Source organism: Corythoichthys intestinalis, chromosome 20 (assembly GCF_030265065.1).
Source record: "Corythoichthys intestinalis isolate RoL2023-P3 chromosome 20, ASM3026506v1, whole genome shotgun sequence".
NCBI classification, from domain to species: Eukaryota; Metazoa; Chordata; class Actinopteri; order Syngnathiformes; family Syngnathidae; genus Corythoichthys; species Corythoichthys intestinalis.
Genome location: NC_080414.1, coordinates 6,816,867 through 6,880,074, shown reverse-complemented (window position 1 = coordinate 6,880,074; position 63,208 = coordinate 6,816,867). Strand labels below are relative to the sequence as shown.

Below are 63,208 nucleotides of genomic sequence, written 5' to 3'. Positions count from 1 at the left end.
CTTTGTTATGTACCCTTTGTTGGCAATAACGGAGGCCAAACGTTTTCTGTAACTATTCACAAGCTTTTCACACACTGTTGCTAGTATTTTGGACCATTCCTCCATGCAGATCTCCTCTAGAGCAGTGAAGTTTTCGTGGCTGTCGTTGGGCAACACGGACTTTCAACTCCATCCACAGATTTTCTATGGGGTTGAGATCTGGAGACTAGCTAGGCCAATCCAGGACCTTGAAATGCTTCTTACGAAGCCACACCTTTCTTGCCCTGGCTGTGTGTTCGGGATCAATGTCATGCTGAAAGACCCAGCCACGTCTCATCTTCAATGCCCTTGCTACTGAAAGGAGATTTTCACTCAAAATCTCTCGATGCGTGGCCCCATTCATTCTTTCCTTTACACATATCAGTCGTCCTGGTCCCTATGCAGAAAAACAGCCCCAAAGCATGATGTTTCCACCCCCATGCTTCACAGTGGGTATGGTGTTCTTCGGATGCAATTCAGTATTCTTTCTCCTCCAAACACGAGAACCTGTGTTTCGCCCAAAACGTTCTATTTTGGTTTCATCTGACCAGAACACATTCTCCCAGTCCTCTTCTGGATCATCCAAATGCTCTCTAGCGAACCGCAGACAGGCCTGGACATGTTCTTTCTTCAGCAGAGGGACACGTCTGGCAGTGCTGGATTTGAGTCCCTGGCGGCGCGTTGTGTTACTGATAGTAGCCTTTGTTACTGTGGTCCCAGCTCTCTGTAGGTCATTCACTAGGTCCCCCCGTGTGGTTCTGGGATTTTTGCTTCCCGTTCTTGTTATCATTTTGACGCCACGGGGTGAGATCTTGCATGGAGTCCCAGATCGAGGGAGATTATCAGTGGTCTTCCATTTTCTAATTAATGCTCCCACAGTTAATTTCTTTACACCAAGCGTTTTACCTATTGTAGATTCAGGGGCAGTTTACATGGCGACACTGCGACACAAAGACGCAATAACTTTGTTGTGTACCTGCCTTGCATGCATATGGTGTCGGCGAAGACGAAAAATTCTGAATCCTACCTCCAAAGTGGAAGAATCCTTTTGCGGGGGGTTGAAGGGGGCTTCCTGGCCATGCATATTAAAGGTTCCTGCGGCGCGAGAATGCGTCGTTAACTTCAGCACTCGTACACGTCACATTGGGCGTGCGCAGCGGTGCTACTAAACATTAAAAACAGCAAATATGGCGGAATGTCGGCTTTAATTTACTGTTTTAATAATATTTTTAAATTAAATATGTTGAACGTTTCAATGTTTGAGCCTTTTTGAGCAAAAGAAAAACGACATTGCTTCGAGTGGGCGGGCATATTTTTTTTCCGGGCTGAGGGAGCTTGGTCGGGTCAAAGTGCATCATTCTCTGTCGCCCAGTAAATCTGCACTGCCCCCTAGGGCCTGGCATGAATACTACATCGTTTTCATGCGGAATCGCGACATTGTTCAAATGAAGACGCAAATGCAAATTTGACATTTTTCGTCTTCCCAGCCTGGTGCAGGTCTACAATTTTGTCTCTGGTGTCCTTCGACAGCTCTTTTGTCTTGACCATAGTGCAGTTTGGAGTGTGACTGACTGAAGTTGTGGACAGGTGTCTTTTATACAGATAATGAGTTAAAACAGGTGCTATTAATACAGGTAACGAGTGGAGCCTCGTTAGAAGAAGTTAGACCTCTTTGACAGCCAGAAATCTTGCTTCTTTGTAGGTGACCAAATACTTCTTTTCCACCATGATTTGCAAATAAATTCTTTAAAAATCAAACAATGTGATTTTCAGTTTTTTTTCCACATCCTGTCTCTCATGGTTGAGGTTTACCCATGTTGACAATTACAGGCCTCTCTAATCTTTTCAAGTAGGAGAACTTGCACAATTAATGGTTGACTAAATACTTATTTGCCCCACTGTATAAAACATGCCATTATTTGGGGTAAAGGTAAACTATATTAAAGTGCTCCAAATTAATTAGCACACGGCAATAATCGGTTAGCGGTTTGTGGTCTCGAAAATGTCAAAACCGCTTTTATCTTTCCGCGTAGCAATGAAAACAAGTTTGGGCAACGTCTTGTGTCTTCAATGTTGACAACTTAGTTACAAGACTCACTACACAACACAGTAACTGTTCACTCTTGTGACTATTTTTTTCTTTTTTTTTTCAAATTAGAGCGCAGCAACAGTTCAACAAGTGCTCTTTATATTTGCAAAATTGCAAATTCCGTAACGGTTACCTTAGGACAGATTTTGACCAGGTAATGATTAGTCAGCAAAGCAAAAATACCGCATATGAATTTTACCTTCGCTTTTTTAAATGCAAATGTGTTGTGCTTTGAAGTTGTTAGGGCCTGTGCTCCTCCTTCCTAAGCCCTGGCCCACCTCTGGCAGGTGTGAGTGTTTTCTGATTACAGTGTGGACGTCAGACGGGTGGAGCGGCCACAGGTGATGGCGATGATAATCAGCCCTCTTTAAAAGCAGTGGACGCCGCCACTTCGTCGCCCGATCAACGTGTCTGTTTGCTAAGTCAGTTGTATCTCGCATTCTTCTCTTATTGCTCTGATCACCGGCTCACGACATTTTTGCTCTCGTCCCAGGTCCTGTTTTTTGCGCGCCCCTTGTCGGATTTCATGCCTGCCTTCCTTCCCGAGCTTCATCACCTCACGCCCACTCGACGACCCCGATCATCGAGTTCCACTGCTTTTGAGTAGGACACAATAAAACATTTTGGTTTATTGCCACACCGTGCCTGTGTCTGCATAAAGATCCCCTCCATTCCGAGAATCCTAACAGAAGTGAAATACAACTAAATTGTACTTGATAAATGTGCAGTAGAGTATTTAAAATATTGAGTTTCAGGCTGTTTTTGTACCACTAGTAAGCACCTGCATACCACTACTACTCATGTATATTAAACCACTACTTAATGTTAATTAGCATGGAAAACAGTTGATCATTATGATGGTGTGGTCCTTAAAAAAATGATCATTTAGAGCAAAAATCAAAATCTAACAAATTTTAATAACCATAAAAACACCAAGGATGGAGGATAATAGACTACTAAAATTAAATATTAGGAATGAAAATGGGTCAGGGGTAAAAAAGGTGAAAAGGCATAAGCAGAGTTTAAGGGGGTGGCAACCCCGGTGGCGGAAAAGTGTCATTGCAAGTAATTGACTTCCCTATATAAATAAAGGTTGTAAAGCAATAAAGCAAACAACAAAAAAGAATGAAGGAAATGAACAAAAAAAGATATTTTTATAATGGGTCAAAATTATTTTTCGAACAGATCATCTGACTTGCACCTTAGACGGTCATTTGCTTTGCATATTATTTGAGGAAAAAAAAAAGGGGAGGGCGATTTTATTTTTCAAATGATTTTTTTCTTTTGTTTGTTTTGACTGAAGCAACTTTTTGGGGGGATTGAATGATTTAGACACAAATGTCCTACCCATAATATGGCCCAAACACAAAAAGCATTGCTAAAATCCACTTTTTTAATTAAAAATTAAGTGTCCAAATGCAAATATTTGATTTTCAAATATTTTTTTCGCATTCAAAAACTTTTTTTTCGATGACTGAAATGTTTCTTTTTTTGGCCTGAAGTGATTTTTCATTTGAAAATATTTGTTTGAAGCAACTTATTTTTTGATTGAATAATAACGACACAAATGTCCTAGCCAAAATGTGGCCCATATGCAAAACAACATTACTTCAATCAAAAAAGTTGCTTCAATCAAAAAAAAAAAAGATTTTTTTTTTTTTTTTTAATTGAAGTCAAAGAAAAATAGCTTCCAGATGCATTTTTTTAAAGTTTCAAATTAATTTTTGCATTCAAACACATTTTTTTTGATCGAATAAGACACAAATATGTGGCTCCGCCCAGGGGATACAATTTTTGACTGGGGTAACTACATTGGCACGACACCGGCGGGCGTACCATATTCAATGGATGCCGCTCTTGGCGAAAAGTATAGCTGTCCTAAGCAGCCTGAGTTAGAATTCCCGTCAAGAATGATGGGAAACAAACAAACAAACAAACAAAAAAAAGCTCATTTTCAAGTTATTATTTTAAATATTCTTGTAAGTTAATTTTACTGTTAACACTGCGTTTTGGGGTCATCAACATGTTGTGCCCCTCTGGCCCAAAAGTCAAAAACTCGCCTATGCAAGGGTGTTGAGGAAATATGTTCCGTTACACTGTACAACTATGGCTGTCCCAAACGACTAGTTTTCTCCCAATTAGCCAGCCGACTATTTTTACCCCCCCCTCCCTTTTTTTTTTTTTTTTTTTTTTTTTTAAACTAATTTAGCAATGAAATATTGATGACGCTTATTAATTCACAAAAACATTTAGGGAACACTTAATTCTTTATTAAAGTACAAATAAACACGTAAATAACAATAGATCGCAAATAAACAATGAGGTCAAATGCTCAAAGCATTAACTAGTGCAAAAGAATGGAATGTAAACAGATTTAGAACACTGACTTCATCTTACCAACATGATTCAAAACAATTCTTAAACAAAAATATCTAGCATTAATATTAGAGTATACAACGATATATACAGTCTGGCAAATAAGTATTTAGTCAACCACTAATTGTGCAAGTTCTCCCACTTGAAAATATTAGAGAGGCTGTAATTGTCGACATGGGTAAACCTCAACCATGACAGACAGAATGTGGGAAGAAAAAAAAACTGAAAATCACATAGTTTGATTTTTAAAGAATTTATTTGCAAATCATGGTGGAAAATAAGTATTTGGTCAATACCAAACGTTCATCTCAATACTTTGTTATGTACCCTTTGTTGGCAATAACGGAGGCCAAACGTTTTCTGTAACTCATCACAAGCTTTTCACACACTGTTGCTGGTATTTTGGCCCATTCCTCCATGCAGATCTCCTCTAGAGCAGTGATGTTTTGGGGCCGTCGTTAGGCAACACGGAATTTCAACTCCGTCCACTGATTTTCTATGGGGTTGAGATCTGGAGACTGGCTAGGCCACTCCAGGACCTTGAAATGCTTCTTACGAAGCCACTCCTTTGTTGCCCTGGCTGTGTGTTTGGGATCATTGTCATGCTCAAAGACCAAGCCACGGCTCATCTTGAATGCCCTTGCTGATGGAAGGAGATTTTCACTCAAAATCTCTCGATACATGGCCCCATTCACTCCTTCCTTTCCATTGCAGAAAAACAGCCCCAAAGCATGATGTTTCCAACCCCCATGCTTCACAGTGGGTATAGTGTTCTTCGGATGCAATTCAGTATTCCTTCTCCTCCAAACATGAGAACCTGTGTTTCTACCAAAAAGTTGTATTTTGGTTTCATCTGACCATACCACATTCTCCCAGTCCTCTTCTGGATCATCCAAATGCTCTCTAGCGAACCGCAGACGGGCCTGGACGTGTACTGGCTTCAGCAGGGGGACACGTCTGGCAGTGCAGGATTTGAGTCCCTGGCGGCGCAATGTGTTACTGATAGTAGCTTTTGTTACTCTGGTCCCAGCTCTCTGTAGGTCATTCACTTGGTCCCCCCGTGTAGTTCGGGGATTTTTGCTCACCGTTCTTGTTATTATTTTGACGCCATGGGGTGAGATCTTGCATGGAGCCCCAGATCAAGGGAGATTATCAGTGGTCTTGTACAGTGCCCTCCATAGTTATTGGCACCCCTGAAAAAGATGTGTTTTTTAGCTTCTAATATTTTTTTTTAATTCAAATAATATGGGACCTTAATGGGAAAAAAAAAAGAGAAAAATCCAACTTTCAATACAGGTGCATTCATTCAGTGGGGAAAAAATCCCACATAAAGAAAAAAATATTTGACATTAAATAATGTGTGTCACAATTATTAGCACCCCTGGTGTTAATACTTTGTACAACCCCCTTTTGCCAACAAAACAAGGTCTGGGGACTGAGATGGCCATGGGAGGAGCTTGATTTTGTGTCTGGTGAACCATTTCTCTTTAGATTTGGCCATATGTTTAGGGTCATTGTCTTGCTGAAAGACCCAGTGACGACCCATCTTCAGCTTTCAGCCAGAGGGCAACAAATTTTGATTTAAAATTTCCTGGTATTTCAAAGCATTCATGATTCCATGCACCCTAACTCTCATTTGACCAAAGCACACGGTCCCAGTTGAAGCCCAGGACCGTGTGTATTTTTGTGTGAGACCAAGATTGAGCTTTTTGGCAACAAACACTCTAAGTGGGTCTGGCGTGCCACGAAAGATGCGCATGCTGAAAAGCACCTCATACCCACTGTGAAGTATGGGGGTGGGTCAGTGATGCTGTGGGGCTGTTTCACTTCCAAAGGCCCAGGGAACCTTGTTAGGGTGCATGGCATCATGAATGCTTTGAAATACCAGGACATTTTAAATCAAAATATGTTGCCCTCTGCCCTTTCAGCAAGACAATAACCCTAAACATATGGCCAAATCTACACAGAAATGGTTCACCAGACACAAAATCAAGCTCCTCCCATGGCCATCTCAGTCCCCAGACCTTGTTTTGTTGGCAAAAGGGGGTTGTACAAAGTATTAACACCAGGGGTGCTAATAATTGTGACACATTATTTGATGTCAAATAAATTTTTTCTTTATGTGGGATTTTTACCCCACTGAATGAATGCACTTGTATTGCTGGTTGGATTTTTCTCTTTTTTTTTTTCCATTAAGGTCCCATACTATTTGAATTTAAAAAATATATATTAGAAGCCAAAAAAACACATCTTAACCAGGGGTGCCAATAATTATGGAGGGCACTGTATGTCTTCCATTTTCTATTAATTGCTCCCATAGTTGATTTCTTTACACCAAGCGTTTTACCTATTGCAGATTCAGTCTTCCCAACCTGGTGCAGGTCTACAATTTAGTCTCTGGTGTCCTTCGACAGCTCTTTGGTCTTGGCCGTAGTGGAGTTTGGCGTGGAACTGACTGAGATTTTGGACAGGTGTTTTTTATACTGATAATGTGCTAAAACAGGTGCCATTAATACAGGTAACGAGTGGAACCCCGTTAGACCTCGTTAGACGAAGTTAGACCTCTTTGACAGCCAGAAATCTTGCTTGTTTGTAAGTGACCAAATACTTATTTTCCACTCTAATTTGGAAATAAATTCTTTAAAAATCAATGTGATTTTCTGTTTTTTTTCCACATTCTGTCTCTCATGGCTGAGGTTTACCCATGTTGACAATTACAGGCCTCTCTAATCTTTTCAAGTAGGAGAACTTGCACAATTGGTGGTTGACTAAATACTTATTCGCCCCACTGTACTTTTTTTTGCTTGTACTTGGGTACGTTCTTTAGATGACTACTTTTACTTTCACATGAGTAATATTATTTCGAAGTAACGCTACTCTTACCTGAGTAGAATTTTTGGCTAGTCTATCCACCTCTGCACCTCTGCACCTGATTTTGCTCAGAAAAGAACAAGCTTTCAGCTGCACTGATTTGAGTCTTCATTCACATGATTAGCTTACATGTTGTTTTTTTATTCTTCATTTAGAAATGTTTGCATAATCTAACCTAATACATTGGACACTCCTCACAAGTTTGTGCAAAGGTTAATGACCGAGTGGAAGTTCAACGAGTCCAATTGAAAATACAGTGAGATCGGTTGCGGATGCAGTAAACTAATTCGATCAGAATCACAAACACAACAAAGATGCATGGCAATGATGCAATAGTTGATAAGTTAGTCATTATGATAATGATGTTTCCATTACTATCTGCCTTAATGTCAAAGTAGGACAACTGGAAGCGGGTTGTTTGTGGCGGTGTCTTTCGAATTGATTACTATAAGTCATTAAAAAAAAAAAAAAAAAAAAAGGCAATCAGGGTCAATCAGCTGTTCCTAGAAATCTAAATTCTAGGAAGCTCATAGTGTCAGCCAGAAAGTAACGTGTTAAACTCTGCCAAAGTGCACAATACTGAAGAGACATTATTATAGTTAAGGTTAAATAAGGTAACAAAATCTGGAAAAGTTTTAGCATTTGCAGTAGATTTTTGTCTTCGTTGAAAGTAGGGCTGTCAAACGATTAAAATTTTTAATCGAGTTAATTACAGCTTAAAAATTAATCGTAATTAATCGCAATTCAAACCATCTATAAAATGTGCCATATTTTTCTGTAAATTATTGTTGGAATGGAAAGATAAGACACAAGACGGATATATACATTCAACATACGGTACATAAGTACTGTATTTGTTTATTATAACAAATCAACAAGATGGCATTAACATTATTAACAGTCTCTTAAAGCGATCCATAAAAGATTCTTAAAAGATAAATGTTAGTACAACTTATAGAAATTTTATATTAAAACCCCTCTTAATGTTTTCGTTTTTTTTTTAATTTGTAAAATTTTCAATCAAAAAATAAACTAGTAGCTCGCCATTGTTGATGTCAATAATTACATCATGCTCACTCATGGTACTAACTAGGGTTGTTCTGATCATGTTTTTTTGCTCCCGATGGTTTTAGTTTGAGTATCTGCCGATCCCGATATTTTCCGATCCGATTTTTTTTTTGCTCCAGATTCAATTCCAATCATTCCCGATAATTTTTCCCGATCATATACATTTTGGCAATGCATTAAGAAAAAAATGAATAAAACTCGGACGAATATATACATTCAACATACAGTACATAAGTACTGTATTCGTTTATTATGACAATAAATCCTCAAGATGGCATTTACATAATTAACATTCTTTCTGTGAGAGGGATCCACGAATAGAAAGACTTGTGACTTTGTATATTGTGACTAAATATTGCCATCTAGTGTATTTGTTGAGATTTCAGTAAATGATACTGTAGCCATGCCCAAAAGCATGATGGGAAGTGGAACCATGACTGTGCGTAGTGCTACCAATTGATATATGTTCTCTGCGTTGGGAAATAATGTAAGGTGTTAAGAAAAAGATCATTTGCTACCTTGCTTCCCCACATTGCTTCCCATGATATTTCTAATCGAAGAGCGAGGGATTGTAAGGCTTTAGCCAATTAAGAAAGGCTCCAAAGGCTGCCAAAATTCACTCTACTCATTTTACACTGCCTTTTATCTCTCTATATAGGTAACACGGCACCATTACAGATTCAGCGCGACAATGGGTGGGTTGTGCAGCGCATGCATTAATTGCGTTAAATATTTTAACGTAATACATTTTTTAAAAAATTAATTACCGCCGTTATCGGGATAAATTTGATAACTCTACCTTAAGCCTAAACTAAAGACTCTGGATGAGTGTAACATATTATGTTTGTAACGTTAAATACAATTAGAAAACGATTTAATTAAAATATATATATATATATTAAAAAAAGGCATGGCCAATATTTTTTTGCCGATTCCGATACTTTGAAAATGACGTGATCGGACCCGATCTATCGGGACATCTCTAGTATTAACCATTAAAATCAGTTGGACCCAAACATTAAAAAACAAGTAACAAGCAGACATTACACTGACTGTACTGTCATTTTAGTCTGTTTGAGCGGGGCATGTGCGTTAATTGCGTCAAATATTTTAACGTGATTAATTTCAAAAAAAAAATTACCACCCGTTAACGCGATAATTTTGACAGCCCTAGTTGAAAGGTTTGATTGACAACTTTGCCTACATAAGCGGATTTTATGGGGGGCCAGGCCCCCTCGGTGCCCGAAAAGTGTCATTGCATGTAACTGACTTTCTTATATACTGTATATAAAAGATGAAAAGCAATAGAAATGCAACAAAAATGAATGAAATGAACAAAAATAAGTATTTTTATAATGGGTCAAAATTATTTTTCGAGCACCTTAGACGGTCATTTGCTTTCCATATAATTAAAAAAATTAGGGCTGTCAAACTATTAAAATTAAGAGTTAATTACAGCTTAAAAATTAATTAATCGTAATTAATCGTAATTAATCGCAATTAATCGCAATTCAAACCATCTATAAAATATGCCATATTTTTCTGTAAATTATTGTTAGAATGGAAAGAAAACATTCAACATACGGTACATAAGTACTGTATTTCTTTTTTATAACAATAAATCAACAATATGGCATTACCATTATTAACATTCTGTTAAAGCGATCCATGGATAGAAAGACTTGTAGTTCTTAAAAGAAAAATGTTAGTACAAGTTATAGAAATTTTATATCAAAACCCCTCTTAATGTTTTCATTTTAATAAAATTTGTAAAATTTTCAATTAAAAAATAAACTAGCAGCCCGCCATTGTTGATGTAACAATAATTACTTACACAATGCTCATGGGTGCTGAAGCCTATAAAATCAGTCGCACCCAAGCGCCAGCAGAGGGCAGCAAAACTCCATAGAACACAACAAGTGAGCGTTTCACTGTACCGTCATTTAAATGTGTCTGAGCGGGGCATCTGCGTTAATTGCGTCAAATATTTTAACGTGATTAATTTAAAAAATTATTTAACGCCCGTTAACGTGATAATTTTGACAGCCCTAAAAAAAAATTTTTTTTTTTTTGAAAAACAATTTTTTTTTGGACTGAAAATATTTTTTTTGATTGAAGCAACTTTTTGGGGGGATTGACTGATTTAGACACAAATGTCCTAATCATAATATGGCCCAAACACAAAAAGGATTGCTTCCGTCAAAGAAAACTTTTTCAATGAAAAATTAAGTGTTCAAATGCAAAGTTTTCAATCTCAAATATTTTTTCGCACTCAAAAACTTTTTCTATGATTGAAATTTTTCTTTTTTGTTGAAGTGATTTTCTTTTTTTAAAATCTGTATTTTTTTGAAGCAACTTATTTTTTCATTGAATAATATAGACACACATGTGCTAGCCAAAATGTGGGCCAAAAACACATTAACATTACTTCAATCAAAAAAGTTGCTTCAATCAAAAAAACTTGACTTCAATAAAAAAAAAATTAAAAATCAAAGAAAAATAGCTTTCACGTGCATTTTTTTTGGGGGGGGGGGGGGTTGAGTTTCAAATTTATTTTTGCATTCAAACACATTTTTTTAAAAAATTGAAGCGACATTTTTTGGGGTTGAATAATAAAGACACAAATCTACCTCCATGTGGCTCCGCCCAGGGGATACAATTTTTGACTGGGGTAACTGCATTGGTTCCGAACCGTTTGACTGATTGGCACTGTTCCGATATCGAAACACCAGAATTTTCACGCAACTCAGGGAATTTTCCGAACGACCCCGTCCAAATTTCCCATTCGTTTCCAATGTCATTCGCATTGCATTGACACACAAGTACACAATTGCAAATGAGGCCTATGCACGTCCTTGCCACTGACTGCCATGTAGGTCGAAATTTCTTATTCATTTTCAATGGAATATACCTGTACATTGCATTGAAGCCAATTTAGACAGATGCAATTGACGGCCATTAACGTTCCATTTTTTTTCAATGGCAAAAAAACAAATGTCCCCAAATCAACTGGAACTGAATAGATATCAATAGGACGTGTTCCCCAAATGTCCCCGTTTCCATTCACTCATATGGAAGTCGATGCCATTGACGCCCATGGACGTCCAAATTTCCCCATTCATTTCCAATGGCGTTAACATTAAATTGAGGCCAATTTAGTCAGATGAAATTGATGGCCATGTATATAAATTCTATTGATGCCAATGTACTTGGATTCCATTGACGCATATGGATGTCGATGCCACTGACGGCCATGGACGTCCAAATTTCCTGTTTATTTTTAAAGGCATTTACTTTTTTTAATGTCATTGACGTCCATATTTGTTCATTTTATTGATGCTAATGTACTTGGATTCCATTGACGTAAATGTAAGTCGATGCCATCGACGGCCGTGGATGTCCAAATTTCCCATTCATTTTCAACGGCAAAAAAACAAATGTCCCCAAATGAACAGGAAATGACCAAATATCAATAGGACGTGTCCCCCAAATGTCCCCAAATGACCTGATATGATCAGGACACGCCCACCCAAATGACCTGATATGACCAGGATACGCCCCCCAAATGTCCCCAAATGATGTAATATGACCAGGACACAGCCCCCAAATGTCCCCAAATGACCTGATATGACCAGGACACGCCCACAAAATGTCCCCAAATGACCTGATATAATCAGGACACGCCCCCCAAATGACCTGATGTGACTAGGACACAACCCCCAGATGTCCCAAAATGACCTGATATGACCAGGACACGCCCCCCAAATGTCCTCAAATGACCTGATATGACCAGAACACTCCCCCCAAATTTCCCCAAATGACCTTATAGGACTAGGACACCCCCCCCCCCCCCCCCCCCCAAATGACCTGATTTAAGAACTACAAGTATTTCTATCCATGGATCGCTTTAACAGTATGTTAATAATGGTAATGCCATCTTGTTGATTTATTGTTATAATAAACAAATACAGTCCTTATGTACCGTATGTTGAATGTATACATCCATCTTGTCTTATCTTTCCATTCCAACATTAATTTACAGAAAAATATGGCATATTTTATAGATGGTTTAAATTGCGATTAATTGCGATTAATTACGATTAATTCATTGATATATATATATATATATATATATATATATATATCAATATATATATATTTTAGGGGTGTCAAACGATTAAAATTTTTAATCGAGTTAATTACAGCCTAAAAATGAATTAATCGTAATTAATCGTAATTAATCGCAATTAATCGCAATTCAAACCATCTATAAAATATGCCATATTTTTCTGTAAATTATATATATATTCTGTAAAATAAATTGTTGGAATGGAAAGATAAGACACAAGATGGATATATACATTCAACATTCGGTACAGAAGGACTGTAGTGGGCATTTCACTCTACTGTCATTTAAATCTGTCTATGCTGTCGTCACTCCGAAGCATCTACTATTTCCAAAGCTAGACAGCTAGTGAATGACGCCTTAATAATCAGACTTCTTCCTTTTTCATCTGATTTATTAATAAAATGGCCTCAAAACATTGTCCTCTTTAGACCGTAGTAAAACTACAAAAAAAAAGTACACAAGCATTGCATTAGCAACAACGTTAGCTTAGCACGCTATACAGGTTCACTAAACATAAACAAAAAGCATCTCATACAAAAAATATAACATTTCGCTTACTAACATAACATGTACATTCTTTACAACAACCATACTTACGGACAAATCTTGTCCAAGGATCATATAAGCACAACATTACAACGTAGGCGTCAGCCCGAGACGCCGTGCAGCCATATTGAACTGGCCAGAAAGCAATAAACCATGTCGCAAAGCGACCACAAGAGTTCGCTGTTAGACAGCACAATAAACCTTGCTGTAAAACATACCAAAAGGCAGAATACTGTCTGAGCGGGACATGTGCGTTAATTGCGTCAAATATTTTAACGTGATTAATTTAAAAAATTAATTACCGCGCGTTAACGCGATAATTTTGACAGCCCTAATATATATATATATATATATATATATACTGTATACTATACTGTATATATAAAAAAAAGGCATGCCCGATATTTTTTTGCCGATTCCGATACTTTGAAAATGACGTGATCGGACCCGATCGATCAGCCGATCGATCGGGATGCCGAGCGATCGGGACATCTCTAATTACAACGTCACTCAAATTAAACTAATCCTTGAAGCAGAAAATTTACTTCAAAGCTTTTTTTTAATCGAATTACTCGAGCTAATAGATTACTTCTTGCAGCACTAATTAAATCTCATGTGTTTTGTCTAGCTTGTTCATTTTTTTTATGTCTTTGAGTTTGAATGCCAGTCCCATAAATCTTTCCCTCTAATCCTAATTTGAGTCTCAGAGGAGATACGGACAGGGATTAGAGTAGGTGCTGAAAAGTATAGATAAGCGAGAGACGACTAAATAGGACTTAATAATTGAACCAAACCCAGTAAATGTTAGTTGTCAATTTGAAAACTTTTGGCTGTTAGAAATCTACAATTTTTAGCTTCAGCCTCACATTGTAGCACATGTGAGGGACGTTGTATGTAAACTGAGATAATGGTGCACTCATAATGTTGGACAGTCACAAATAAATGAGAACATGCTCTAAATTGTTTTACCTAGATTGTTAAAAGACACATTACAAAATTAAACCTCTCTTTGTGTTGTAGAAATACGGATTTTCGCTAACTTTTCAAACATTATAATCCTGAAATTATTTCTCTGACCTGTACTGTATTATGAAGCATTATCAAATATAATACAATTCAGTATGTAGATAGTGTTAATGTTCTCACTTGTAGATAAGATAACCATCCCACTTATGTCCCTCCTCTTGCAAGGAGGTTTAAAAGGAGTGGTTTGCATGTAGGTCTACTTATTCAGTCGTCTTCAAGTACACTTCCAGTCAACATGGACTTTTCCAAAAACGCAACAGAGAGACCAGAGCCTCTTAAAGCAGAAGTGAAAGGTAGGCTTGTTTGCTTTTTTTTTTTAAAACACTCAAGAAACATTGCATATGTGATTTTTTTTTTTTTAACTCTTATTGTAGGGAACATCCCCTCTTGGTTACAAGGCACATTACTACGCAATGGCCCCGGGATCTTCTCAGTAGGGGAAACCAGCTATGATCACTTTTTTGATGGCATGTCAATCATGCACAGCTTTTCCTTCAAGAATGGTTGGTCTCTTCACTTACTTACTTCCTACTTTTGAGTGAATAATTTGCCAATAGACGGCTGTTGTTGTTGGTTTTACACTGTCATAGGTGAGGTGATCCATAGAAGCAGGTTCCTGAGAAGTGACACCTACAAAGCCAATATGGAGTCCAACCGAATTGTCGTGTCTGAAATGGGAACAATGGCTTATCCTGACCCAAGTAAAAACTTCATTGTTAAGTAAGCCAAGCCTCACTCTTGCTTTGGAACTACGGTTGATCAAATGTTGTTTAAAAAATTGTCTAAAATCCATAGTTCTCTAAACTGATTGTTGACTGATTGTTAAGGCAAAATATTGGATGCAAGTACCGTATTTTCCGCACTATAAGGCGCACTTACAAGCCTTCAATTTTCAGTGGTGGGCCTTATAATCCGTTGCGCCTTATATATGGATCAATATTACTTAATCATTGTTACCGTAGTCAGAGAACGTCCCCAAAATAAAAGCGATAAGAACCGGTAAATAAGAATTCCAGTCGCACACCATTTGTGTCAATTTTGTGTAAAGACCCCAAAATGGCCCCTTTCAAGACACGGTTACGACGCAGAATTCAAAATCAAGGCTATCAGTCATGCTGTAGAGCATGGGAATCGTGCACCAGCGGGAGAATTACACATTACTATATGAGATTTTTAGAGGTATTTAAAAATATTTTTCTACTCAATGCATGCTCCAGCAATGCCCTGACCACCCAACCACTACTACTAAAACTACTACTACTAGTACTAGTACTGGTAGTACTACCACTGGTACTACTAGTACTAGTAGCAGTAGAAGAAGTAGTAGTAGTAGTAGTAGTAGTGCTAGTAGTACTGGTACTAGTTTTACTAGTGCTACTAGTACTGGTACTACTGGTACTATAAGAGATTTTTAAGAGTTTAAAATACTTTTCTACTCAATGCATGCTCCACCAATGCCCTGACAACCCAACCACTACTACTACAACAACTAGTAGTACAAGTACTACTAGTAGTAGTACTACGAGTACTACTTTTAGTACTACTAATAGTGGTAGTACTTTTAGAACTGGTAGTAGTAGTAGTAGTAGTACTAGTAGCATTAGTAGTATCACTCCTAGTAATGCTAGTACTAGTAGCAGTAGGAGAAGTAGTAGTAGTAGTTGTAGTTGTAGTAGTCGTACTAGTGCTCCTAGTACTTGTACTAATGATATATACGTGATTTTTAGAGTTATTTTAAAATACTTTTATACTCTATGCATGCTCCACCAATGCCCTGACCACCCAACTACTACTACTATAACTAAATTTACTTCCACTAGTACAAGTACTGGTCGTACTACTACAAATACTACTAGTACTGGCTACTAGTACTGGTACTACTGGTACTATATGAGATTTTTAAGAGTTATTTTAAATAATTTTCTACTCAATGCATGCTCCACCACAGCTCTGACCACCCAACCACTACTACTACAACTACTAGTACAGGTACTACTAGTAGTAGTCCTACAAGTACTACTTTTAGTACTATTAATAGTAGTAGTACTAATAGTACTGGTAGTAGGAGTACTACCAGTACTAGTAGCACTAGTACTAGTAGTAGTGGTAGTAGTACTAGTGCTACTAGTATTCTTTCTATTGGTAGTATACCAGATTTTTCTACTCAATGCATGCTGCACCAATGCCCTGACAACCCAACCACCACTAGTACTAGTGATACTAGAAGTAGTACTGCTAATACTACTTCTAGTACTAATAGTAGTACTAGTACTACTAGTACTGGTACTAGGACTAGTAGTACCAGTCCTGGTAGTAGGAGTACTACTAGTACTGGTACTAGGACTAGTAGTACCAGTCCTAGTAGTGCCAGTACTAGTGGCAGTACTGGTAGTAGTACTAGTGCTACTAGTGCTCGTACTACTGGTACTATACGAGATTTTTAGAGTTATTTCAAAGTACTTTTCTACTCAATGCATGCCGCATCAATGCCCTGACCACCCAACCACTACTAGTACTAGTAATAGTAGTAGTACTACTAGTGCTGGTAAGAGGAGTGCTACCAGTACTAGTAGCACTAGCAGTACCAGTCCTAATAGTGCCAGTACTAGGGGCAGAAGTAGAAGTACTAGTGCTACTAGTACTCATACTACTGGTACAATACAAGATTTTTACAGTTATTTTAAAATACTTTTCTACTCAATGCATGCTGCACCAATTCCCTGACCACCCAACTGCTACTGGTACTAGTGATACTAGTACTAGTAGTACTAGTACTACTGGTACTAGTGCTAGTAGTACTAGTGCTACTAGTACTATTATTAGTAGTACAAGTCCTACCAGTAGTACAAGTAGTAGTGCTACTAGTACTGGTACTTGTGCTACTAGTAGTACTTATAATGTGGCGCGTCCTATTTATGAAAACAGTTTTAAAATAGGCCATTCATTGAAGGTGCACCTTATAGCCTACTGCGGAAAATATCCAAGTGGTATTTGTGTATATAGTATATATAGTATATATAGTGGTGGCTAGTGTGCTTATGTCCTTTTTTGCTTCCAAAATCTCTGAACATTCTGATTACTGGTACATTTTTCTTTCAATACCTCCCTATCATGCCCACTTTGCGCTTTGGTCTGCAGCGCTATATATTTTTATTCGTATGTGCGATACTATATATGTATTTTTTTTCTTTCCAGGGCGATCACCTTCCTCAACCACACAGTTCCTGACTTCACAGACAATGGTGCCAGCAATTTTATCAGATATGGTCAGGAATATTTTGCTACCTCAGAAACAAACTACATTCGGAAAATTGACCCTGTCACCCTGGAAACTCAGGATAAGGTAAGGCTCATCTAATTAAAAAATATATATTTTCATGTAGTGTATTAAGTACACAAACTTTTTAACACAGGTGGACTATTTGAAATTCCTCCCTGCGAACTTGGCTACGTCCCATCCGCACTATGACAAGGAGGGGAACACCTACAACATGGGTACTTGTATTGCTGAAAAGGGCAAGACGAAATACATGCTGTTCAAAGTCCCTGCTGTTCCTCGAAAAGGTAATCGATGACTTTGTCCCTACAATTGACCTTGCTGTATTCTTATCGGCAGTTAAAATGCAATGGGCTTGCACAATTGATAACTTGTGACAACAGGAGTTGATCCAGAATTGGAGAACATTTTACATCCCGCTCCTCAAATTTTACTGTGATTAATATTATACAAAGTATCGTTAAAAAAAACTAATAAATCATGTCATAAAAATGAACGAGCTACCAATATGAGTTTTTCAGGACTGATACCAATTATTAGTAGTTAGAGGGGCTGATAACAGTTTTGGAGCTGATATTCAATTGCAGTAAAAGTGTAAAAATTGGCGTAAAAAATTGAATAGAATAATGCAAACACTGAACTTCATTAAAATGCCTAAAGCACGTTTATTGAATCACACAAAGAAAAAATAATAGCTCCAGAAATGCCTGAATTTCCTCGACTCAGAAACATTTGTTATAAAGTTGAATAAAAGGTTAAATAAATAGCTCTCTGGGAAAAAAAAAAAAAAAAGTTGCCCAAAAAAAGGTTTGAACATCTTACTCTCCCACTGTGCCACATTCATAATGCGAATTATTTTTAAACAAGAATAACGTAGAAAATGCTTGTCTTTCTTAAATGCTTTATTGAGTGAGTCCAATCAAATCTGCTAATTGCTGAGCGGCACACACACACAATGAGTTGCCACAGCACACTAGTGTTTAACAAGCAAAAAAATGATTTACATTCGGCGTCTTTGAAGGTAGCGAAGCCAAGCTTCTCTGGCAAGATCAAAGCTTCAACGCTTGTCAATCATCGTTAACTTTAACAAGCAAAACTCGCAGTGCACTGCTGACCAGGAAAAGCAGCTGGAGAGAGAGAGAAGCTGTACGAGCATAAGCAAAAAAACGTAAAGGCGTTTTTTTTTTTTTTTTTTAAAAACCCGATTCTTTTCACCCGATTCCGAGCCTATGAAAAATGGCGCGATCCCTTTTCAATTGTAAATAGTTTTAAATGGACTTTTTCATATCGATATACATCAAATTTCCAAATATCGTCCCTATGTATCGGCTGGCCGATATATCAGTCTTTTTCTAATTAAAAAATGTTTTTTTGATCTGTAAACTGGGCTAATCAAGATTGATAGTTTTAACCAATGATTGATTAATTTGTAGCAGATTATTAGCCATGTTGAGGCTTATTTTACTAGAATTTTGATGCCAAATTTTTCCTCCAATTGTGGAATAACCCAGAGACTTTGCACACTGTTTCTGCTTGTAAGGCCAGATCCTCACTATATTATGGGATATTTACACCAAAAGATATTAACCGGAAACACTTTATTTGACAGCGGTATCATACGACTGACTGTCATAAGACCAAATAAATCACCATGAAGCTTTGTACCAATTGGCTGCTAAGCTTCATTGCTTCAAGAACCTTCATTTGGTAATCACTGCTCCCTTGGGGGAGACAGTCAACCTCTGCTCCCAACTGTTGTCAACACTGCTGCTGTCCAACATGCCTCCTAACATGCATTGCAGCGCTACGGATGTAAATAGCAATCAAAATGTATGTTCTGTGCTAATTATTGCTTCAGTTACTGTTCCAGTTGTTTCATTAATTGCTAGTTATGGTATTTGGTAACACTTTATTTGACAGTGGCACAATAAGACTGTCATTAGGCAATCACAATCATGACATGACACTGTAATAAGCATTAATGAATGCTTATAACAGATGTCATTTAGTGTTATCCGGGAAATTATCTCACTTTTGAATGGATGTTAAAGACATAATTTGCCGAATAACACTTAATGACATATGTCATCAACATTCAGTTATGCCCATGACAGGGTCATGTCATAATTATGACAGTCTTATGACGCCGCTGTCAAATAAAGTGTTACCTATTAACCCAAATAAATTAACAAATAAGTCGCACTGTACTATAGGCCGCAGGATTAAAAAAAAGACAAAAAGTAGCGGCTCATTGTCCGAGCATTACGGTACTATACTATAGTGCTGCAACTAATGATTATCTTCATTATCGACTAATCGGACAATTAATAAATCCATCTGATAAATACCACTTTTTTGTAGCTACCTTCACAATTTAACTCGGAGTTGTTTTAGGCATGTTCTAAGCAACAATGAAGACAAAATGAAGACTACTTCTTTCAAAAATAATATTCTATTACAGCTTCTTGACCTAACTGTACAATTGTATTGTTTCAGGTACATAAAACTTTAAAAGTCGAGAATTAAATCAAAGCTCTGAATAAAAAAACATTTTTAAAAAATCAGACTAAGTCCCGTTAATTCACATTAAAAAGTGAAGATTTTTTTCCCTGTAGGCAAAGTGTTGATAGAAATTGTGCCAATGACTCATTTATGACAAAATATGACTTTGCTTTTCTTTAAAACTATTTTTTATGGTACACGTAAGCACAGACAAACATTTTCTGTCATGAAATTAAAACAATTATATCTGTGGTTTTAAATAAAAACTTTAGGTCACATTTGCGAGTTAATTTTTTACGCTGCTTTAAAGACGCCACGTGATTGATCACCCAATGTGATCATAGGACTAAGAGGCTTAAAAATAGAACTTAAAGTATTCTTTTACCACTGTAACGTAGTGGTATAAGATAACGTCACCGCATTTTATATCTAGCCACTGTGCTAAATTAATTGATCCTGTTTTTACAACTTGGGCAAGATTATTACCACTGCTGTTGTGATAGTTAAGTTTATATCAACCGAGTAATGTTTCCCTTCATTTCTACTCTACTAATTTAATTTCTACTAATTTTTGTTTTAATGTACTTTAAGTTGCTTTAAAATGTGTTTCATGCTGTGATGTCCAGATAAAGACAAGAAAGTCTCCGTGCTGAAGAATGTGGAGGTGATCTGTTCAATACCCTGCCGCTCCCTCCTGACGCCATCCTATTACCACAGCTTCGGCATGACGGACAACTACTTCATCTTCATCGAACAACCCTTCAAACTGGACATCATCAAGATGGCAACTGCCTACATGAGGGGAGTCAACTGGGCCAGCTGCTTGAAGTTCTGCCCAGAAGAGAATGTAAGCATTTTTTTTTTAAATTTAAGCACTGATGACCATCAGGAATTTAACTATTTTAATAACCTAGCACTGTATCTATTTTAGACTCTGATCCATCTGATCGACAGAAGGACAGGCAAAGTAGTAGAAACCAAATACTACACAGATGCCATGGTGGTCTACCATCACGTGAACGCTTTCGAGGTTGACGGTTGCGTCGTATTTGACGTCATCGCCTACAAGGACAATGGCCTTTATGAAATGTTTTACGTGAGCAAACTGAAGGAAAGTCTTGAATCCCATGACAAAAACTACTCCAAACCAAGCTATAAGAGATTTGCGCTTCCCGTTCAACCAAACAAGGTGAGTAGAAGACATGCCAGTTAGACTTTTAGGTCATTCCAGAATTTGAGGGCATAAAAATTCTGGTAAAATAAGCCTTTGCTTTGCTTATTTTCTGCAACAAATTCATCAGTAATAGGTTAAAACTGTCAAAGGTTTAATTAGTTCAGCTTACGGATAAATGCTAACATTTTTATTGCATGATACAGTGGTGTCTCAACTTAAGAACATCTCTACATACACAATTTTCAGGTTAAGACATGCCTCAATGGGAAAATACAGCCTCTTGCTAAGAAAGAAATTTCAGGATATGAAAGGTAGAAATACAGTATAGCTGGTACTCGCAGCTCCCAGAGTTGACAGAATGACGTGTCGCTGTATCCGGCCGCCATATTGTCCGTCATTGTTTATCCGTATTCTCAATGGTTTCAATTTGTCGTGCAATTTATAGTGCAATTCATGGAAGCCCCGGTGCTTTCAGACGCTGTAAACTCATTGGATGCGTTGCATAAAAGGCGTTATGTGGAAAAGTTTCAGTCTATCCATTCGCCAGATCCATATTTGATGCCTAAATCGATATTTTTCGACCCGCTGTCTTCGCCCTCTCTGCCTGACATCTGCTACCCTGATATCTACAACTATCTTGTCCACACAAAATCAGCCTATTCTCACGAAAGTTTGAAAAACTTTAAGAGCAGCACTCTAAGCAACATTACCCTGTGTTACCCTTTACTTTCAATTTTCTAAAATGGCGATAATCAATTAAAAAAAAAAAAAAGTTGACTGTGATGGCCGACGCTTCAAGGATAGGTGGATATTGGACTATTTCTTCAATAAAACACGCAACAACTGTGTCCGTCTCGTTTGCAAAGAGACAGTCGCTGTTTTCAAAGAGTTCAATGTGACGCGATAATGATATTACCAAACAAGACACGCTGACATGTACGACAACATTACAGGGAAGATACGCAGCGAGAAATTATAGCAACTTGAAGCTAGTTTAATTTCACAGCAGCAGTATTTCACAAGAGCCCGAGTGTCGAAAGAGAACGCCACAAAGACGAGATTGTTGAAATTATGAATTTAAAAAAAATAAAGCAAATGTAACACACAGAAGGACTTGCTAAAATTTGTTTAAATATATTGTTCTATGTAAATCAGCCAAGGTAGCCCCCCGCATTTTTACCACACCAAATCTGGCCCCCTTTGCAAAAGGTTTGGACACACCTGTTTAACTGATGATCCGTAGACGAGGACAGCTTCTTTCACTTGGTACCAGCTAAATATTATTCAACATATAATGATGGTGGAAGAAATAAGCATCTTGAATTTGAAACTGTATGTTGTCGGCGATTAGCCTCGCAATGATCTTAATTGTGGTTGTCAGCCCAAAACCCTCTAAATATATATTAAATGCATTTTACCAGATATAAAATGACTACTACATAATCTGTGGTGATCGTTTGGTGCCCAGTTTTCTCGTCGAATTGCGGCAGTCCATCTCGCTCTCCTCTCCGGGTCTCTTGGAATACGGTAGAACTTCAAGTCTCTCCGTCTATCTTCTCTGTTACTGCAACCAACCGCCACACACGCCTTCACCATTTTGATTATTAATGTTAACGAGCAGAAAAACACGCCATAATAGGAGGAATTTACGTAGCGGTAATGCTTAAACCTGACGAGCTGACGGACAGTATGGCGCGAGGCGTGGTTGTGACGTCATGTGAGTAGGGTCTATAGCTGCTCTGCCATTGGCTATTGCCCAGCCTTCCTGCCATCCAATTGGCTAAGAGGGACTTCTACTGTATGTGTATGGGTGTATCCAGGCGTCCTCTTCATTCGCCCCTTGTGTTCCGACAGCTTTACATGCGTGTATTAACTTTCAGTCTTTACTCTTTTGTTTTTTTTTTTTCAAGGACTGGAAATATTTTTCACAGAGTGAGTCAAAATAGCTTTGTGTTAGTGTTTTAAAATGTGATTTCACAAGCATAAAAAAAAAAAAAAATACAAATTTGTATACACAAATTATATAGTTGCGCTTACCAGATTTCTTATAGTAATTAACATTAGCATTTTTTTCAGGTCAGTAGTAATTAGTCTTTTAATTAAACTCACCTGGACGCCACGAACTGTATATAAAAAGTTTTCCAAGAGACTAACAAGACACTCACCAAGTCACCACGCAAAATGCTAATCCTAACGCGAACGCATTACTAACATGAACGCTATGCTAACGCTACAAGTTAGTTTAGTGTGTGATGATCACTTAGCATAGACCTTTAAAGGCTAAAGAAACATGGCAAAGGCAAGGTAAGAATACAAAACTTACCAAACAGCGCCTGACACGTTTCACAAAAGGAGCCTGAAATAGGCACACGATCCTGTGTGTGGGTTGGGGGCGTCACATTGGTTACACGACCATTCACTGCTATAATGCGTGCTAACTACACATACGATTATAAAATATCAGACATTGTGAATTTATGACGGAAATTATGGCGATTTTTCATCGCTTTCTCATCCCGTTAGACGACAACTGGCATCCATCTCGTCATGTTTTAGTCTTTAAAGACACGTTTTTAGCTTGTCATCATGACTTAATCGTCATGAAAAAATTGTTCGTTGATGAACTATTTTCATTACCATCGTTGACGAAAATAACACTGCTCATAATCAAGTAATCAAGTACTCATAAAAAAAAATATATATATATATATATATATATATATATATATATATACATATATATATGTATGTATATATATATATATATTTTTTTTTATTATTAAATTTATTAAGATCATGGAAACTTCCACTTGGGGAAAATATATACATACAGTATATCCTGTATATAATAAAAATATACAGTTTATATAAATATATTTAAGAATTAAGCCGCATCCAAGGATTTAAATAGCCATGGGTTGCCGACCCCTGATCTAATAGCGTTTACTGTTGACCAAGAAGAAAATCTTAATCATAAGTAAAGGGAAAACATATATATACAGTGGGGCAAATAAGTACTTAGTCAACCACTAATTGTGCAAGTTCTCCCACTTGAAAATATTAGAGAGGCCTGTAATTGTCAACATCTCTCAACCAAGAGAGACAGAATGTGGAAAAGAAAATCACATTGTTTGATTTTTAAAGAATTTATTTGCAAATCATGGTGGAAAATAAGTATTTGGACATTACCAAAAGTTCATCTCAATACTTTGTAATGTACCCTTTGTTGGCAATAATGGAGGCCAAACGTTTTCTGTTACTCTTTTCACAAGCTTTTCACACAATGTTGCTGGTTCCTCGCTGGAGCCTCGTTAGACCTCGTTAGAAGTTAGACTTCTTTGACAGCCAAAAATCTTGCTTGTTTGTAGGTGACCAAATACTTATTTTTCACTTTAATTTGGAAATAAATAGGCCTCTCTAATCTTTTCAAGTAGGAGAACTTGCACAATTGGTGGTAGACTAAATACTTATTTGCCTCACTGTATATATCATTTCTGTTTTATTCTGATCATATCCACCAAGAATGGATATTACTTAGTGTACTCACCAAGAAGAACAACGTGAGTAAGATCTTGAGCCCTCCCTCGGCGCATTTTAGGAATTACTGCGACAGGTTTGTGTGCAGGTTGGGGGGGACATTCCACGGATAATTAATATTTGAAGTATCATGTTTAAAAAAAACAAAAACAAAACAACAACAACAAATTGTTCCCACAGTTACACAAAACCAAAATTAAACAAGTAATTCCAATGAAATGAAACTTAAATATTAATTGTAACCGTTTTATCTGGGATACAATTTTGTTTCAAAGAAAAAAACAGCATTTTCTGGAGTACTCCAGACTTATTTAGTATTTTTAAAAATATTTGCAAACATTCCTTACTCTCAGCTTTTTTAGATTTAGTGAATTTGCTCAGAAACTGCATGTTTTAGTACTTTGCAATTTTTTTTATGAAAGGTACAATGTGAAATGTCTGCAAATTTTGGAACGACCCTTAGAGGTAGAATGAGATAGTGAGCTGTACTCCTTGCGCAGGGTGCGGCGATCGGAGAGAACCTGGTCAAAGTGACATGCACCACTGCCACAGCAGCCAAAGAAAAAGAAGGCAAACTAGTATGCCAAGCAGAGGTGCTCTATGAAGGTAAACTTGAAACTTCATGCCAGTCTCACTTCTGTGTGATGTGTTTTACTAATAAAAAGTCATATTATTTCTCCCTTAGGGATAGAACTGCCACAGATTAATTACGATTTTAACGGCAAGAGACACCGCTTTGTGTATGGTAGCCTCGTTGAGGAATCCGCACACTCGAAAGAGGTAATTTCTTTATCATTCGCTACAGGAAAATGCAGGAAAAATGTATTGTTCTCAGCTATGTTGTTTTCCAACTTGCATAAATGAGAAAACCACAAGGTGGGAAACTGTTAACTGTTCAAGAAACAAACCCCACAATCACATAGCCTTGGTTTCTGTACCCACAGGTCGTCTTCATTTGGCAATGCTGCACACTGAGTAAACACAGACAAAGGGATAAAAGGAAGCCCGTTAGGCTTTAGTAGTAGTTTAAAGAGCTTCCTCTCATTCTGACTGTACGTCAAATTTACAGCGCTAACGTCAGAGAGAGGAAACACGTACAAGGACGTGTATCGTTTTCTGTCAACAGGATGATGTTTATTCTTCCTACTGAGAAGCAATAACATCCTTTACATCCTAGATGCTACACATCATTTCTTTAAAATCATGCATTAGTGCCTACATCTGTGGTGGCCCTTTATTTTGATTTAATTGACCTCTCTGCTTTAACATAGTAATGATCAAACGTGGGTAAAGTAGCCAGAGATTTTACTCAAGTAAGAGTAGCGTTACTTCTAAGTCATATCACTTAAGTAAAAGTAGTCATTCAAATAATTACTCAAGTACAAATAAAAAAGTATTTGTTGAAAAGAATACTCAAGTAAGTAACATTGTGAGTAACTGCTTACAATGTCTGTTTTTTTTTTTTTTAATAATGGTATTTTTTTAGAGATGTCCTGATCAATCGGGATGCCGATCGATCGGGTCCGATCACGTCATTTTGAAAGTATCCGAATCGGCAAAAAAATATCGGCCATGCCTTTTTTAATATACGTAAGTGTATTGTGCAGTTTGTTGTAAATTGAGTATTGAATATGTACTTTTCTGTTGTATTTTCACAATATTAAGACGAGTGTCTTCCCATAAAAGCAAGAAAAGACCAAACATTGTGGTTTATGGAAGTGCATTCATTCTTAGCTGGCTGTCGGGCAGTGTAGAAGTGAAACGCACTGTTTTGTTCATGCCATTATGAAGAATCTATTGAGATCAAAGGCAAATCTATGTTGAATCCACCACAGTTTTTTTTTTCAACCTCCAGGTGTTCAAACTCAGGTTATACATTTTTAAAAAAATTATCGGTTAACGATATCGGTATCGGCTTTGAGGAGCAGGAAGTTATCGATATCGGTATCGGTTTCAAAAAATGGATATCGTGCATCCCTAGAATCCTCAGAGGGGTTTCTCTCTCTGCAACAAGGAATTCGATAACAGCTCTTTGTTTCTGACAAGCTTCAAGAGGGGCAGCCATTTTGGAAGCTAGTTTAAGCTTTAAAAATCTGAAAAAAAAAAAAAAAAAAACACATATAATAATCGCAAAAAGGTGTGTCCTATCACGTTTGTGCCAAATACAAACAAGATTGGTAAAATCCTGTACGAGCAATGCACTTGAGTGCATTACTTTTTGAATTCACCTCGTAAAAAGATGACACAAGAATCATTCAGACCAGATCTATCTGACCCATTACCCATCCAAAGAGCGTGAATATGAGAATATGAGAAATGAACATGAGAAATATTGTTACCTCTGAATGGTATAATGGAGTCATGTGTTTATTGTTGCGACATCTCATTGGTGAAACTGGTAGAGCTACTGTCGGCATCTCTGGCAAAAATAAAGCCAATATGTAGAATAAAGAGGAAAAATGTAATGACTCTGGTGTAGCCCAAAGTAGCGGAATAAGAGTAGTGTTTTTCTTCACAAATCTACTCAAGTAAAAGTAAGAAGTATTGCTTGGTAAAACTACTCTCAGAATTACATGTTTCTCAAAAAACTCCTCAAGTAAATGTAACGGAGTAAATGTATGGTGTTACTACACAGCTCTGGTAATTATCGAAATTAAACTACATAAAGAATTAAATTTAACAATACTCAATAGTTCCACATTCAACATAAAGACCTAATCAAAATCAGTATTTAATAATGTGAAAAAAAGTGATCACATTCATATTTTCACCAGGGAAGCTGATTATTAAATGTTTGAATATCGCTAGAATTGTCCGATAGTATCAAGTAACCGATAATATAGGCCAATCAAAGCATTTTAAAATGATGTCGGATAATATCGACAACAATTTTAGGCCAATATACATGATGCCTTCGAAGTGAATGTAGAAGCCTTCGGCCTTTGTACAAGGACTAGTCACAGCTTAGCACAGCAGTTATGCTTATTGACCAATAGATGTCTCCAAACGAAGATGCTTGGGATTTATTATATGAGCAGACCATATGTATTCATGGTGCAAAAATTAAATGAACAATAAATAATTGAAAAATAATGACTATGTTAAAGTCCACGACCGCATATATCGATATCAGTTTGATGTCAGTATTCAGGGTTTCCCATAGGATTTTTCTAACCTGCGCTGGTGGTGTTGGGCTGCATCAGAGTCAGTCAGCCCCACCATGTCGTGCCGCACCGAAATTGCTTCATATCATGACAAATGAGATTTTTTTTTTTTTTTAAGCAACATTTATTTTTTTCCAAGAAGAACAATAACAAAGATACATTTGAAATATTTCATATGCCAAGCTAATGAAATATTTTGGAACGTGACGGCCTACATTTACAATGGAGTATTAGGGTCAAATAAAAAATTCTAAAACACAAGATGCTTTCAGTATTGTTGATTTTAACAGAGGCAGTGCTCTTACCTAAAGCATGTAGCTGCTTATTCAGCTACATGAGCTATCATCTGAATTTACAACCAGTGACGTCAGCAACGAACAAATGCTATGTTAGGATGCGACAATTCGGGTCAAACACGCCATAAAGAACTTAAATCTTAAACATTATGTCAATGTCAATATTAGGGCTGCAGCTATCGATTATTTTAGTAGTCGATTAATCGATGAATTAGTTAGTTGGAATAATCGAGTAATAGAATGAAAAATGAAAATACCTGAGCTGAGTCTCAAATAGTATTAAAAATAAATAAATAAATGTGGATCTAACTACAACAAAAGAACAATTGGCTAACTTACATAGCAAAAGTCCGCTAGCTTATATGATATAAAATCCTAAAATTTTTTAAAATGCTCTTAACAAATAGTTCAAACACATATTCCGAAAAGAAACGGCTAAATATACCTATAAACTAAATTAAGAATGCATTGAAAAATATTAGCTTGAAATAAAACTTAGCTTATGTTGGTCTTAACAGGGAGCAGCAGGATTCAGCCATGTAAAATGAGTTATGTCATATTCACTGTTGCCACTAGAGGGCTGTGTATCCACCCAAATCAATGAAACTAAATGCAAACACTTTCAAAACAAACTATTACAACGGCACTTTAATTAAACAAATAAATACTCGAAGCAGCGAAATCTAATTCGAATCTTTTTTTTTTTTTTTTTGTCGAATTACTCGAGTTAATCGATTAATCGTTGCAGCACTAGTCAATATTAAGGTTGTTTTTTCAGGCTTAAACCAGAATTACATTCATTGCCTTGAAATACCTTTCTGTAGATTTTTCTCTCGATTTCCAAGCCCTCGCCAATGTAGTCAGGAGAATCGATGTGATTTTCAAAATAAAGCGTGAAAAGGAACAGTTTGTAACAGTTTGAAGTCAATTTGTATTGACTTCTAGCAAATAGTAACTAATGAGCTATATATTTATTCATTTAGACATATTGTTAAATTATACAAATGATGCATTCGAATGTATCATTAAATCTTACAAAACAAACAAACAAAAACATCTCATTTGCAAGGCGTGGCGGCTTTTATTTTGGTGTGGCGGGGCGCCACAATCTTCTATATGTAGGGGAAACCCTCGTATCGGATTTTTGGAGTTCGACAATATCGGTTAAAAAGTCATTATCAGACGACTCTAAATATCATTAGAAGTGTTTTGCTGGTAAAAATTTGCTCTGTCAATCAGAGGAAGGAAAAAGGCTGGCTTTTGGTGAAAAAAAGTAATCTAATTGTTAAAATAAGCAGTCTTATTGCTGATATACGTTTTACTGCACACAAATCAGCATTGAAATTTGGGAATTTTTTCACATTATGTCAAATATGCAGTATTTACGTATATTGCTTTGTAGGACCACATATAATAATAGGCAGCAAATATGTTCAAATACAGTCTAGGACTTACTGCACAGTGGTGTTTTGTAGCACTTGCACGTTTCTTTTTCAAAGCTGGTTATCAAAATCATAAAAACATATAACGTAATATCTAAATTGGTAAATAGTCCTTTATCAACGTCCATGTTCAAGTTCGCTGTTACAAAATAAACATGATAGGCAAAGCATGATAACACAACCACATATTTATTTTGACTTTGTAACTGTACAGTTGTAAACTTACATCAAACTATTTCTTTTTGTCTGACTACGATTCAATTCTTCATGGTGTTGCACTGACAAATGTTACATGCCATAAAAAGCTGGGTCGTAAAAAGTTAGATCATCACAAAACGCTCCTTACTTTATCATTCGTATCCACAAACTGTACATGGCCTTCACCTGAATAAAGGTAAAAGATAAATTTCTACTGTGCTATACTGTAAATAATCATCATATCATCATAAGTAGCGGCTCAAATCTTGACAATAACTAACAATAACTGTAATTACTAACCGGTAACCAAGTTTTTAATGTGATCTTTTAACGTAGGTTGCTAAGTTTGACACAGAAACTAAGCAAATGTTGACTTGGAGTGAAGACAAGTGCTGGCCGTCTGAAGGAGTGTTTGTCCCTAAGCCCAATGGTGAAGCAGAGGATGACGGTAAGCATTACTGTGCTCTTCACAAACACCTTACATGGTTGTAGACAGGGGTGAAAGTGGCTAGAATTTCTTGCCGGACCCGTAATTTTTATTTTCCCTCATTTCCTCACATCTAAATGCAAAACCTCAATTTTAACTGCTTAGGAACATTGGATGTACAATAAAATTGAAGCTAATGTAAACATTTTGTTTTTAAATAATAAAGATATAAGTAAGATACATTCACAAAAATAAGTACAAATGAGTTATTTTATGCACAGTGAAATGGAAATCCGTAATTTTCGGACTATGAGCCGCCACTAACCAAATTTGAAAACAACAACAACAACAAAAAAAACTGCATTTTTTCCCCATAGATAAACCACAGTGGACGATAAGCCGTACCTGTCCTCACAGTAGTATGAGATATTTACACCAAAAGATATTAACCGGTAACACATTATTTGACAGCGGCATCATAAGACTGTCAAAAGACCAAATGAACCACCATGAAGATTTGAACCAATTGGCTGCAAAGCTTCACTGCTTCAAAATGCTTCATTTGGCCATCACTGCTCCTTTGGTGGAGACAGTCAACCTCTGCTGCCAACACTGTTGTCTTCCAACATGCCACCTAGCATGCACTGCAGCGCTACAGATATAAATAACAATCAAAATTCATGTTCTGTGCTAATTATTTCTTCAGTTACTGTTCTAGTTGTTTCATTAATCGCTAGTTATGGTATTTGGTAACACACATTTGACAGCTGAGCTGTAGGACTATCATGAGAGTGATGAGGCCATTATAATTATGACATGACACGGCCATGAGCATTAGCAAATGCTTATGACATCATTTTTTGTCATCTGGCAAATTATCTCACTTTTGAATGGATGTAAAACATCCGAGCTGGACATAAATGGAGTTTGTCACATAATTTGACAGATGACACTTAATGACATCCGTCATAAGCATTTATTAATGCCCATGATAGTGTCATGTCATAATTATGACGGTCTTATGATAGTCCCACGACGCAGCTGTCAAATAAAGTGTTACCTATTATACCTATTAACCCAAATAAATCAATCAACAAGCCGCACTGGATTATAAAACGCAGGTTTAAAAAATGAGGGGAAAAAGTAGTGGCTTATAGTCCGAAAATTACGGCATATTTTGAAGATCACACAAACATTGACTTTTTTTTCCATTATGATTATAAGGAAATAAATAAGTAGCCAAACATAAATGAACAACAATAAGTCCAAAGTGCACATTGGACAGGGAAGATCCTCTGAAAATCCAAATCAGAGCAAATAAAATGAAATAAATAAGCCTCTTCAACTCCTTTCTCTGAAAGATCTGACATAGACTTCATAATGTATTGATGGGACACGGGTGCGGGGCCGAATTATAGGGTGCCTATCTCCGTCAAAGCTGACCGAGAGGAAACACAGACAAAGAGATTTTATGTTGAAAATTCTTGTGAATAAATGCTTAAATCCCTTAATTATAGCTATGGATGTAAAACAGTCTCGATTCTTGGTTAAAAGCCAAAAAAAACAGGCAGTTAGCATTTATTTTACGTAAACATGTCGAATGTGCTGCTAGTCTTTAAGCCACTATGGCGCCGCCTTATCACCACAAAGAGCTTTTCACGTTGAAATTCTTGTGAATAAATGCTCAAATCCCTGAATTCTTTATAGATATGAACGTGAAACAGTCTCGATTCTTTGTTAAAGGCAAAAAACCTGGCAGTTAGTATTTATTTTACATAAATACTGCGAATGATCTTTGCCGTTGCGGTTTATTTCTCCCATTGATTTTTTTCACGTTTCAAAATGCATGCATGCGAAAAATATTATAATTACCTTGAATCCTCAAACAAATCACTCCTGAGACGATCCTTCCTGTTTGTATGCGGTATAGCTTTAATAATTTTTCAACCTAAATCCGGCATTGGATTGCTGCATGTGTTAAATAACTGCGACCGACAGCGAATAACTGAAGCGGAGTGTGGGACGACAGCTCCCTACTTGAAGGCGTGGCGCAGTGTGATTGTGTCCCGTCAATTTCAATATGAAGACCATGGTTCTGATTAATTTTCTTTGTGCTGCCCTTATTTATCACATCACTTCAACAAACTTGAGCTTGTTCTCTTTTTTTTTTTTTTTTTTTGCTGTTCCAGAAAACATGTGGATTTGAACCAATCAGAGCTAACTATCTCTACTGATCACATGTCAGTATGTCAGCCAATTGAACGGACAAGTGAGTCAGAGGCGGTTTGCTTTGCTGCGCGCATGCACACATCGATGCGACTTGTCAGACTCAGATAACTGCAGCAGCTGGGGAAAGCTGTGTGCCGTCCATGGAATAAATAAAAATTATCTGTGGAAATGGATGACACAACACAAGCAATTTATTATGCTTGTTGTTAACACTTGTGTATTTAAATCTGAAGTTGATAGATTGTTTTCTTCTTGGAGATGAGATATGCATGTGGCAGCCTTGTAGTTTTTTTTTTAAACATAGGGTTTTGACAGTTGCTGTCGTATTTTCGGGACCAAAGCACCGTTCCGCCCCGTTCCAACCCCGAATTTTATACCACATCGGTGTTCCGGACAGTGTCGCCCCACTTTCACCCCTTAAGTAGGTTTCCAGGACATTAGGTACAATTACGTATCTAACAGCATTACATGAGAGGTATGCAGTGCTATGTTACCTGTTGTAATTTTACAAAAGTATGTAACAGTTTTTTCTCATTTTACTTAACTGTCTTGCTATGTTTTTTTTTTCTTGCAGGCGTGGTTTTATCGTCTGTAATCAACACCAATCCCGACCAGTCCAACTTCATCTTGATTCTCGACGGAAGAACACTCAAGGAGGTTGCTAGGGGTTACGTGAATACTGAGCTCCATAAGGACATGCATGGATTTTTTATCCCTTAAAGAAATTAGTCCCGTATAGCAAAAACATACAATTTAGGGAAGTGAGTCAAAATATATGCTACGTTATATATCCTCTAATGTATCTTTTTTTGACATTGCTTTTTGTTCCACTTGTTTTCATAGAAATAAAAAGCATGTTAAACACACGACGACAAAAATAAATCCCACCAACTCTCATCATGTGGGATAAATCAGTCATTTTAAACATTTTTTGTTGGGCTCTGTCTCAAGTTATTTAACTGTTGTTTATTTTTCCCTCAGATTGTTATTATTCTTGTTTATTTTTCTCTCAGATTGTTCGTGCATTGCAAATATAATTGAGTTCAATCCCCTGGATATTATAACCATATGTAAAAACATAAATCATACCTTCCAGGCAGCTGTACAAAAACGGGTAGTTTTCCTCATTTATTGCAATTTTCTGTACCGCCAAATCAGTGTAAATGGGAATGTGCTGAACCTGTCATTATAAAAGAAGGAATTAGATTGCTGGAAATGAAAATATCTATATAAAATGACAATGGGAGAGGAACTGCACAAGAAAAGTAAAAAATATATGTAATATTTCTGTAATAAAGCATTCAAGTTGATTCTGCTGTCCGAGTCTTTAATCAATGACAGAATTTTTCAGTTGGTAAACAGTATAAAACTTTAAATTAGATGTTTCTAGTAATTTTCTTTGTTTTACATGTTATTCTTGCATGTTTTGACAACACTAAACTGCATTCTCTCAATATCTGACCACCCGAACACTACCTGTATAATTGGCAAAACAGATTTTTATTACTTGCTTACTAAGTACGTAAGCATTTTCGTTTATTCACTTTTAAAGGAACGCATTTTATGTAACATGATATCTTTAAAAGTTAACTTTACCAGCTATAGTTGCACATTTCCCTTTTAAAGAGGTAATATTATTCACAACTCGAGTAATAAAAACATGTATTAGCATATAGCTACAAGATGTTCGATTAGTCAGGTACGTTCACGCCGCATTTTTTAATCAGGCATTTTTACACAAGCACATGACAACTCTTCAGCCAATCATATAGCCTGACTAGTGTGACACGAAGGCCCCCGGAAGTGTTCGTTTCGTGCAATGTACCCCAAAAGTTTGTCTACCTTCGAATGTAGTGCTCAACTTGGACACCAAGACAACCACACCAACCCGAGATGGAACAACAGCGGGAAATGAAGTATGTATGAATGGTATAACTTAAAAACGTTCGCTTTCTGTAGCAAATCTAGTATAAGTTACAAACGTTTGCTTTCTGTGGTAAATAAGCAAGGCTTTTGTGTTAGCCTGTCTCGTGTTTACACGAACAGTTTCAGAAATATAACTCGTTTTGCATTTGGAAGTTGACTATACTGTGCTCAAAAGTCATCAGTTTCACCCAATCTGTCCTCACCGCCATCTACATGCTTGGAGACGCTCACGTAGAATAACACAGTGTTTTTCAACTGGTGTGCCGCGAGAAAATGGGTTTCCTGAGCGAAATATGGGCGGCACCATCTTGGAAAATTTCTGCTTCGAATTTTCTGTTAAAAAACCTCATGAGTTGCGGTTAAAGTTAGCAGTGTGTTGTTGACGAAGTTCAAACTGCAAAATCAAGCCGGAGGAACCCATGGAATGTCCAAAAATGGATTCACCACAACGTAGATGACATTGTATAACTGTTCTGATCACTTCGTTGATCATTTGTGGACAAAATTATAACAGCCTGTCAGCCTGTGTTGACGTGAGCAGTGTTGTCACTAAGGGTGTAACGGTACATGTATTTGTATTGAACCGTTTCGGTACGTGGTGCTCGGTTCGGAACGGAGGCGTACCGAACGAGTTTCTGACGTAATGTAACCCTTACTTTTCGAGGCTGTGAGTCGATCGGGTTAGTTTCTTTGTGTAGATTATATTTACTCCGTCTTCCCTACTATAAGGAGGCTCAACACGGTACACTCCAGAGATCTGATGGACTCAAAAAATGGGTTACGTTTGCATATTAGTTTGAAAATCGACCGGATCCACCGTATTTTTACACGAGGGACTTCCGGTCTGCCCGATCCTAGCTACTATGTAGTAGTATTGACGCAGGAGAGTCACGTCTTACGTCAAATAGTAAACTCTGCCGTTGTTTTCGTATGCATCGTGTTGAGCCGCGTCTGGGACGTGTTTAACACGCGGCCGCACTGCGACTGGTGTGCATTGGCTGATTGACTTTAACGCCCGCGTTTCACTGCGTTCTCGCGGCGGCCACGTTGTCATGCAGTTGACGTTTCTGGGTTCTACTGTCCTGACTGAGATGGCCATGGGAGGAGCTTGATATAAACCCTAACCCCAGTTGAAGCCTGGGACCGTGTGCTTTGGTCAGATGAGACCAAGATTGAGCTTTTTGGCAACAAACACTCTAAGTGGGTCTGGCGTGCCACGAAAGATGCACATGCTGAAAAGCACCTCATACCCACTGTGAAGTATGGGGGTGGGTCAGTGATGCTATGGGGCTGTTTCGCATTCAAAGGCCCTGGGAACCTTGTTAGGGTGCATGGCATCATGAATGCTTTGAAATACCAGGACATTTAAAATCAAAATCTGTTGCCCGAAAGCTGAAGATGAGTCGTCACTGGGTCTTTCAGCAAGACAATGACCCTAAAATATGGCCACATCTACACAGAAATGGTTCACCAGACACAAAATCAAGCTCCTCCCATGGACATCTCAGTCCCCAGACCTTGTTTTGTTGGCAAAAGGGGGTTGTACAAAGTATTAACACCAGGGGTGCTAATAATTGTGACACACATTATTTGATGTCAAATAATTATTTCTTTATGTGGGATTTTTTTCCCCACTGAATAAATGCACTTGTATTGAAGGTTGAATTTTTCTTTTTTTCCATTAAGGTCCCATATTATTTGAATAGAAAAAAGAATATTAGAAGCCAAAAAAAACACATCTTAACCAGGGGTGCCAATAATTATGGAGGGCACTGTATCACCATTTCGATATTTTGTCACACCACTAATGGTAAGCGTCACCTTTTCCTTTTTTTCAGCACCTTTGCTAACCTTCTTGGAACCAGTGTTGATTTCTCTCACAAGAAAATACGCTGTGCGTCCGACTTCCGGCAAAACAAAAAAATTGCGGCGCTGTCGTAAATACAGTGGTACCTCTACATACGAAGTTAATTCGTTCCAGGACCTTGTTTGTAAGTCGAATTGGTTGTATGTCGAGCAGGATTTTCCCCATAAAATTCTTTTATAATCCCATTAGTTCGTTCCACAGCCCAAAAATCTACACTAAATCCTTAATAAATACTGCTGGTACTATTACAAATGGCAATTACACATAGCAAAACAAATAAATTATAAATAAAATCGGAATAATAATACAATAATAATAATAATAATTCCTGTAATGTAACAAATCATGTTCTAATGTGGCAGATATTCTTTTTCTGTATCTGAACGCACCGCGCGGCTGACGTGACACAGATGGAGCGTAGCGGCTGCGAGTTTACTTTCGTTTTCAATGTTTTCTTGGGAACACCTCAACTTTGGCGGTCAGGAGGCATTTTGTGTTGGATAAGTTCTGAAATAAATGATTAAAACCTGACGAAGTTGGCGATTTCTTTAGCGATGTTACCACAGTAATAACTGTCAACTTATAAAGACAGGCGAACGGAGGACCGTGGAGATTTATTGTTGAGCCAGTTCACGGGTGGGCACCCCACGCTCATATATTTCTATAATTTGCATCTTCATTTCAATGGTAAGTGTCATCTTTTTTCTTGTTTGACCACCTGTATAAACCTTTTTGAAACCTGTGTTGATTTCTCTCACAAGAAAATTTGCAGAGCGTCCGTCTGCGGCGCTGTCATGTCGTGGGATGTAGAAACAAATGGCGATTCAAATTTTATGTCGGATGTCGAAAAGTTCGTGTGTCAAGGCGATCTTGTGTCGAGGTACCACTGTACTATTGATAAATGCAATGCTTTAGCATTTTTTGCGCATTGCCGCCAACAATTAGGCCTAAGTGTGGAGTAGATGTTTTTCAGCCCAAAAAAATTCAAAAATTTTTTTCTTTTCAAATGAAATCTGCAAAAGTCCTGCTTGCACAGGTGCAAGTAGATGAAAAATTTACCGTTGTGTCAAATTTTAAGGGTAAAATGCCCCGATTTAGGAGCAGTGTGGAGACCTGTAGTGGATGATTTATATGTACAGATTTCCAAAAGTGAATAACTACCGTACTCATTTACAGAAGAAAAAAAACCTGCAACCTCTTAAACCTACGTTGCTGTTTCAGTGTTTATCTTTGATTTTTACAAGGATGGGGAAAGTCAGAGGCCGGTCCCAAAACAGGCAAGCAACCCAGCAGGACGACATTGTATCAAGCCAGGAGAATGGAGAGCAACAATCAGGAGTTGAAGGGTTCAACTTTGGCTCGATAAACCAGGAAGGATATACCGACATTAGCCAGAGAAGGGAAACGAGGAACAAGTACAGAAATCTCATCGATGTAGTCCAGCGTGAGTTACTTTAATTGACTAGAGATTGTGGTGGCTTGCTTTGATTGCTATTTGTCTTATGCTTATATATTTTTACTTTTAGGAAATAGAGAAGAGTTGATGACTGCTTCCAACACTCAACTCTTTGAGGTTTTGAAAGAGGCAGACGAACTTTTGGATAATGGTATGTTTTTTGAATTGTCAGTATTTTAATTGTAGAAGCTGCTTCTCAGTTTGAACAGCTCAGATGGGTTTTAACTGTCCGTGACGTCACTCTGTGACGTCAACCTGTCAGGCGTGTCAATAACGTGGCCCAGTCTGAACAGGCCCAGGTCTAATTTGGACACTTGCTTAAAGTAGTGTGGACAGTTAATCCTAAAATCCGAGGAATCAGATTGGAATCAGATATGCCTGCAGCCTGAACGCAGACAAGAGGCATGAAATTCGTGGTGTGGCATGCGTTGTAAGTGCATCTAAGGCTAGGTTCCTACCGCAGGTCTTGATGCACAATTCAGATTTTTCTTTTTGGCGTGGCCGTTCAGACTGCCTTTTTCCATTGAGTCCATCCATGTAATACGCGTGCGCACTAACTCGCAGTCCAACACATGCTGAGCAAACTGACCCGCATGCGTTGTAGCATCAAAACAAATGATTACACATGCTGGCTCTACGTCATTTTAGGGTGATCATATTTAGATTTCCAAAAAGAGGATACAAATAACAGACATAAATAATCCTCGTTTAGTCTTATATTCAAAGATTGTATGGATTGATAGAACGCATGCAACATACGGTCAGTTTGCCCCGACTCTCGGCCATGTAAGCAATATTGAATCTTGCTCATTTGGCGCACAGAAAGAAAACCAAGCATTCTCTGGCTTTTTTTTAACCATTTCATTTTTTATGACCGTTGTCAAGCGCACTAAAAGCCGAGTTCAAGCTAGGCGCTCACGCAAATGCACAGCCCTCTACCGCTCTTTGCTGACGTGGGTTTAGGCTCAGCTAAAGGACTACATATATCTTAATTTTATTTAGAATATTTGTTTGTTTGTTTTTTAAATGTATTTTAACTTAACATTACACTTATATTCCAAATTGCTGATTTTTTTGAAAAATAAAAATCCTGTTCAACGGAAAAAAGTTTTTTTTAAACCTAGATATTTTTTAAAAAAACAGATTTTAGAGCTGTAGTTGCAATACTGTGATACCGTGATATTTTGGCTCAAGGTTATCATACAGTCAGAATATCATACCAGCACATGCCTAGCATAAAGTAGAGCTACGACATAAAAGTATCCAATGTAAACAAAAGTAGGACAGCACACATATTTATTCTCAAATGTAGTTTATTCTGCCATGTAGTATTTATGAGTGTTTTTACAGTTTAATGAATACAGTAGGCCAGCTAATGGATAAGACATTTCATTGAGAGGCTTAATAACCTAACCAGTCTTTCCACCGGCTATCACTATCAGCTAGTAAAGCCCCAAGGTCTGTCTACAACAGGTTGACCTTGGGGAGTTATCAATTTTTATTCATATACACACGCAGTGTAAGAATTTGGTGCTGCACTGAGTCTGTTGCCGTTTGACAGTGAACAAGACGAGCGAAGCAGTGCTGGATTCCAAAGTGGTATTTGTAGCCACACAGCTCAATGAGGCGAAGGTCGACCAGTTGCAACAGCAGGAAGACACCTTTGACGTCTTCCCTTATGTTGATCACCTGGTAAGTGATTTCGTTTTATATGTGTACAATTGTGCATCATTTATCCATTGGTTGCGGGATATCAATGCACTTATCCTAAAAGCCGATTTGATCCCTCTTAACAGCTTTCTTTCATGGGTCTCAATCGGCTAGAAAGTGAAGAGGCAGAGAATAGTGAAAACGGAGTCGATGATTACCTGACCAGCGACGCCTGGGAAAGACTGGCCCGGAGAGCTGAGGACTGTTTTAGCACAGCACCCAGCTACCACTACATGTGCGTGATTAACCAGTTCACTGGGTTCATTTTTCTTTCTTTTTTTTTTTTTTTTTACTCCATCGAGAGCCAAGTCATTTTTCAGCTGTTTGCAAACCATTGGTGTATTGCAGGGGTAGACAATAAGGCAAATTAGCCATTTATCCTCTGGGCCAGTGGCTTTTGAAGTTCATTGGCTCCACTATCAAAACCATTGGCCCAGGTCAATGCATCAGTTATTAATCCCAATAATCACAAAAAAGAACAATTTGCTTGAATAACATTAATAATATTCATTTTTTTAGGTAGATTTAATGAAAAGTGCAGCAAAGCAGTGCAAAAAAATTGAATCGAGTGCAAATAATCTTATTCCAATTCCATAATCATTCCAGGATACATAAATGAAACCCAAATCGACTACAATGACCACTTCTACAGATTTTAATTAGGGCTGTCAAACGATTAACATTTTTAATCGCGTTAATTACAGCTTAAATATTAATCGCAATTAATCGCAATTCAAACCATCTATAAAATATACCATATTTTTCTGTAAATTATTGTTGGAATGGAAAGATAAGACACAAGATGGATATATACATTCAACATGTGGTACATAAGGACTGTATTTGTTTATTATAACAATAAATCAACAAGATGGTATTAACATTATTAACATTCTGTTAAAGCAATCCATGGATAGAAAGACTTGTAGTTCTTAAAAGATAAATGTTAGTACAAGTTATAAAAATTTTATATTAAAACCCCTCTTAATGTTTTCGTTTTAATAAAATTTGTAAAATTTTCAATCAGAAAATAAACTTGTAGCCCGCCATTGTTGATGTCAATAATTACTTACACAATGCTCATGGGTGCTGAAACCTATAAAATCAGTCGCACCCAAGCCAGCAGAGGGCAGCAAAACTCCATAAGACACAATTAACAAGTGGGCAGTTCACTGTACTGTCATTTAAATCTGTCTGAGCGGGGCATGTGCGTTAATTGCGTCAAATATTTTAACGTGATTAATTAAAACAATTAATTACCGCCCGTTATCGCGATAATTTTGACAGCCCTAATTTTAATGTTTTCGGGAAACAAACACACGCAAACATTTTCCAGGGGGAGACGGGCCCGCGCGAGAGTACTGTGCCTGGGTGAAGCATTCCTGTCTTCCTCTTATCGCCCTCTGGAAGTGTCCCCCAGCTCGGTTGTCATGGGAACAATTTAGAAATCAAAGAGACTACTAAGGCAGTTATGACTAACGATTTTCAAGCTACATTGTTGTTAAGACAATATTATTTTCTCCGTAGTCACACAGATGAATTATCATGTTATGTTCATACCATAGGTTTCATGCTCGTTAGCTTTTTTCTAACTTACTCGTCTGCACATGTGGGCATTGATCTATACACTTCACGGTAAGCCTCGTTTTTTTATCTCATCGTAGCCGAGACAATGCCAGCGGTCTCGCCACTGGAACTGAAACTTTCTTCCGCTTTTCATATTGGATTTCGCTTTCACTTAAACTGACTTTTTCTTTCTTGAGTGGTCTCCCCCCCCCCCCCCCCCCCCCCCCCCGGCGCTTGGCCGCGTGCTAGGGGTTTCAGAAACATGCCTTCTTGTATAGTCTCAAGTTAGGTTGGTAGTTTGATACTGACAATCAATCCGCTGCAGTACCGTATTTTCGGACTATAAGCCGCTACTTTTTTATAATTTGAATCCTGCAGCTTATAGCCCAGTGCTTTTTATTTGTTGATTGATTGGGGTTGATAGGTTACACTTTATTGGACAGCAGCGTCATAAGACCATCATAATAAATGTATGACATCATGGGCATTCCTGAATGCTTATGGCAGATGTCATTAAGTGTCAGCCGGCAAATTTTGTCACCAACTCCATTTATGTCCAGCTCGGATCGTTTACATCCATTCAAAAGTGAGATCATTTGCCGAATGACACAAAATGACATGTGTCATAAGCATTCATTAATGCTCATGGCAGTGTCATTTCATAAATCTGATGGTCTTGTGAAAGTCTTATGGTGCCATTGTCAAATAAAGTGCTACCAAATTCCATAACTAGCAATTAATGAAACAACTAGAACAGTAACTGAAGAAATAATTAGCATAGAACATGAATTTTGATTTGTTATTTACATCTGTAGCGCTGCAATGCTTGCGAGCAGGCATGTTGAACGAACACAGTGTTGACAGCAGGTGGCAGCAGAGGTTGGCTGTCTCCCCCAAGAGAAAAATGATGGCCAAATGAAGCTTCTTGAAGCAATGAAGTTTTGCAGCCAGTTGGTTCAAAGCTTCATGGTGGTTCATTTGGTCCTATGACAGTCTTATGATGTCGCTGTCAAATAAAGTGTTACCGGTTGATATCTTTTGGTGTAAATATCCCAAATTAGAGTGAGGACATCTGCGACTTATCTATGAACAAATACTGTTTTCGTGTCAAATTTGGTGGGTGGCGGCTTATAGTCAGGTGCGCCTTATAGTGTGAATAATACGGTTATCAAGTTGATCATGGCCATGTGGGAGCCAGCGAACGAGATGTGTTTACACCCCACAGAGAGCAATGGCCAGCTGCATAGACTGTAAGGTTATCTTTTATCGGGATCGCATAATGTCATCAAAACACGAAACCACTGGGGATTAATGTGGACTTTTTTTTGTTTTTTTTATCGACACATTATTTTTACCGGCCCCACTAGGCCAGTGGTTGGAGCATTCTGGCGGCTTTGACAGTATTAAAAGTACGTCTGCGCCATTTATATTGTCAACTCCTGTAATGCATCTTTTGCACATGCAGTCATTGAATCGGATCTCTTATTAGGTTAGGGTCCTTCCATGCCGAGCCACCCACTCCAAAGCAAAGAGTAGAACGACAAAGGAAACTCCCAAGCAAGGAAGCAAAAAGGATCATGCCAACTCTGGTAGCTATGACACATTCAGGCAAATACCTGTACCTTCATTCACAGAAAGCGAAAAATAATGTCTTTTTGTTTTATTGCAAATTTGTGTAATGTTATACTTCCTCTGTGGAAGACAGATGTTGTTCTAACATGTTTAAGGTTCCGTGACATGAGTTGGTTTGAATTTGTGCCTGTTTCAGCTGAAAAAGGTTGAAGAAAATGAACAGGAAGCCACAGAGAAAGAAGTGGATAGGATCTTGTCCATTCTAAACAACTGTCATCTAGCCAACCGTGAGTTTACAGGGGAGAAAAAAAGGAACCAACAACAAATGTTCATTCACTGCCACCCTCTAGCTTCAAATAATTTGGATGTCTACTTGTGATAAACTCAATTTAGTTCACGGCAGAAGGATGAAAAGAGCTTGTTTTCTGTTCATTACCCGTATACATAGACTTCATAATTATATTGACAGGATAGATTCCCCAGACACCGCGGCACGCCTTTTCGTGGAGGCCATCCCACACTATGCTTCAGTTATTCGCAGTCGGTCGTAGTTCTTCTCAAACACATGCAGCGACCCAACGCCAGATTTAGGTTGAAAAAGTACGAAAGCTGTACCACATACAAACAGGAAGGATTGTCTCAGGAGTGATTTGTTCACGGATTCAAGGTAATTATTATATTTTTGTACCATGCATGCATTTTGTAACGTGAAAAAATCAATGGGAGGAATTAGCCGCGACAGCATTGGCGTTATACATTGCAATATTTACTTAAAATAAACGCTAACTGCCTGATTTTTTGCTTTTAACCAAGAATCGAGACTGTTTTACGTCCATATCTATAAAGAATTCAGGGATTTAAGCATTTATTCGCAAGAATTTCAACGTTAGAAGCTCTTTGTGGTGATAAGGCGGTGCCACACTGGCTTAAAGACTATTAGATTGGACATATTTACGTAAAATAAATGCTAACTGCCTGTTTTTTTGCGTTTAACCAAGAATCTATGCTGTTTTAAATCCATATCTATAAAGAAATCAGGGATTTAAGCATTTATTCACGAGAATTTGAACGTAAAAAGCTCTTCGTGTGGTAAGGCAGCGCCACAGTGGCTAAAAGACTAGCAGCACATTCGACATATCTACTTAAAATAAATGGGAACTGCCCGTTTTTTTTTTTTGCTTTTAACCAAAAATCGAGACTTTTACGTCCATATCTATGAAGAATTCAGGGATTTAAGCATTTATTCACAACAGTTTCAACGTAAAAAGCTCTTAACTTTTAACCATAAATCGAGACTGTTTTACATCCATATCTATAAAGAATTCAGGGATTTAAGCATTTATTTATAAGAATTTTCAACGTAAAAAGCTCTGTCCGTTTTTCCACTCGGTCAGCTTTGACGAAAGGCCCCCTATTAATCAGCCCGGTGTCCCGTCAATACATTATGAAGTATATGCTGTACAGTAAAATATTATAGATATTCTGACACATGTATCGATAATTGTTATATCGCCATATTGTGAGATAATCGTTATCATTCCCACCCCTAACGTTGACAATGTGGTTCTGCTTCACAGCGTCGTCAAAGATTCCATATTACCAGTTTGTCATTGATCCCGACTCCTTTTCCCGCACAATAGAGAACATTTTCAACACGTCATTTCTCATACGGGTGAGTTTTCTCCGCAGCAAATTCAGTTGAATCCCCTTCTCCTTTCTAGCCTTTGGGTGTCTTTTTCAGGATGGATCGGCAAAAATACACCTGGATAAATATAAGGTTCCTTATATAGGTAAAATGCGTGATGTTGATTTGTTATTTATTCCTCCTTCAGAAAAGTCACTTACAGTAAGGAGATGTTTTTTTGTCTTTTAGCTCCTGTGGACGAGCCGGTAATAGATGCGACAGAAATACAAAACCGCAATGCAAGCATTGTTTCAATGAGCCAAAAGTTCTGGAGGGTGAGCAAGTCTTTTCAGGTTATTTGGAGACACTTAAAGGGACAGACACCGCGTAGAATACACAAACCGTGTATTTCTTGGACATTTGATGAAATGCTTAAATGCAGAAAGAGTGCAGTCATTTTATTTTTATGGCATTAGCTATATCCATTCACATACACAATGATGGACTCTTGCACAGATGCATGACCTCCGCGAAATTGTCCCCCATTAGACATAAATTGATAGACTTGTGCTGAAAATTTTTCGTTTGCGCTGCTATCGTTTTTGATTATACGGAGTACACGGCGCACCTTCAATGAATGGCCTATTTTAAAACCGTTTTCATGTATAGGGTGGACTGCATTCTCTTTTTCAAGACTCAAGTTAGAAAAAAAGACTTTTTGAACACCAAATTAATTTTTACAGAAAACAAAATACTTACAGTACATCTGAAACAAATGATTATAACAATATATTTGAGAGAAAAAGCATGTTATTTTGCCTCATTCTAATCTTAATATCTGAACATTTAAATATGTAAACTAAAGTGCAATCACATTCGTAAATGAATGTTATGACAGAACATCGCTTCAATGATATCTGGCGCCATCTAGCGTCGTGAATTGGTATAATGTCCAGACCCCGAATATAAGACGACTCCCACTTTTTCAGTCTTATTTCAATGCAAAAAAACACCGTCTTATATTCGGGCCAATACGGTACTCACTCAGGGGTTCAAATGTACTTGATGTGACAACTAGAGCAAACGTAGCACGAACAAATGTCATCCTTTTGGGTCCATTTTGCAGTAAATGGGCCTGAGAAATTAATTTTGTGTGTTGGCGTGACTCGCAACCCCCCGCCTCACATTTACTGCAAAATGGTCCCGAAGCTGTGCCATTTGTTTGTGCTACGTTTGCGCTAGTTGTTGGGACACCCCTCTGTTATTGATAGAGTTGGTACACTTCGTCAGCCGCGGGAGTGCTACAGAAAAGCTGCGAGTGACGTCATCACTCGAAATTATTATCTCAATATCTATAAAATTATGATTTTTATAAAATGATTGCAGCAAAGCTATTTTTTTAAAGCATAAACGAGCGCAAATGTAGCATAAAGGAATGGCACCATTTTGGATCCATTTTGCAATAAATGGGCTGCATGACGTCATCACTCGAAATTTATATCTAAAAAAACGATAGCAGCACAAATGAAACTTTCTATCGCACAAACGAAGCATAAACACTTGATATCATTTTTATTCATTTTTATTAAAATTGGGGTCTGGTTGACCTCAGATTGACCAATAGGAATTGTAAATATCTTAAAAACGATAGCTCAGACAAACCTTTTTACAGCAAAAATGATTGACATCATTTTCATATGAATCCGGAGAGCCAACTTCACAGCGGTAGGTGCATGCGATGATGGGTATTAATGACGTCATGAGGAAGGTCAGGCAATCGGATACATTTACATGGCTAAAAAAATTGTTAAAATAGTGCAACCATTGATAAAATGTCTGCCTCCATGTCAAATGGCCACTTTCTTGGAATACTCATTAATTTTTTTACTTAAGCGTTTCTCCATGATTACGCTTTTTAAAAAATTACATTGTTATTTCACTTCATTCAAAGGGATTCTTTGTTATCTCTCCTTTTAACTAGTCTGTAGCTTGGCATTGACCATCCAGAAGATTGTACATCTATAACAAGTTTAGTAGTTTGCAAGTGAAAGCTTATATCTGTCAGTATGTGTGTACTCGACACACATGGTGAGTCAGGTAGAGTTGAACCGTTAATGTTTTTTTTTCCTCTTTCATATTTCAAGGAGACCATAGAAGTGATGGACATCAAGAATGCAATGATTCCTCCTCTAACCACAGCCAGTCAACAGTACAACTAGCATTGTGTTACCAGAGGCTGACATTGACTGACCGACTGACCTTGGATTCCATGAATCTTTATCTATTGATGGTTTATTGTACATTTTTGCTCAGTCGAGTTCCTTTGGTGTGATGTTTTATCTGATAAGTGGTTTTTGGAATAAACTTTTAGTTTCATTTAGGCCAAGACCGGCTACACCTAAATTTACCAGCAAGTTTTGTTTTTGTTTTGGTATTTAAAGTGCAAAGCATCATCGTAGCTTTTGTGAAAATGCTGTACTGTATAAATACTTTACCAGACATGTTAAGTGCTGCCACTTTGTGGCAATTTTGAGCCATTGCATCCAATCATCATTTTAACATCCAAATGTTTGTTTCCCATAGTCCGGGGGTCAGCAACTCGTGGCTTTAGAGCCGCATGCGGCTCTTTTTAGCCAAGCGGCTCCCTGGAGCGTTTCAAAAATGTTTCAAAATGGAAAAAGATGGGGTTGGGGGACAAACATTATTCTAAATCATTGATATTTTAATGAAGTTAAACTTGAAGCGCCATCGTACAACAGAGTAGTCACGTGGTGTCTCATTCTCTGTAGGATGGACTGCAGGAAAACTAAACATTTAATCACGAAGGCTCATTATGTATTTGTGGCCAACTTGGGAACCATTTACTTCACCAATGCTTCAGGAGTATGTTGTTTTCCGCCTTGAGGAGGTTGTTGTCAAGGAAATGCATCATTGGCTGTCGCCTTGTAAAAATGCACTGCCCCCTAAGGCCTGGCATGAATACTGTTTTCATGCGGGATTGCAACATCGTTCGAATGGAGACGGAACCATGGGTTCAAACATGAAAACTGTCGTATTCCCGAAGCGTCACAATGTGGCCCCTGAAACTTTTGAAAGTTGGCTAATATACAGGGGTTGGACAGAATAATAGAAACACCTAACATTTTGGCATCATAATCATTGAACATAATTGTTAAAGAATGGCATTAGGAACATTCTAATGAAGTTGGGCATGTCATATTGTCGGCACAATCCCCAGACCTAAACATTATTGAGCATTTATGGTTAGTTTTAGAGATTCAATTAAGACGTCGATTTACTCTGCCATCGAGTTAGAATGGCTTAAAATTCCTTTTGAAACAATTCACAATTTGTATAAGTCAGTGCCTCGGAGAAATGAGTCTAATTGCTGCAAATGGCAGACCTACAACATTTTTAATTGTTTTTGTTGATTTTCATAGGCGTTTCTATTATTTTGTCCAATCCCTGTTGATACATACAGCATATGTTGCCTTCATTATTAGGCTTACATAAGGCTTTCAATTTTTGTGGCTCCAGACATTCTTTTTTGCCCAATATGGCTTTTTTAACATTTTGCGTTGCCGACCCCTGCCATACTCTAATGTAGTTCAGTACTTGTACCACAGCCACATCAAGACAGAAGACTATGAGGTGTGTTTCACTTCACCTCTGGTCAATAAACTCATATTACAAAAACGGATTAAAGCTTTCTGTGATTGAATGACCAATTTTTAATCGTGAATCCATTTCTGTTTTTTTTGTTGACACCCAGTTAAAATGATTAGGTTAATTTTCCGTTTTTTGTTTTCCAAAATTACAAGAAAAAAACATGACCGAAAGGTAGACGGACATTATAAACCAAACAATTTACATTTGTCAACAATTTGGTGTTTTAAATGAGTAGGTTGTCTGTCGTAAGATGGCCGCGTTGGGTACGCCACCGAGTCGACGCTTTAAGACAGAGTATCAATCCGATAGGGGGAGGTAATGTACCTCGACGCTGAGTATCAAGCGTCATTCAAGTCGATAAAGAAAATGTTGTTTCCACTTTCCGACATGGCAGCAAGGCAACGAATTCTCTACTGACAAAATCGAGTTTCTTGACGTCTGAAATAGAAAAGCACTTCCAAGCTATTTAAATGGGGAAAAGGGAGAAAGGGGATAGAGGTGAGTTGTTTTAATAGATTTTAGCTTGCTGTTTTAGTGTCTCCGGCGATAAAATTTAATTCACGTCACTTCATATCATTCTGTTGCATTGCATTAGAAATTCCTGATAGGAATGAACCTATTGCTAACGTTAATGCTCAGTTGTAATAATAAGTTTCATATTGCTTTCCTGCTGACATATAGTAATTGTGTTATAGATTAGTATTTCATAGGAATTTGATTCCACACTACTTGTTGTCTGCAAATGTTTACATTTATATTTCAGCATCAATTGTGTTTTAAAACTCGAATGTTATACAGAGAAGAAGTCCAAAAAGCGTTTCTATGAGGAGGATGAAGATGAAGAAGAGGTAGTAGGTGGCAAGTCGCAGGAGGCCATACCTGCTGCTGCGGGGAAGCAAGTGGATGAATCCAGCACAAAGCTGGATGAATATGGGGCCAAAGACTATCGAATTCAGATGCTTCTGAAGAACGATCACTCCTCACGACCTCTCTGGGTGGTGAGTGATGGGATTCGTTAATTTCAGGATGACGTTAAAGGTCAACTTTCTCCATTGTTTGAATTAATCTCGAATCCTTTTTCTCTCCCGTAGGCTCCTGATGGACACATTTTCCTAGAAGCGTTTTCACCAGTGTATAAGTATGCTCAGGATTTCTTGGTGGCCATAGCGGAGCCAGTGTGCAGGCCCAACCACATCCACGAGTACAAGCTCACGGCATATTCACTATATGCTGCTGTCAGTGTGGGGCTGCAGACTTCTGACATCGTGGAGTATCTTCAGAAACTCAGCAAGACCTCTGTGCCGGATGGAATTGTGCAATTTATCAAGGTATGGATTAGGAACACACCTAAATCAGTATCATGTCTGATACTCCACTCCCGTACTTGTATTTGCAAAGATGCCATCATACTAAGACACTCGATTCCAACCTGTTGTACTGTACTATTTTGTCCTTAATGAGTGAGTGGTTTCCCCTTTGGCATAGCTAAGCTAACCGAAAATAGTTCATGACACCTTCCTTAAAGCTATTTATTGACACTCGAGTTTACTGTAAAGCTAATCAAGCAATATGTACACATATTGTACCTATATATTAGACAAACACTTTTGTCTTGCAAATACTGTAGTTTTTTTTTTTTTTCCTCACCGCTAGCTTCATGCTAACATATAAAGTGAAACGTAAACAGGCTAAGGAACAACAACAACATATGTAGACAGAAAGGTATAACAATATTCATTGTTTTTTTTTCACCGCTAGCTTAATGCAAACACATAAAGTGAAACACCATAAACAGGCTAAGTCCGTCATACAGTCCCTACAGTATTAGCTATTTTTTTGCGGAGGGTGGCTGCTGAGGAGGCAATACCTCCAATGTGAGTTTAGTTGAGCATTTATCAAGTTTAGTAAACACTTTCATGAATGTTTCCCACCAGCTAAGAGAGTTAACTCCAGCGTGTTTAGTGTGTCTAGCGGTGGTAAAACGTGGTGTGTTTTTCTCTGGCAACTGTCTGTGCTGAGAAAAAGAGTGTGTGTATAATGATACGAGTTATACACACGTGCTTTTCATGGAAAATAATTATTTTAGTTCTGATGGTAATAATGTTGCTGTGGATTTAGGCTCACCTAAAGGCCTGCATATATTTTTATCTGAACGTATATAAAGAGTTTAAATTATTTATTTTAACTTAATATTGTACTTATGTTGCACTTTGCTAGTATGTTTTCAAAAACAAAAATGCTGTTCTATGTGTTTAAATTTTTTTTTATTTATTTTTTTTATAAACACAGATATCTCAACGTAACATATTTTAGAGCTGTAATTGCAATACCATGATACTGTGAAACCGTGATATTTCGGCTTAAGGTTATCATACTGTCAGAATATCATACTGGCATATGCCTAATATGTATACAGAAATACATAGCAATATTCACTGGCATATATTGTCTTCTGTGAAAAATAAGCTATTTGTTGAATTCGTCAGTCGAATTATTTTTGTATCTTTTTTATAAATATACCTTCATTCAAATTCTTTGACTTTTTTTTTGTTTCCCCAGCTCTGCACTGTGAGCTACGGCAAAGTCAAGCTGGTGCTGAAACATAATAGGTACAGTCACTCCAAAACTTTAGATGTCATTGTTGCTCTTTATTCCATCTTTTCCCTTTGTGTATGTCTGCCTGTCTTCAGGTATTTTGTCGAGAGCACCTTTCCTGATGTGATTCAGCGTCTCCTGCAGGACGAAAAGATTCGAATTTGTCGCCTCAATGCTGCTGATGGCACAGACGGCGGGCTCATTACTGAGGTCATTCACAGCAAGTCAGCGGTATGCTCCTAATTAATATAAGTACATTTTTCTTACCGTACTTGTTCAATGTTTATACAGCAATTAAGGACAGGTCTATAATTCGCTTTTTTCCCCCCATAGTTTCATAGTGACTTACATAGGGTTTCAGCGATTGATCTATCAGCTAGTTTGAATAATCAAGTTATCTGATTAGGAGCATTTAATGCATTGCAGAATAAATTTTAGGAGATGTGAAACAAAGACTTGCTAGCATTAAGAGTAGGGCTGTCCCAAACGACTAATTTCCTCCCGATTAGTCAGCCGACTTTTTTTACGATTAGTCGACTAATAATTAAAAAAATTTTTTTTTTTTTTTTACTAATTTAATAATGAAATTTTTGTTAAAGCTTATTAATTCACAAAAAACATTTTGGAACACCTAAATTCTTTATTAACGTATAAATAAATAACATAAATATCAATAATAAATCACAAACAATGAGGTCAAATGTGGCTGGCATTAACTGGTGCAAAAAAATGTAAACGGAAACACTGTGACTTTACCTTTTTAACAGGAGTCAAAACAATTCTTACTCTTTTTGCGGTATGTCATTGTCTATATTGTTCTACAGTAAATGTTAAAATGAATTGCAATGTCCCGTACAATCATTTTCAGAATACTGTGTGAGTTTAGATGCTCTTTCCGGTGTGCATTCTGCATTTTTTGGGGAGGGGAAAAACTGTTCAACTTTTGTTTGTTTTAACCTGAAGATAACACAGAGGGCACACTGAAATATTAGCAAAATTATTTTGAATGAAAGGCACACATACCCACAGTAACAAAAATTAAGTATATAGTATTAATTTTATAGTGTACTATTATATGTAAACTTTATAATACTAAATAACTAACATTAGTGGATTACAGTAAGCAGGTCAGTGGTGTTTCCATATATATTTTTTATATTATGTATATACAGGATATATGTATATATTTTCCCTAAGTGGGAGCTTCCATGATCCTAATAAATTTAATAATAATTTAAAAAAATATATAATTATGTTAATTATTTTATTAAATAAAAATGGGCTTGATACGACGCACATAAAGGCAACTTCCATTTAAAAAATCGTTAGAGCGTTGTATGGACTTACAATCCGCTAGCTTGTTGTTTCTTGTTGTCTTCGAAAATTATACTTGGTATTATACTTGTTTCAAGTGTTTGTTTATAGCCGACGTGCTACCGTGGTATGCGAGCTCAGCTTAGCAAAGAGTACACACAGTGGCACCCTCCATATTTTCCTTGAAATAATTCCAGGCTCTGGTTATTCTGGTCCGCTTTTTTGACTTTATGCCGCTTTCACGTGTAACCGTCTCTGCCCTTTATGGAAATGCGCAGTGTTTTCAACTCCTCACTGGTGATTCACTTGGCTCGTTGTTGCCGGTTCGTCTGGGTTCGTCCGATTTCCTCCTCGGGAAGGCGGCGGCGTGCATAAAAACACCGAGAGGCGTCGGATGGCTCTTTAAGGATACTTTTATTGACCAAAACAAAAACTTAGGGGATGAAGCCACTCAACTCGGCGCTACCCGCGCACTTTTCCAACTCGCTGATCTCGCTCCCTCTCTCTCGCTCACTCGCCCACTTTCTTCCTCTTTGCTCAATCTGACAACGCCGGTCACATTAATATAACAGCGGCCCCCTTGGGGGTGCCAGTAACAACCGCTTGTATCGCGAGCGCCTGCCATTCTAAACTTTATCCGCATGTCATTTTTTAAAACCCGTGATTACCCGTCGACGGTATGTTTTGCCCGTCGACGCATTTACGTCATCGATGACGTCGACAACGTCGACTAGTCGGGACAGCTCTAATTAAGAGCATTAAACGCGATTACAAAATATAATTCCCAGAGTTTTTTTTTTCCAAACGATGCAGAATTACACTTTCATTTAACAAGAGAAATAAATGCATTTAAAAAATAAATTAAAATACCTGAGCTTAGCCCCAAATGGTATAAAAAATAATAAATGAAGCTCGAAGTACAACCAAAGAACAACTGGCTAACTTGCATAGCAAAAGTCCGCTAGCTTAAATGCTATAAAATGCTAACGTTTTTAAAAAAAAAAAATTTTTTAAACAATGCTCTTAACAAAACGTTCAAACAATTATTCCCACAAAAACTGCTAAATATACCTCTAAACTAAATTACGAACGCAATAACAATCATATTAGCTCAAACAAAACCTACAACCTTATGTTGGTCTTAACAGGGATCAGCTGGATCCAGCCATGTTAGAGGAGTCTGTTGCCACCAGAGGGCAGAGTATCCTCCCAAATCAATAAAACTAAATGCAAACATTTTCAAAACAAACCATTACAACACCACTCTAATTCAACGAATCCTCTAAGCTTTTTTCTAATCGAACTACTGGAGTTCATCGATTAATCGTTGCAGCACTAGACTTGGATTTAAGTACGAGATAGATATATTTTTCCAAGTTATCTTGTGTTCCCAAGGCTATAGTTAAGTGAATAACCCTTAATATGTTACGTGAACACGAGCCTGCCATCTTAAAAAAAAAAAGCATGCAAATACAGTGTAAGTGCATCTTTATGATGCCTGCAACAAATGCCTATTTTAAAGTTTTTCTTTAATAGATCTCCAAGACCGTCGACGACAAACGAGGTGCTTCTACCTCACAGCAGCCTACGGATGGACAACCTGTAAACCAACAGGTACCTGAAGACATCTTTAGCTACTATGAGCAGATGGATAAGGAGGAAGAGGAGGAGGAAGAGACTCAGACAGTGTCTTTTGAGATTCAACAGGTGCGGTTTACATTTTATATGTGAAAGCTAATTGTTGTTTTTTTATTTTTTTTTTATTTTTATTTTTTCTAATACAGTAAGTGCTGTTTGACATGAACATCTTGGTTTTGTGTAGGAAATGATTGAAGCACTACAAAAGCGCTGCATTGAGCTGGAATACCCGCTCCTTGCAGAGTATGACTTTAGGAATGATACCGTCAACCCAGATATCAACATAGACTTGAAACCGACTGCTGTACTGCGACCCTACCAGGAAAAAAGTCTTCGTAAAATGTTTGGCAACGGACGCGCCCGCTCTGGAGTCATTGTGCTGCCCTGTGGTAAGAATGCTGCTTTCCTTTTGGTAAGGGAGGATGGAATAGTGAAAAATTCGCGTTTAATGACGTATACAAGAGGCATCAAACTGACAGATTAATTAGGTGACCTCTAAAAATTTAGTTGATATTTCAAATGCATAGTTAGGCCTGTCGCAATAACAAATTTTATTAGGTCATACATTGTCTCAAGTTATTGCTGATAAGTGTTATTATTATTATTAAAATTGATTGTTTTAACCAATTCAACCACTAATGTAGTGACAATACATCCTAATAAATCACCCATTAAAATAAAACAAACTTTGTTAAAAATAATATTTTAAAAAACACACACACAATGCATAACTTGCCATTTGAAAGCTAGCTAATTGTATGCAGAATATAAAATAGGTGTGAAACCAAACACGAGGTTTGTTTTCTGCCAATTAGAGCCCATCAAAAGTGTTGATTTGATCCAAAATGACTGTCATCTTGTCCTGCAAAGTGCGCATGTTTGCAAATTTGAAGCCAAATTATTCACTCCTAATCAGATTTTTCATAATGGATGTCATTTTAAAGCTATCTTAGTGTCAAATGGGAAGTATGTGAGAGAAACTCAAGAAATCTTTATGACATGCTTTTATTTTGTTCACCGGAAGCAAGTTTGCTATGCCGCTAACCGTCAGCTTTACACTTGGTAAAAAAAAAGTGCACTTGTCTTCTATTTTCGTCATGCATATGGTGTCCGTCATAGATTTCAGATGCTGTAAACCAGTGAGTTTTTATGTTTAAAGTTTGCGTTTTGAGAAGTTGCCAATATTTTATAGCAGGCTAAAGTGGTTTGTACATTGCATTTGTCCATTTGCCTCAATGTAGCAATGCTAAGGTTTTGCAATGTTTATTATAGATGTGCTTTTTATTTTATATGTCTGAACATTAGTTTTACAGTGTGTTGATGACCAATAAACATCTGTTAAAGGAACTGGAGTTTCATATGCAATCAACACCCACGTGTGCCGATATGTCGCAGCCGGGAAAATTACCGACCTAATTTTTATGTACCGTGCGATTAACTGACTTATTGCATATCGCAACAGGATTATTTATAGTAAATAAATATTGTAAATGTGTGTCATGAAGTTAAAAACCGAGTCAAAGTGATGTGCTCCACGTTCTCAAGATAATTTTGCACAGCTGTTACCTCGTGTGGTGGGAGTCGAACGTGCTAATAGGTGAGCTAATGCGCCTGGCTAGGTTGCTCTGTTGGCAGATTTTGACGTCACTGGGATTGAGGTTTTCCTAAGTCACACATTTGCATCTGTTATACTTGTCGGACGCCGAAATGAATCACTAACTCACATAGTTTGCTTCCCTGTTTTCCAGGAGCTGGCAAGTCTCTAGTGGGCGTGACCGCAGCGTGCACGGTACGCAAACGTTGCCTGGTGTTGGGTAACTCCTCTGTGTCCGTGGAACAGTGGAAGGCCCAGTTCAAGATGTGGTCCACTATCGATGACTCTCAAATCTGCCGCTTCACCTCCGATGCCAAGGACAAGCCCATTGGTTGCTCGGTGGCTATCAGCACCTACTCAATGCTGGGACACACCACTAAGCGCTCCTGGGAAGCCGAGAGGGTCATGGAGTGGATGAAAAGCCAAGAATGGGGTCTCATTATTCTTGACGAGGTGCACACTATTCCAGGTAGGTATATGTGTGACAATAATAAGGCTAGAAGACCCTGTATTTCATTAGCGTGTTTGATATACATTTTTTCCCACTCTCCATGTGCTCCACGTAAGCCAAAATGTTCCGAAGTGTCTTGACCATCGTTCAGGCACACTGCAAACTGGGCCTGACTGCTACTTTAGTTAGGGAGGATGATAAGATTGTGGACCTCAACTTTCTTATCGGGCCAAAGCTTTATGAAGCCAACTGGATGGAGTTGCAAAGCAATGGCTACATAGCCAAAGTCCAGTGCGCAGAGGTGAAAGAGCAACACGCCTATACATATTACATGCCAAAAAATAAGCACTTCCTGACTGACATGATGTCGGTGTTCCAGGTGTGGTGCCCAATGTCTCCAGAGTTCTACAGAGAGTATGTGGCCATCAAAACTAAGAAGCGAATCTTGCTTTACACCATGAATCCCAATAAGTTCAGGGCTTGCCAGTTCCTCATTCGCTTTCACGAGCGGCGTAACGACAAGATCATCGTCTTTGCTGATAACGTTTTTGCCTTGAAAGAATATGCAATTCGGCTTAACAAGTATGTATATTTTCCCTCATAGAAAAAAGTACTTTTGTATTAGTTTAGAAAATGTTTCTCATTGTATTTGTCTTCTCAAGGCCATACATTTATGGCCCAACTTCTCAAGGGGAACGTATGCAGATCTTGCAGAACTTCAAGCACAATCCCAAGATCAACACCATTTTCATTTCTAAGGTAATTTAGTACAAACATTTAACTGCGCAACATCAATGATCTAAAGCCAGTTGACTTGATGGTTCCAGAATGTTTCGGTGGGGGGGTAGTGCGGCAACGACTAAATCGATTAACTCGAGTAATTCAATTAGAAAAAAGCTTTGAATCAAATTTTGCTGCTTCGAGGATTCGTTTAAAGTGACATTGTAATCGTTTAGTTTTATTGATTTGGGTGGATACACTGCCATCTAGTGGCAACAGTGAATATGCCGTAGCTCGTCTAACATGGCTGAACCCAGCTGCTCGTTGTTAAGACCAACATAAGGTATGGTTTTGTTTGAGCTAATACGTTTGTTTATGCATTCGTTATTTAGTTTATAAGTATGTTTAGCATTTTTTTGTGTGAAATTACGTGGTTGAACAATTTAAGAGCATTGATGAAAAAAAGTTGGCATTTAAGCTAGCTGACTTTTGCGATGCAATTTAGCCAATTATTCTTTTGTTGTAACTTACATGTATTTATTTATTTTTATTTTTAATATGGTTTGAGGCTGAGCCCAGGTATTTCTTTTTTAAGTGCATTTATTGCTCTTGTGAAATGAAAGTTTGACGAAACGCTCAGGAATTGTAATTGGTATTCGCATTTAATTCTCTTTTGAAAGAGTAATCCAAGCCGAAAGGAATATTATTGTAAGCATAAAAACTTGTTTATTTTACATATCCTAAAATTAATTCTGCAATGAACATTAGCTGCCATCGACATGGATTTGGACGTCTACTAGTGAAAAACGTTTAAAGTTTTAGTTTAGCTTTTGAGTGCCGCATGATTGGACGTCTATCACTGTCAATGGCAATGAAAGAGAAAAATAATAATTTGTTTTTTTTTAATTTATGTAGTACCAAAAATGCTATCGAGTACCAATATCAAGTAGAAATTTTTTGTATTGAGACAACAGTAGAGGTGCAACAATAAATTGATTAATCGACAACTCATCGATTAGTAAATTAATCGACTATTTTGATAACTGATTAATCGTTTAGGACCTTCAACTTAAACTTCTCTAAATTCTTGAAATTATAACATATATATAACTTATCATTTGTAAATATTATCACATTTCTTCATTCAAGTCTAAGACATGAACAAAAATCTGCTTTTACTTTGGAAAACAACAATTCACATTTTTGCCAATTTTTGGACATCTTACTGTCTAAACTAGCTTCTTAATAAGGGTGCTAAAACTAATCGATTGTAAATTGGGAAGGTAATTGAAAGAAGTGATATTTATCTGATTAGTTGATTATTAAAATAATCATTAGTTGAAGCCCTAATCAGTAATGGGCATTAATTATATTAATATATTTTTAACACCAAACAGGTTGGGGACACCTCATTTGACTTACCAGAAGCCAATGTTCTGATCCAAATCTCTTCTCATGGTGGGTCAAGACGGCAGGAAGCTCAGCGTCTTGGTCGAGTGTTAAGAGCTAAGAAAGGTTTGTCCCTTTAACATTTGTTATTTGTGTAAATGCAAGCAAAATAAGCCTCTCACACCACCTGTCATCCACTTTAGGAATGGTTGCAGAGGAATACAATGCTTTCTTTTATTCGCTGGTGTCTCAGGATACTCAGGAGATGGCGTATTCCACCAAGAGACAACGCTTTTTAGTGGACCAGGGCTACAGCTTTAAGGTAGCGTTATCCCTCATATTTGCACGCGTTACATTCTAGACCATCTCCTCAAGTAGCAAGCATAGACAGCAAAGAACTGTAATGTAGTGTTGTTGTTTTCAGAGCCGATTGCTTTAAGACTGAGCGAATCAGTGATCTTGTCGTATTACCACCCGCAGGAGGCATTGTTTCATTTTCATTCCGTTATTCTGAGTTGAACCGCAGACTTTCGTAATCATCCTAGCGACACTTGCTTTGTTAAAAACGACTAGTGAAAAATCGAGTTTATTTCTGGTGTTTTTTCTATTGTAGTGGTTGTGTTTGGAGGCTTGACTTCTGGCACTCTAGTTTCTTTCCTTACCGAGCAGCCCCTCCACTGTCGCAAAGCACTCACAGGCGGACACATTTTAAGCTTCCCCTCATTGAAAGACCTGCATCCGCCATTGTTTTCAACATTCTTGGTGTAATGCTCCATGTACAGATTGTTAATTCATCCCATCTAACGCTATTGCGTTTCTTAGGTGATCACACAGTTGGCAGGAATGGAGGAAGAAGAGTTGATGTTCTCCACCAGAGAGGAGCAACAACAGCTCCTGCAAAAGGTTTTGGCTGCATCCGATTTGGATGCTGAGGAGGAAATGGTGGCAGGGGAGGTGGGAACAAAGCCACAGGTGGGTGCTAAAAAACTACAAAAATATGCAAAGCTTACTCATAATGACATTATTATATATTCATAAATTATCTCTTTCCCACGTAGTTTTCACGGCGAACGGGAACCATGAGCTCCATGTCTGGTGCAGATGACACAGTCTATATGGAATATCAAAGCAAAAGCAAAGCGTCATCGCTCGGCAAAGGCATCCATCCGCTTTTCAAGCGCTTTAGGAAGTGAATGGGCTGAGGACAATTTGGACGCTTGACCTTTTGAAAAAAGTGTGAAGAGGCCGCAGCAGTTAGCACATTGGCCTCAAAGTTCTGAGATACGGGGGTTCGAGTCTCCGCTTTGGCCTTCCCGTGGAGATTTGCATGTACTTGTGTGAGTTTTGCGCAGGTACTTTGGCTTCCTTCGACATTCCGAAAATGTTTTTTTCCACCCTTTTACCCTTATGTTAAGTAAAGGATAACTTGCCTTTAGGTGTGAATGTGAGTCAAAGCGCTGTTGGTTGAAAAGAACTGAAGCAAATTAAAAAAAAAAAGGGTTCACTTGAAATCATATTGATAGAATTGAGAATTCTCAGGTTTAAAAGGTCAACGCTAATATTGTAAAACACATGCTAAACACAAATCAAAATTCACTTCACTTTTGTCTTCACTTGCTGGCCAACTGTTGTTTTCGCCAACGATGACGATAATGAAAATATTTCATCGACGAACAATTTTTTTCATGACGATGACAAAACGATAACGAGCTAAAAACGTGTCTTGGGAGATAAAACCAATGACACGAATGCCAGTTTTCGTCTGACGAGACGAGAACGCGCCATAGTTTCTGTCACATGTTCACAATGTGTGACATTTTATGTGTAGTTAGCCTGCATCATAGCAATGTCTGATTGTGTCACTCAAGTGACGTGGTGAGCCCCCCACCAGCTCACGCACTAGTGTCTCTCCAATCTGCCCATTGTTTGTTTTGAGACACACGTGAAGATTTGTCTTATCTTGGCAAGAGAGAATATGCAATGTTGCTTTAGCCTTTAAAGGTCTGTGCTGAGTTATCATCACACACTAAATGTAACTGTAGCGTTAGCATAGCATTCATTAGTGTTGTTAATAACGCCGTTATTTTTTTCAGTAGTGAGTAATCTAATTACTTTTCTCATCTTTGCAACGCCGTTACCTTTACTGAGGACGTAAAGGCGTACGTTACTATGCGTCGGTTGAATGACGCGAGAAAAATCTGACAGAAACGGAGAGAGCAGAGCGGGAGTGGGAAGGAGGTTGTGACGCTGTTGCAAACGCGATGCTAGGTGGCTCCAATAACACCTGACTGCAGCCGACAGCCTACAAACTACGCCCACATGATGCTAAGGTAGATATCACATGTTTAGAGAACTAGATGCGAAAGGATAGGCTTACTTGCGTTAGTAAGCAGCCGCCATCTTAAAGCAGTAGACTTCAGGAAGGCTCTGTTGTAGAGAACCTTCCTAGCAAACCTAGGTTACTTTTTTTTTCATCTAAAATACTCCTAAATCGTCAAAATCTTTAAATGGTAAAACAGTTTTAAAACTTTGACCTGTCGAAAGTAGACACAAGGGAACTAATGCAATAATGGGAGCAATTTTAACAACTTTTAACAGTTGATTCACAACATTAAATGATTTCCAAACATAGCAAAGGTTACTATCTAGTTATCGCAATATCCACACTACCCCTGTGTCTAATTAAGTTTAGGGTAAAGAATTGAGCCAGGACCTATTGGCCCAAAAACCCTTTGAACTTAACATAGTGTGACCTTTTTTCTTTTTTTCTGGAATGAGGGGGGAAAAAAACAGTTTAAGTCGATCAGTTAATATAAACATATTTGATGTGAAATACGTTATAAAATGGACCATGTATTAACGTGTAAAACATGAGAAAAGTAACATCAGTTACTTTGCCAAGTAACTAATTACTCTTACACTCCATGACTTTTTGGGAGAAGTAATTTGTAACTGTATTTACTTTTTAAAAGTAAGATTAACAACATTGGCATTCACGTTTGCGTTAGCATCAGGCTATTGCTAACAGTGAGCGTCCTGTTTAACTCCCGGACAATTATTTTATTTTTTAACATACAATTTGTGGCGTCCAGGTGGGTATATTTAAATTTTTCATTTTACAGATGAAGTCATTTTTATTAAACGTCGACAAAAACTAGATGAAGACAACAATTTTGAGATGATTAAAATGACCAAGACTAATTAGTATTACTGTCCAAAAGACTAAAACTAAGACGAAAATTAAAAGGGCGGCCAAAAAACAACACTGCTGGCCTATATGATACTTGGCGCAAGGTTTAAGAAAAAAAAAACAGTTTAGTTTTATCAAATAACGTAAATATCGTAGTAAACATTATATCCACCAGAGGGCAACGTTGACCGGGTGCAAACTAAGATACAAATTCTTCTTTAGCATCAAAAGTTTTAACCAGTCCATTTCATTGGCTCATTACAGACTAATAAAATGTTATAATGTTTACATTGTTTGAAATGTATTTATTTCAATTAAATTCATCATTCAAATTATACAAAAAAATAATCCCATAATTGTAGTTGGTAAACCATCCATAATACAGACAACAATGTGGTAAATGGAAACTGATCTTCACATCTTAATGTCATTTACTTCAGACCATTTCATTAGATATTGACAACAATATTTCAAATTCAACACAAATGTACATGTACTTGTGTGTTAGTGGTAAACATTTTTGGGAGAATGCATCTACAGTACATCCCAGGGCAGTTATTTCTGCTGACAATTCGACAGTTGATCATCTCCATAACAGAAACATTGGATAAAATATGTGTAGATTATACATACAGAATAGCACACTAGTGAATTTGAGTGCAGACAGTATTCTAACCACCATATATTTAAACAGACAAGAGATATGTCAATAAATGCTAAACGGCAGTGTCATTTTGGGTTTATCCAGATAAAGCACTACAACATGAAAAGGATAGTAGAAAACTCATGAATATACCAAAAGCTACAATTAGCATCAGGAAATGAATTCAAGATCGAGGAACGGATAGATCATGCGCCTTGGCAACAAAATGGATCTGAAAAGGGTCACTCAAGAACAGGTAGGCAGTTTCATGTGATGTATTTTTTCAACACTACCACCTCCAGAGAGCTTCAGGGTAAACATCTCGTCAGTTGTGGTTTCTCCAAAAGAACACAAAGGAACAACATTGGAATCCTCAAAAGTGCAGTGGCTTCCTGGATGGACATTAAGGCATCCCCCAGTAACCTTCAATGGCCCCAGACCCTTCTTGCCTTTCCCTTTCATATCACTTAACAGTTTTTCTTAACTCAGGCCTCTCAAGGAAAGGTGAGCTAGGTAATGGAGCCTTTTAAGGAAATGGGAACATGCCTGAATGCAGAAAGGAAATGGGACCGAGATCGCCAAGGCAGTGATGCACTCATGGCAGGAAGTCGGCAGGAGAGGGGTTTTTGTCTGTTTATCTCCATGAAGCACAACTTGGGTTCCCGATGAGTTTAGAGTTTTCGCCAAGCAGCAGCCTTCTCATTGGCTCTCCTCTTTTGAAGACGACTTAGTTTTCTCAGTGTTTTCTTCACCTTCATCAGCTGCATGACAGAAAGAAATTGACAAGTAAGTCTCATGCATTACTTAAAGAAATACAGGTAGTGCCCGGTTTACGAACAAGTTCTGTTCCTACGCTGGCAATGTAACCTGAATTTCCACATATATCAGAATTAAACCTTTAAGAGCCCCTAAATACCCCCAAAATCTCAAAATAAATATCCAAAATCATGTATGATACGTCATTGTAATGTCCTCGCTAAGACGTTGGTGCTAAGTCATAGCTAGACAGCGAGCTAAGCTCCGGAAAAATGTCAGATGTCCGTGTGATTTACTGACTTTATTCAGATGCTTATGACATCAACACTTTCAGAATGAAACTAAGATAAAAATGAAATTAAATCAGTTTAATCTTCAATAACAGCAATTCAAATTAGCGGTTATAACTAGCTGCTGATACAGCAATAACAATCCATGCAAACACTTAGCGTGTATCAGCAAGGACGTAGGTTTGCATAGGGACGACTTTTCAGGATGCTCAAATTGTCCCCACCAACTTTTATACAACCTTATTTGCATTATATACTGAGTTCAGTTATATAGGTAATGTAGATTGTCTTCCCATATGTTCTAAGGATAGAATGGACCCTACGATTATTATGTAGATTATTTTCATTATATTCAGACTTAAATGTTTCCCTTTTCACTTGCTGAATGTGTCCGTCCATTTTTCCTCTCAAATGCACGTTATATTGGCTGATGCCTCACAGACAGACACGCACACTCAGACAGACCCGGCAGATTAACTTGGACAACATGCTGCCTCCTCCCCGCCTTCGAAAAGGAAGGATATTTTTTAAAAATTATCGGCCAGCGGCAGCCACTGTAAATTATGTAATAAGATGTCATTGTTGCGGAGGTGGGGGAAACACCACTAATTTTGTTACTGAAAGTCAGACCTGCATCAGAGTTTGCATAACATTAAAATGTGTTAACTTGCTAACCTACAAAAATATTGCAATGAGACTAGCCTCCACAAGGAAGTCAAGTTAGCCATCCCTCATTTGGATCATTGTTTGCATTATGTGCATTACAGTAATGCAACATGGTGGGTTCAGAGTGCAAATCACCTTTTAAAAAAAAAAAACAAAAAAAAAACGGGGAGCTATCCAAGAATGGCTTCACTTCAAGGGGACAC

The 63,208-nt window shown here is 37.7% G+C and overlaps 3 protein-coding genes across 3 annotated transcripts; all 3 read left to right on the top strand.

Annotated features, from left to right (window-relative positions):
• Positions 1-14,319: 14,319 nt before the first annotated feature.
• On the top strand, positions 14,320-33,612 carry bco1 (beta-carotene oxygenase 1). Its single transcript, XM_057824572.1, has 11 exons — positions 14,320-14,416; positions 14,498-14,626; positions 14,714-14,843; positions 17,319-17,466; positions 17,537-17,687; positions 20,529-20,749; positions 20,834-21,091; positions 25,114-25,219; positions 25,299-25,393; positions 30,050-30,161; positions 32,944-33,612. The coding sequence occupies exons 1-11, from the start codon at positions 14,359-14,361 to the stop codon at positions 33,087-33,089; spliced, it is 1,554 nt and encodes a 517-aa protein (XP_057680555.1). The 5' UTR covers positions 14,320-14,358; the 3' UTR covers positions 33,090-33,612.
• A 538-nt stretch (positions 33,613-34,150) lies between these two features.
• On the top strand, positions 34,151-47,719 carry nsmce4a (NSE4 homolog A, SMC5-SMC6 complex component). Its single transcript, XM_057824713.1, has 11 exons — positions 34,151-34,285; positions 37,407-37,606; positions 37,689-37,769; positions 39,180-39,310; positions 39,415-39,563; positions 42,384-42,483; positions 42,663-42,753; positions 44,044-44,138; positions 44,208-44,256; positions 44,340-44,425; positions 46,235-47,719. Exons 1-11 carry the CDS (start codon positions 34,263-34,265, stop codon positions 46,307-46,309), a joined length of 1,080 nt encoding a protein of 359 aa, XP_057680696.1. The 5' UTR covers positions 34,151-34,262; the 3' UTR covers positions 46,310-47,719.
• A 354-nt stretch (positions 47,720-48,073) lies between these two features.
• Positions 48,074-60,239, top strand: ercc3 (excision repair cross-complementation group 3). The gene is made up of 15 exons (XM_057824712.1): positions 48,074-48,257; positions 48,558-48,757; positions 48,851-49,087; positions 50,319-50,368; positions 50,450-50,585; positions 53,205-53,375; positions 53,491-53,695; positions 55,055-55,369; positions 55,468-55,652; positions 55,731-55,933; positions 56,014-56,110; positions 57,469-57,586; positions 57,664-57,782; positions 58,283-58,432; positions 58,519-60,239. The coding sequence occupies exons 1-15, from the start codon at positions 48,230-48,232 to the stop codon at positions 58,651-58,653; spliced, it is 2,349 nt and encodes a 782-aa protein (XP_057680695.1). The 5' UTR covers positions 48,074-48,229; the 3' UTR covers positions 58,654-60,239.
• The last annotated feature ends 2,969 nt before the right edge of the window (positions 60,240-63,208 follow it).

Bases quoted from the DNA above. Each gene is read 5' to 3' on its own strand.
- bco1 (XM_057824572.1), top strand. From the start codon at position 14,359: ATGGACTTTTCCAAAAACGCAACAGAGAGACCAGAGCCTCTTAAAGCA. The intron at 14,417-14,497 runs GTAGGCTTGTTT...CTCTTATTGTAG, and splicing joins TCTTAAAGCAGAAGTGAAAG to GGAACATCCCCTCTTGGTTA. The intron at 17,688-20,528 runs GTAATCGATGAC...TGTGATGTCCAG, and splicing joins CCCTGCTGTTCCTCGAAAAG to ATAAAGACAAGAAAGTCTCC.
- nsmce4a (XM_057824713.1), top strand. From the start codon at position 34,263: ATGGAACAACAGCGGGAAATGAA. The intron at 39,564-42,383 runs GTGCGTGATTAA...ATCTCTTATTAG, and splicing joins GCACCCAGCTACCACTACAT to GTTAGGGTCCTTCCATGCCG. The intron at 42,754-44,043 runs GTGAGTTTACAG...TCTGCTTCACAG, and splicing joins CAACTGTCATCTAGCCAACC to CGTCGTCAAAGATTCCATAT.
- ercc3 (XM_057824712.1), top strand. From the start codon at position 48,230: ATGGGGAAAAGGGAGAAAGGGGATAGAG. The intron at 48,258-48,557 runs GTGAGTTGTTTT...AATGTTATACAG, and splicing joins AAGGGAGAAAGGGGATAGAG to AGAAGAAGTCCAAAAAGCGT. The intron at 50,586-53,204 runs GTATGCTCCTAA...TTTCTTTAATAG, and splicing joins TCATTCACAGCAAGTCAGCG to ATCTCCAAGACCGTCGACGA.